Genomic DNA, 72,089 nt, shown 5'->3' on the forward strand with positions numbered 1-72,089 from the left:
TATCACGAGTTATACGGTGTGATTGGTGTGGCTGGTATGAGTCTTACCCGGGATTCAAAATCCTTCCTTATTGTGTCAGCTCTTCCGGGCACAGTTTCCTAACTGAGGTCTGGAGGAGGGTCATAGGGGGAGGGGCCAGTGCACACCAGGTAGTCCTAAAGCTTTCTTTAGTTGTGCCCAGTCTCCTGCGGAGCCGCTATTCCCCATGGTCCTTACGGAGTTCCCAGCATCCACTACGGACTACGAGAAATAGATTTACCGGTGAGTAAAATCTTATTTTCTATAGTTGGTGCAATGTGTGCGGTGCGCACAAGCCCCCGGGTCCAGGGGAGCCCACACCGCACCCATATTTTATTAGTTACCTGTCCGAAGTCCCGCGTCGGGCGCTGCAGCCACGGCAAAATAGCCGCTGAGCTTGCGCAATAGTGTAATTAGCAGAACGCCAGAACCTACTGTGAAAAGGAGGGGGCCCACCCGGAGTCTGCACTGTCACCATTATTACATCACACACACCTTCACACTCTATTCATTTCATAAATCACCTTCATAGTGTTTTAATTTAAGCATTTTTGGGCTTATTATAAGGAACACTTGAGTATGAACAGCACTGAGGTGGTTCCTTGGGGCAAATATGGGGTTAAGTGTTTTCCTCACAATGGACGGCTGGCACGCTGCAGGTTTGTGGTTTTACTTAAAGTCTGAGTATGCATAAACCTGTGGAACAAATTGAAAGTGCTGGAACAAAAAAACAAATCTGATATCAAGGTAATTTTTGAAGTCAGACTGCTGGAATGATCCAGAGGGTGGAGAGGACAATATCAGCGGCTTTGTGTGACTGTTGCAGTGGAGGAATGGCTGAGTGTGAAGGGTGATTACATAGTAGGGTTCAGGAGGATGCAGCTGTATCCGTCTTTGCAGGTTGTGCAGATGGGGAGTGAACACCCAGACTGACCTCATGATCTCTGCCCATAAGTCCTCCCTGCTGATCACACTGAAGACTGCAGTTATGAGGAAGAAGGGTGTCTAGACTGTAGCATGCAGTTCCCTATGAAGTCATAGAGCAAGCCACTTGAGGTTACAGTTTAAAGAAATCACTTCTGTTTTCTTTAAAACATGTGATTTACTCATATATTTCAGTGAGAGCTGCATAAATGCCCATAAAGCTAACACACTCACCGTGCCAAGTGCTGTAGTACGTACACATTCTTGTGCATAGAGAGGCCTTGTACTGTCATGTCTCTCTTTGACGGTGGGGTGCGGTTAAGAAAATGTGTGCACAATAATGCTGCAGTGCCTACTAAGCATTCAGGGACAGTCACAGTGGGGCAGACTGATTTTTATAAGGAAACATGTACAGATATGTCAGACCACTTTCATTAGTTGCCTGTTTCGGTGCTAGAAGGTGGAGTGACAGTTTAGCCGAGGCATTCCCCTTTTAGCAACAGGATTTTAAAAAAAAATCCCACCTGTGGCAAAAGAAAAAAAGATATAAATATGTTATATGTTGGGGGTGGCATGGTGTGCCCTTGTTTTTGTTTTATACAATGTCGGCCAAGAATTTTTTTTTCTTCTGGCCTGCTATGAGTTACATGAGCATACTTACCTACTTTTTCATACTCCTCTCTGGGGAGAAGCCCAGATAGAAGCAGCTAGGTACTTTGGGGGATGGGGCTGGGTATGCACATCATTAGGCCCTGCCCCTGTTATGGTAAATCCTGCAAATTGTTGGTCCTCAATGAGAGGGCGGTGGGTGCTAAAACAGCGTCAGTTTGCATCCTTTTAACTCCACCTCCTCCAGACGGACCCACAATTTTATTAATTATCTCCCTATCCTTCCTGCTTCACTAGGAAGTGGGTGGGATGTGGTAGAAGTATTCTTCCAGGGATACAGGGGGCTACCCAAAAAATTGGGAGCATTCCACGATTTCTGGGAGAGTAGATACTGTAAGTATGCGTGAGTAAATGCGATTGTTATTCATGGGACCTTACTCACTAGCTCTGGGACAAGGGCTGGATTGTTTGTGGGGGCCCAAGGCAGCTGACTTGTGGGGGCCCCACCAATAACATTGACAATAAGAAATGCTGGTGATGTTATTAAAAGTATAATACATAAATACTTCCAGCACCACAATTAATTAAACATGGTGTTGTGCCCCAGTTCATTACACAGAAACCCCAGTTCATATATGCCCTAGTGTCCCCTCATTGGTGATGTAGCTATAAGTGGCCTTATACTGAGGTGGAAGTAAAGCAAACAAAATTAAGTAACTGCATACCTCCCAAATGTCCCGATTTTTGCGGGACAGTCCCATTTTTTAGAACTGTCCCGCTGTCCCACCAGCGAGCCACAGTGTCCCGCGGTGTGGGACAGTTGAGAGGCTCCTGTCACTCGCTGCTCTGCAGTGAATAGATGCTGTGCGTATGCGCCCAGCGTCTATTCCCGGGAGCCAGAGGTACTGGGGGCATGCCCGCAGCTCACAGAGCGCAGGGCATGCCCCCTCAGTGATGGAAAACCGGGAGCATAGCTCACAGGCGCAACACTTTCTTTTACATAGGCCACACCCCATTTTGGCTGCATGGAGGTGGGGTAGGTTTAGGCACCCCCTTGGAGAGGGTTAGTCTGTGGGGGTGTTTAGGTTATGGCTGCAGGAAGGGGGGGGGGGGGTAGATTTAGCCTGCGAGAAAGGAGGGTTAGGGGGGCATTGGGGGAAGGTAAGTATACTTGTTACCTTCCCCATGTCAGTATTCTGACCGCTGGCAATAAGGACTGCCGGCATTCCAAACCCAACTTATATACACACACATACATATATTTGTATACTCCTTATTGTATTCCATCCCCCCACCTGTAAATTCATTACTGACCTGCCCTTCTCCATATGTACTGTATTGTGCCCCAGTGTCTGTGTTTTCCCTGTCATGCAATTTACAGGTGCAAACCATCCATCGGGCTGTAAGCGCTGTACTGTCTGTGGTCCCGCAGAAACCCCCATGGGTTATTTGCCTAAAAGTTGTTTCCTTGTTTTCCCTCGTCATTGGCATGGTTCATCCTACAGCGACGCTGCTGGGTGCAGACATGTAGTCAGGAGCTGCTTGCTGCTGGAGAGTCGGAATCCAGGTGCCTGGAGGAGGTGTATCAGGGCTATGAGAAATGGCTGTGGGGCCGCCCTTCAGGATCCATAGTTACATACGCCTCCTACATGGCTTCACATTACTTGATGTTACACGTATCACCATGGAGGAAGCGCTGAGACACTATGTGGTACAGCCTGACAGCAGTGGCTGCACTTGACTAGACCCGCAGCAGCAGCCAGCACAGTGTAAAAGGAAAAGGGCGAATTCAGTGATGCCCTCCAGGAGCTCCTATGCAGTCGCCTAAAGCTGCCTAATGGTAGAGCTGGCCCTGGGTGCGAGTTACAGTTTTCGCTGCAAAATCACATTTTGCAATCCAATTAGCAACTCGCATTGAACCAGGCAGTGTAAACTCGCATTTCTCCATTCGCATCTCCCTGAGGGTGAGAGATGGTAGGGAAAATCTATATTTTGAAATTAAAATGTTGGGACACCTCCTTAATGGTTAATTAGGCAATTGGAAGTATCTTTTGAAAAATAATTACTTTTTTACTTTTTTTTTTAATCACCTCAAAGTACCCCAAAATCATATTTTTATAATTTTTTTTGCATGGAAGTAAACAAAATAAGTTTGCTTTTTTATCATCTTTAATCAGCCATGTAACACCATTTACATACCTTCAGTACTTCCCTTATGACCACTGACAACCTTCTGTGGGCGGGATGTATTAATATACATCACCGCCCCTCGAGCCAATCGCAGCGATGCTAATCGCATATGTACTAACATATGCGATTAACATCGCAATGTGATGACAGAGGCCCCCCGCGATACCTGTGAGGTAGTGTGCAGGGGGTCTCCGTCACCTCCCTAGGGTCGCCATCTCCTCCCTGGCCACCATGCAGGCAGCAGGCTGTCCCAGGCGCCTCCTCCTCCCTGCAGCCAGAAGGACCTGCGGCTGTAGTTGCTAGGGGGCGGAGGAGTTTAGCTGCCGGGCCCAGTGCTGTCTGGACGAGGTATGCAGAGGGGAGGGGGGTCAGCGGCGCAGGGCGGCAGAGGCGGTGGTTTGCGGCGGCCGGAAGTAAGAAGCCCATAGGCGATACCCTCAGGGGTGAAAATGCAGCGGACGGGGGTTAGTACATATGAGAATGCGGTAAAAACCCCGAAAACAGGGTTTTTACCGCATTTTCACTTTAGTACATCCCGCCCTGTATGATTCTACAAACTAAATTGTCATGTTTGGGGGGTTCTGGAAGCTCATCCCGCTTTTTCATGCACTTCTCCAACATCGCATATGGCAGACAATTCGCAACCCCCGGCTGCAAGTACCGCCAATAGGCATTTTTAATTGGAGCATGCATTTGTGTGAATGTCTGCAAGTTTCATGAAACAACTCGCATCTCTCACCTAATTGGATTGCCTCCATAGGATACAATATACTGCATTCCCAGGACTATAATGTATTCACTACAATGCATTGCTGTTACCTGATACATTATACCGCATGCAAAGAATGTACTATATATATTTATAAAGGGGCCCAGGCCATGCACTGTAGTAGACATATTGGGTGGAATTCAATTCTTTGAAAAGTCGGTTGGGTGTCTGTTTTTTTCCTGTCTATAAGATGGGAAAAACAGACACCCAACTGACTTTTGAAACAATTGTATTCCCCCATTGGGTCCAATTCAATTGTTGGTCTCCCCGGCTGCCACTAGATGGCGCCCAACAGAGCAATTCAATTGTTGCACTGTTCGTGTGTGCATGCAGCCGAGGAGACACTCTCAGTCTCTTGAGGTGTGAGCTGAAATGTGTGTAAACTCTGTGGTTTGGGTGCTCAAAAAGGAGTTTGAGCACCCTAACCTGTGTCTGATGTTCACAACACATAGGTGAATTTTACTTGATTTCACTAAAGAGCAGTTAGTGTGATGATGACAGGGCCATTTCTAGGGCACGGGGCACCGCGGACAGCATCTGCAGCAGTAGTCCATGTAGTCTAGGCGACTGCATAGAATACTGAAGAATATATCCCACCCAAAATGCCCACGGCATTAGAGGAGACAGATGCTAGAGGTCCTACTAGACTTCTAGCATCTGTCAACCTGCAGTATTCTATGCAGTCTAGCCAACCACATAGAATACTGAAAACAATATCCCACCCAAAATGGCCACCACCTCAGAGGAGACAGATGCAAGAAATCCTCAAGGACCTCTGGCATCTGTCAGGGAAGGACACCAGTACCCGTGAGTGCCGGGAGCCGCCGCAGAGATGGAGGAAAGCCACTACAGTGACTGCGTGTGCCAAATGGGAGGCAGCCAGTGGCAGGAAATACCCTAACAATGAGAGAGAATTTAAAAGGTACTAAAACAATGGGTCACATTAAGGTGTCAGGAGCATAGTTGTGGGGCATAATAAGTTGTTCTGGGCAGTACTGTGTGGGGCATAATAAAGTGTGAGGAGCATTACTATGTATGGTTTATTATGATGCATGGGCCAATACTGTGTGGGGCTTGCTGGGAGGTAACCAATTGTATCGCTCTCGGTGCAAATGTGAAAGAAACCCATAGGCTTCTATTGGCCAACCCACCGCATCCAAGCCCCAGAATCTATCGCATTGTGGGTATTGGTGCATATGCATTAAGTGGCCAAACCAGAGTCAGAAACTGGGATGTAAGGTAGTCTTTTCCTGCAAGGTTATGCCCATTTCAGAGAGGACACTCCCATTTTAGAGAGGGAATGATCCCTCTCCGGCGGTATGGGGGAAGGGGGGGGGGGGGGGGGTGCATTTTATGTTCGCACTGGGAGCCAAATTGTCTAGAAACGTCCCTGGATGATGAGTTTGCTTTTCCACCACTGCATTAAGTACAGTATGTTTAAAGTAAATAGTTTCCTTATGTAAATGTCCAAATGTTATAAGGGAGCAGACATTTAACACATTGTCCGTCTTGAATGTTCAGGACATGTAATTTAAATAATAGAGCAGAATTAAAACTTACCGTAAACCCTGCAAAATGACATATGGTTTTTGGATTGATAGTTTACATTTTTCATACAGAGTACCCATCTGGGCATTCACACACAACCTTCCCCAGACATGTCACCCATCTCTGTACAACAGTATTGTTAGAGACAGTTGGCCTTTCAGAGTTAAAATCTGACAAGTTCTTTCACGTAAGACTTGTCGGTTTTCTTCCTGCCATGCTCCAGAATGAATGGCTCTCTTTTCAGTGTTGTGGAGTTTAGTGATGATCTTATCTAAATTGCCAAGGTTCAGACATTTTTCTGGTCCATTCCAAAAACTTGAGGAAATTTTTGCAACAGGGTGTCCTTTATTCTCTGAAATGAAGAGGGTATCTGTTTCAACAAGGTACAGTATTGTGGCTGTTGTTTCCCCAAAGTTGTGCATACAGATGTATCCTCATACAGCGTTGCTCATAGCGCACTATTTAGGGTCCTGTGTCGCGAGTTGGAAATAACGTTATGGCGTGCGTTATGTCCCGCGCCATGTAATACACAGTTTAACCGCTGGGTGGCGAATGCTCCACGTTGAGACTACAGTGCTGAATACAATGCTGTGGCAGTAAGCAGTGATCTGTGAAAGACTGGCCAATCACGTTCTTCCCTTTATAAAAAAAATCCCTTTCCACAAATTACAGTGCCACGCTGTCGCCCGTTCATTCAATAAATTTTTTCGTTACGTTGTGTACAAAATACCGGATAGCATTAATATGACTCCCAGATGGTCTACAGCCACACTGCCGCCCGATCACGCTAGATATGGATATTGTCGTTATAGTATTAGCATACCAGCATTCATATTTCGGACTAGCTTCGGCAGAAATATTGAATGCAAAGTGCACTGGGTCCCTACTGTACCTCATGATGGTATCCGTATTCAATCCATTTAATTCTTTTTTTTAAAGCACTCAGATACAACACATCACATATATACCCGGAGGGCCTGCCTGTATCGTGGTCGGCTGTGGCCTAACGAGAAAAGCATCCGCCTGCAATACTTGCACTCGTGGGTTCGATACACATTAGTGCTTGATCACTGCTAGGGACAATGTTAAAGTTGTGGCCGATGCGTTGACCATAATTTTTTTTCTGTGTATTTAGATATTCTATTTTAATACAATAAAGTTTTTTGGTGTATTGCAAAAGTCCGCTTTTACTAAATACAAGGCCAAGCTGCAGCCCTGTTCACGCTATTCATCTAGTCGTTACGTTGTGTACAAAATGATGGATAATATTAGCATAAGCAGCAATCCTATTTCGGACTAGCTTTGTGTCTCTGTTGTTTCTCATGAATGCACAGTATGACTACCAGATGTTCTCCAGGCACACTGCCGCTCGATCACGCTAGCTATGTATATTGTCGTTACTGTGTGTACAAATTGCAGGATCACATTAGCGTAAGCAGCTACCTTTTTTTTTTTTTTTAAAGCACCAAGATACAACACATGACATATACACCCAGAGGGCCCACCTCTGCCATGGTCGGCTGTGGCCTAACTAGAACAGCGGCCACCTGCAATGCTTGAAGATCCGGGTTCGATACAGAGTTCGGCACACATTTATTATTTTATTTTATTTTTTTATTCTTTTTTAATACAATAAAGTTATTTGTGTTTTAAGTTTCTACTTCTCGTTATATAAAAAAAGTCAGCTTCTACTAAATACAAGGCCACGCTGCAGCCCTGTTCACGCTATTCATCTAGTCGTTACGTTGGGTACAAAATGATGGATAACATTAGCATAAGCAGCAATCCTATTTCGGACTAGCTTTGTGTCTCTGTTGTTTCAAATGGGCAGAAATATTGAATGCAAAGTGCAACTGGGTACCTACAGTATCTCATGAATGCACAGTATGACTACCAGATGGTCTACAGGCACACTGCCGCCCGATCACGCTAGCTATAGATATTGTCGTTACAGTGTGTACAAATTGCAGGATCAGATTGCCCCAGTACTGTGCCCCCTGTTGTTTTTCCCCCAGTAGTTGTGCCCCCTGTTGCTGTGTCCCAGTAGTTGTGCCCCCAGTAGTTGTGTCCCCTGTTGCTTTCCCCCAGTACATTTGCCCCCTGTAGCTGTGCCCCTTGTGCCCCCATTTGATTTTCCCCTGTAGCTGTTCCCCCTGTAGCAGTGTCCCCAGTATGTGCCCCCTGTAGTTGTGCCCCTAGTAGTTGTGCCCCCTGTAGATGTGCCCCCTGTAGTAGTGCTCCTTGTAGCTGTGTCCCCAGTAGCTGTGCCCGCAGTTGATTTGCCCCCAGTAGCTGTTCCCCCTGTAGCAGTGCCCTCTGTAGTCTGTAGTGTACTGTAGTTATTTGAATATGAAGGTGTTTCACCAAAGGTGATGGCTAGCATTAATTAACAGTGTGCCCTGTAGCTTTGCCTCCAGTAGATTTGCCCCAGTAGTTGTGCCCTCTGTTGCTTTGCCCCCATTAGTTGTGCCCCCTGTTGCTTTTCCCCCAGTAGATTTGCCCCCTGTTGCTGTGCCCCCTGTAGCTGTGTCCAGGTGTAGTATGGTATGCCGGCGGTCGGGCTCCCGGCGACCAGCATAATGGCACCGGGAGCCCGACCGCCGGCATACCGACAGTGTGGCGATCGCAAATGAGCCCCTTGCAGGCTCGCTGCGCTCTCCACGCTATGGGCACTGTGGCGCGCTACGCGCACCACGCTATTTTATTCTCCGTCCAGGGGGGTCGTGGACCCCCACGAGGGAGAATAAGTGTCGGTATGCCGGCTGTCGGGATTCCGGTGCCGGTATACTGTGCGCCGGGATCCCAAGAGCCGGCATACTGAAGACCACCTGCTGTGCCCCAGTAGTTGTCCCCCCTGTTGCTATGCCCCTGCTATGCATGGAAACCCTCCCCCCAGTCAAACATACTGTATTTCTAAACAATAGATGATGTCTCCTTTCACTCCAAGAGTTAATCCAATTAGCCCAGAATACACATCCATATGCCTGATACTGAATTTCTAAACATTAGATGACTTCTCCTTTCACTCCATTTCTACAATGTGATACAAACAAGCTGATCAGGCCGGCTCTGATGTTACACAGTCGGACAGAAAATGTTTGGGAAGGCCTGTATTTTTCCTCAGAAAATGGGCAGTTACTACCCACAAATGTCTCCTTCTTTAAATACTGTATTTTGTTTGAATTCATATCATTGTTTGGATGTCATTAGTCCTAGAACACAATGAAATGCATTGGTGTATTAAATATTGTATTATCACCCAGGATTGCATGGCAGAATGCAGTCACATTGGGTGAATGTGTCACCTGGAACAGGCAGGATCATACTGCATCTAACAGTATACTGTACTTCTTATTAGGCTCATTCAGATACTGTATACCCAAAATAGAAAAGATAAGCAAATACAGTACATTGTGCTCATTTATCAATGAGTACATCGCTGACTGTGTGTGGGCACCCTCCTCTCCTGTAGCTGTGACTGCCTCTGCTATCACACTGAGCACTAGAGACTGTGGCACAGTGCCAGAGTCTACAGCGCGTGCGTAGGACTTTGAAAAAATGTTGCAGCGGCCATTTTTCGGAGTCCTGCGCATGCGCTGTAGACTCTGGCACTCAGAGTGCTAGCAGCAGTGGTGACAGCTACGAGAGAGGAGGGGGCCCAAACATGGAGTCTGCACACGGGTCCCCTCCTCTCTACAGACGCCCATGGTACTACTGTGTAGCATAACGTGAATAATGCCCTGCCTGACAGTACTCAATTCCAGACATCTACAGTATACTGTACTGTACTGTAGGCTGTATCTGAAACGTCAGATTTAGAGAAACACTTTGTTAGGTTTGTTAGGCATTGCTGTGACATGTTGCGAACATACGAATCCTACTACTGTACTAACTATATTTTTATTATCTTCTTCCCACCATGCACTGTACTACTGAGAAAAAGGAGGAAGAACTGCGTTGAAGAAGGTAAGCTTGTGATACTTACTGTGTACAGGTTAACAGTCTTTGGAAACTCTGTCCCTGATATTGTTTCTCCCCCTGAAACTGTATCTCTCTCCCACCCCACCCCTCTCTCTCGCTCTTGACTCTCTTTTTTTTTACATGAAACCCTCTCTCTTTCTCCCCCTGCCCCTTCTCTTTCTTGTTCCTCTCTCTCCTGCATGGGCTTTGATATTGACACCAGCAGGATGGACTTTGAAGGTTTTGCTATGGGGCCCTCAAAGTTCTACTTTCGCCCCTGCCTGACAGTATAAGGTGTATACTGTATGAAACATAAATGAATTGTGTGAATGTACTGTACACACACTTTGTTTAATGCACCAAGTTATAAAAAAATATTGGCTAAAATTACCTTCAGGCTGTGTGTATAAGGTGTATACTGTATGTAACATACAGTAAATGCATTCTGTGCTTAGATTTAGGTCCCATCACCATGATATCTCTTAACTGTATGCAATTATTCTAAAATACGGAAAAATCCCATATCCAATATACAGTACCTCTGGTCCCAAACATTTTGGATAAGGAAGACTCAACCAGTACTCTACATGCCATTTATAACAGATTGCATGGCAACCCTCCCCCCAGTCAAACATACTGTATTTCTAAACAATAGATGATGTCTCCTTTCAGTCCAAAAGAGTTAATCCAATTTGCCCAGAATACACATCCATATGCAGATACTGAATTTCTAAACAATAGATGACTTCTCCTTTCAAAAGACTTACTGCAATCCATTCCTACAATGTGATGCAAACAAGCTGATCAGGCCGGCTCTGATGTTACACACTCGCCCAGAAAATGTTTGGGAAGTCCTGTATTTTCCCCCAGAAAATGGCCAGTTACTACCCACAAATGTCTCCTTCTTTAAATACTGTATTTTGTTTGAATTCATATCATTGTTTGGATGTCATTAGTCCTAGAACACAATGAAATGCACTTGTGTATAAAATATTGTATTATCACCCAGGATTGCATGGCAGAATGCAGTCACATTGGGTGAATGTGTCACCTGGAACAGGCAGGATCATACTGCATCTAACAGTATACTGTACTTCTTATTAGGCTCATTCAGATACTGTATACCCAAAATAGAAAAGATAAGCAAATACAGTACATTGGGCTCATTTATCAATGAGTACATCGCTGACTGTGTGTGGGCACCCTCCTCTCCTGTAGCTGTGACTGCCTCTGCTATCACACTGAGCACTAGAGACTGTGGCACAGTGCCAGAGTCTACAGCGCGTGCATAGGACTTTGAAAAAATGGCGCAGCGGCCATTTTTCGGAGTCCTGCGCATGCGCTGTAGACTCTGGCACTCAGAGTGCTAGCAGCAGTGGTGACAGCTACGAGAGAGGAGGGGGCCCAACATGGAGTCTGCACACGGATCCCTTCCTCTCTTGTGATACTTACTGTGTACAGGTTAACAGTCTTTGGAAACTCTGTCCCTGATATTGGCCCTCATTCCGAGTTGTTCGCTCGCTAGCTGATTTTAGCAGCATTGCACTCGCTAGGCCGCCGCCCTCTGGGAGTGTATCTTAGCTTAGCAGAATAGCGAACGAAAGATTAGCAGAATTGCGAATAAAAAATTCTTAGCAGTTTCTGAGTAGCTCGAGACTTACTCCTACACTGCGATCAGCTCAGGCCGTTTCGTTCCTGGTTTGACATCACAAACACGCCCTGCGTTCGGCCAGCCACTCCACCGTTTCTCCAGACATTCCCGCGTTTTTCCCTGACACGCCTGCATTTTTTAGCCAACGCCCGGAAAACTCTGAGTTGCCGCCCAGAAACGCCCCTTTCCAGTCAATCACCAGTGCGACTGAAAAGCGCCGCAGACGCTACAGCAAAACAGCTAAGTTTTTAGTAAAATAACTAAGCGCATGCGCTCTGTGTACCTTGCGCATGCGCAGTAAGCGACTAATCACAGTATAGCGAAAATGGGCAACTCGGAATGACCCCCATTGTCTCTCCCCCTGAAACTGTATCTCTCTCCCACCCCACCCCTCTCTCTCTCTCTGAAATTTTTGCAGGGCTACGATCTCGCCGGAATTAGCCCCTTAGTCATAAAGTAGTGACAAACATGAAAAAGTGGAGAAGTTACCCATGGCAACCAATCAGATTCTCGGTATTATTTTATACTATAGTATGCAATTTATAAATGTTACCACAATGCTGATTGCTTCACTTCTCCACTGTTTTCACTGCCTAACATGCTGCTACAGTATGTTCTACATGAAATCCCAGCCCCTGGCATTGTAATGTGGCCATGTCTGCGACTCACGTCTACTGTACAGTATGTACTGTAATTTAACACTCGCCAGATATTTACAGTACTTCACGAACGAGCTTGCACCCCCTCATACAAAGCTCTGTAGTACTCTAATTGAAGCATAATTTGCTACTGTACTGTTACTACTGTACTGTGCATGTACTTGAGTCTTATTATTGTGTATTGTAGAGTGCACTGCATAGTGTGAAGATGGTGAAAACCAAAGCATTCTATTCTGGAGCACAACCCCAGGGCTGGTGAGAGACCTTCTGGGCAAGGTGACTCACCTTCAAGCGCAAATTGATGGACTGACAGGAAAACTGGATGGACTTTGTAGTGATAACAGCAAGGGGGTGGGGGGAGTTTCAAGGCTCGTTACTGATACATTGGGGGTCATTCCGAGTTGTTCGCTCTGTAAAAATATTCGCATCGCAGCGATTTTCCGCTTAATGCGCATGCGCAATGTCCGCACTGCGACTGCGCCAAGTAAATTTGCTATGCACTTAGGAATTTTACTCACGGCATTTTCATCGTTCTGGCGATCGTAATGTGATTGACAGGAAATGGGTGTTACTGGGCGGAAACAGGCCGTTTTATGGGCGTGTGGGAAAAAACGCTACCGTTTCCGGAAAAAACGCAGGAGTGGCCGGAGAAACGGGGGAGTGTCTGGGCGAACGCTGGGTGTGTTTGTGACGTCAAACCAGGAACGACAAGCAGTGAACTGATCGCAGATGCCGAGTAATTGTGGAGCTACTCAGAAACTGCTACGAGGTGTGTAATCGCAATATTGCGAATACATCGTTCGCAATTTTAAGATGCTAAGATTCACTCCCAGTAGGCGGCGGCTTAGCATGAGCAAATCTGCTAAAATCCGCTTGCGAGCGAACAACTCGGAATGACCCCCAATATACAGTGCACTGTAGACTCTCTCAACTAAGGGGAAAAATAACACAAAACAGAACTGTAAACTAGAAAAAGTTTAATAAAAAAAAAACATGAAAGAAATAAACAAAAATGAAATGTGCTGCAAAATAATTTCAAACATTCTGTTCACCACCGCCCACAGGATCAGAATCAATTGCCGGACTTGCTCTGTGAAAATAAAAAACAATGTACAGTATTAGAACAGTAACACAGGTTGAGTACTGTACAGTATACTGTACAGCACTTCAAAGTTTATGAACAGTATGCATGTAAAATAACATTATTATTATTACTGTACCCCTCGAAAGACTGTCCAGCCCATAGCCCCTCTGTTCTGGTCCTGGTTGGGTGGTGGTGGTGGTGGTGGAGGTGGAGGTGGGAGCCGGAGGGCGCAGTGGGCCCTGGTCCGCCTGGAGGCCTGTCAATGTGGAAAAATAATTAAACATATTGGACCCTGTACAGTAGTTACTGCATCAAACACATTGGTCACAGCATTAACATTGTCCCCAGCAGTGATCAAACAGAAGCATTCACCCCCACAGGAATAAATCACATTGCCCCGACCCCCCCCCCCCACAGTAAGCAAACACATTGTTCCCCGTACTAAGCAAAATCAGCAGGCCCAGCAGTAACTTTTGGGGTAGTAAAGCATTTCACAGTATGCAGTACTTACCATACCCCTAACCTTTAACCCACATTTTCTGCAACCTAACCCTAAAAACTCCTTCACAGCTTAGCCCTAACCCTCCATGCCATAGAGTAACCGTCCTTTACCTCCACCAGCAATGCCTACACTTAACCATCCCTGGCGGTGACTTAGGCAAATCCCTCTTCCGTGCAGCCTATTGACTTAGCTTACTTATTGAGGGTCCAGGAATGCCGGATGGTGGGGTGGTGGTGCTGGTGGTGGTGGTGGTCATCAGAGGACCTAGTAGGTCCAGGTAAGCCTGGAGGACTCTCACTGTGGAAAAAAAATAAACATCATTGGCCCCTGTGCAGTAGTTACTGTATCAAAGACATTGCCCACAGCAATCAAACACAAGTATTCACCCCCACAGGAATAAAGCACATTGCCCCCCGCTACAGTATGCCTCATTTCCCCTGTCAAATACTGCATGTACTGTACTTTTTTACTGTATATCCATATCCAGTATACTGTATCCAATTTGTCTGTTTGTTCATTCTCCATAACATGTCCATTGGTGCTCACCCAATACTGTGTTTAAATCAACCTACTGTAAATATTGTTAATACAGTATATGCAATTGTGTTATGTTATCTGTTACCTTCTAGATAATGTACCCTACTGTATATTTACTTTATGTTACACCTACTGTACTGTAGTTTCCTATTGTTTTCATACACCGCAGTGGACCCTCAGAGGGTGAGTCATATAAGGTACCATTGTCTACTCTATGTTTGATTACTCCCTATTGTCCAAAAGTGAGCTGACTAGACAGGGTGGCTCTCTGGCTGATGTAATTACCTTGATTAGAATATGTATTGTATTCCAATGCTGTAAGATTCTAAGACACAGAGGTCACACACACCCCAGCAATATGAAGCTTTGGAAGGTTCAGTATACAGTAAGTAGAGCTACCCAGAGAGGTGAAGAGAGATTCTTGGATACCAGGCTAAGAAGTAATGTTCTGCCAGGGATCGGCTTGGGACCCATTATATTGGATTTATCTGGGTCTCTGTGTTGCTAGAAGAGACTCTCTGCTCCCAGACTAAGAAGTAATGTTCTGTCAGGAGATTGTGGTGGGAAATGTCATGTGGAATTGGATTTCGGAAGTGTGCTGAACTGTGTTATAGCCTATTCTGTCAATAAACCACTGTTGGTTTTTCATCTACCACCGTGCCTGAGTATTTGGAACACGGTATACTGTACTCAAAAAAATTTTCCCCGCACTAATCAAAAACAGCAGGCACGGCAGTAACTTCTGGGGTAGTAAAGCATAACACAGTATACAGTACTTACCATACCCCCTACCTTTGCTACAGCATAACCCTAAAAACCCCTCTACAGTTTAGCCCTAATCCTCCCCGCCATAGACTAACCTTAACCTCCACCAGCAATGCCTAAACGTAACCATCCCTGGCGATGACTTAGCCAAAGCCCTCTTCCCTGCAGCCTATTGACTTAGCTTACTCATTGAGGGTTTGGCTACATGTACGTCCACTGGCCGGGTGGTGGTGGTGGTGGTGGTGGAGGCAGCCAGAGGGCGCAGTCGGCCCAGGTGCGGCTGGAGGCCTGTCAATGTGGAAAAATAATAAAACACATTGGCCCCTGTACAGTATTTACTGTATCAAACACATTGGTCACAACATTAACATTGTCCCCAGCAGTGATCAAACAGAAGCATCCACCCCCACTGGAATAAAGCACATTGCCCCCCCACAGTAAGCAAACACATTGATCCCCGTACTAAGCAAAATCAGCAGGCCCGGCAGTAACTTTTGGGGTAGTAAAGCATAACACAGTATACAGTACTAACCATACCCCCTACCTTTAACCCACCTTTTCTGCAGCCTAACCCCAAAAACTCCTCCACAGCTTAGCCCTAACCCTCCCTGCCATAGACTATCCTTAACCTCCACCAGCGATGCCTAAACTTAACCATCCCTGAAGGTGACTTAGCCAAAGCCCTCTTCCCTGCAGCCTATTGACCTAGCTTACTCATTGAGGGTCCAGCGATGTACACTGGTCTGGTGGTGCTGGTGGTGGTGGTGGTGGTGAAGGTAGGAGCCGTAAGGCGCGGTTGGCCCTGGTCCGCCTGGAGTCCTGTCAATGTGGAAAATTAATTAAACACATTGGCTCCTGTACAGTAGTTACTGTATCAAACACATTGGGGGTCATTCTGAGTTGTTCGCTCGCTAGCAGGTTTTATCAGCCATGCAAATGTTAAGCCGCCGCCCATTGGGAGTGTATCGTATCTTAGCTTAGCAGAAGTACGAACGAATGCATCGCAGTGCGGCAGCAAAAAAAAAGGGTGCAGTTTCAGAGTACAGTAGCTCCAGACCTACTCAGCGCTTGCGATCACTTCAGACCATTCAGTTCCGGATTTGACGTCACAAACACGCCCTGCGTTCTCCCAGCCACGCCTGCATTTTTCCGAACACTCCCTGAAAACGGTGATTTGACACCCAGAAACGCCCCTTTCCTGTCAATCACTCTGCGGCCGCCATTGCGACTGAAAAGCTTCGCTAGAACCTGTGTGAAACTACATCGCCCGTTGTGAAAGTACTTCGCGTGCGCATTGCGCCGCATACGCATGCCCAGAAGTGCCATTTTTTCACTTAATCGCTACACAGCGAACATTTTTAGCTAGCGATCAACTCGGAATGACCCCCATTGCCCACAGCATTAACACTGTCCCCAGCAGTGATCAAACAGAAACATTCACCCCCACAGGAATAAAGCACATTGGCCCCCCCACAGTAATCAAACAAATTGTTCCCTGTACTTAGCAAAAACAGCAGGCCCGGCAGTAACTTTTGGGGTAGTAAAGCATAACACAGTATACAGTACTTACCATACCCCCTACCTTTAATCCACCTTTTCTGCAGCCTAACCCCAAAAACTCCTCCACAGCTTAGCCCTAACCCTCCCTGCCATAGACTATCCTTAACCTTTCCCAAGCGATGCCTAACCTTAACCATCCCTGGAGGTGACTTAGCCAAAGCCCTCTTCCCTGCAGCCTATTGACTTAGCTTACTTATTGAGGGTCCAGGAATGCTGGAAGGTGGAGGAGTGGTGGTGGTGGTGGTGGAGGAGGTGGGAGCCAGAGGGCGCAGTGTTCCCAGGTACGCCTGGAAGCCTGTCACTGTGGAAAATTAATAAAAACCATTGGTCCCTGTACAGTAGTTACTGTATCAAACACATTGCCCACAGCATTAACACTGTCCCCAGCAGTGATCAAACAAAAGCATTCACCCCCACTGGAATAAAGCACATTGGCCCCCCCACAGTAATCAAAAACATTGTTCCCTGTACTAAGCAAAAACAGCAGGCCCGGCAGTAACTTTTGGGGTAGTAAAGCATAACACAGTATACAGTACTTACCATACCCCCTACCTTTAACCCACCTTTTCTGCAGCTTAACCCCAAAAACTCCTCCACAGCTTAGCCCTAACCCTCCCTGCCATAGACTATCCTTAACCTCCACCAGCGATGCCTAAACTTAACCATCCCTGGAGTTGACTTAGCCAAAGCCCTCTTCCCTGCAGCCTATTGACTTAGCTTACTTATTGAGGGTCCGGGAATGCTGGAAGGTGGAGGAGTGGTGGTGGAGGCAGCCAGAGGGTGCAGTCAGCCCAGGTGCGACTGGAGGCCTGTCAATGTGGAAAAATAATAAAACACATTGGCCCCTGTACAGTATTGACTGTATCAAACACATTGGGCACAACATTAACATTGTCCCCAGCAGTGATCAAACAGAAGCATTCAACCCCACAGGAATAAAGCACATTGCCCCCCCCCCCCCCCCCCCCACAGTAAGCAAACACATTGTTCCCCATACTAAGCAAAATCAGCAGGACCAGCAGTATCTTTTGTTGTAGTAAAGCATAACACAGTATACAGCACTTACCATACCCCCCTACCTTTAACGTTTTACTTTAAATGGAAAAAAAAAGGACACAATACAGAGAGTACAGGACTTACTGGTTGCTGGGCTTGTGCCTGGTATGGCTGTAAAGCCATGTCGCCGGGCTCGGTCCTGTTGTATCCTCCGACGTTCTGGGTACAAAAAATAATTACAGTGTCCTTAGACACAGTCCTGCACATACAGTACTGAATAATGTAACAGTAATTTCATATTATCAAACTGTAAATATATTTTCACACCCCCTCTACGCACACAATTTGAAGCCTTACACATAACAGCCACAGTAGTGTTCCTTACAAACAATGCCTACAGTAGTGCAGTGCCAGATAGACATGATATGCCCCCCAGCAATGCCAGCTACACATGGTATGCCCCCACAGTGCCAGAGACAGTATGCCCCCATGGTGTTTATGCTAAGAAATGACACGTACTGCATCAGTACACACTGTAAAGACAAAATCCATATACAGTACTCTAGTGTGAATTGGGCCTCACAAACAATGCCTACAGTAGTGCAGTGCCAGATAGACATGAAATGCCCCCCAGCAGTGCCAGCTACACATGGTATGCCCCCACAGTGCCAGAGACAGTATGCCCCCACGGTGTTTATGCTAAGAAATGACACGTACTGCATCAGTACACACTGTAAAGACAAAATCCATATACAGTACTGTAGTGTGAATTGGGCCTATTTGTTATGCTTTGTGGCAGACCATGTGTACAGGTGGTGGCTAGTGATCATCATGCTGCCTATTTTGATGTGTAGGCCTGGAGCTGTAGCTCCATCCGCCCCATTGTTAATCTGGCCCTGTGTACTGTACTAAACAATAATAAAGCGCAGTACTGGACTGTACTTACTCATTAGCAGAGACAGCCGCAGCAACTCCAGCTTCCTCGGCTGTCTGGAGTCCAAGTCACTCCACCTCCGCTGGAGTGACCGTATAGAACGTGACCTCTCATACTTAAACAAAATTTCACGGCGGGCTCGGTTATATGCCCGCCGCTTCTCCGGATTATTGGCCAAGTGCCGGTCCCGCTACCTCAATAGAATGAGGAGCTCCTCGCGTAGGTATGGGCTTCCGTGGGTCGCCAATTTTCCTACTGAAGTCCCTAGCATGATGCATGACGCTGGATGCACCTGATAGATAGTAGGATAAATAAGTAAATAAATAAGTTGTGTGCTCCAACCAGGGATCGAACCCAGGGAGCACACAATACACGTGCCTTACTCTAACCACTAGGCCACCGATATCTCTGGTATCAGCAAACACCTTTTTAAAATATAATATACTGAATAGGGAAACATGGACCCAGTGGCCCTCCGGGTGTATACTGTATGTGATGTGTTATATTTGACTGCTTTCAAAAAATAAAAAATAAAAGCTAGTCCGATATAGTATTGCTGCTTACGCTAATGTGATCCTGCAATTTGTACACACTGTAACGACAATATCCACAGCTAGCGTGATCGGGCGGCAGTGTGCCTGTAGACCATCTGGTAGTCATACTGTGCATTCATGAGATACTGTAGGTACCCAGTTGCACTTTGCATTCAATATTTCTGCCCATTTGAAACAACAGAGACACAAAGCTAGTCCGAAATAGGATTGCTGCTTATGCTAATGTTATCCATCATTTTGTACCCAACGTAACGACTAGATGAATAGCGTGAACAGGGCTGCAGCGTGGCCTTGTATTTAGTAGAAGCGGACTTTTTATATAACGAGAAGTAGAAACTTAAAACACAAATAACTTTATTGTATTAAAAAAGAATAAAAAAATTAAAATAAAATAATAAATAGGTGCCGAACTCTGTATCGAACCCGGGTCTTCAAGCATTGCAGGCGGCCGCTGTTCTAGTTAGGCCACAGCCAACCATGGTAGAGGTGGGCCCTCTGGGTTTATATGTCATGTGTTGTATCTTGGTGCTTTAAAAAAAAAAAAAAGGTAGCTGCTTACGCTAAATTGTGATCCTGCAATTTGTACACACAGTAACGACAATATCTATAGCTAGCGTGATTGGGCGGGTGGCGCCATTATTATTACGTCTGTGACAAAATGGTGCACAGGGCAAGAAGGTTCAGTAGTAAGGAGCTAAAGATTCTTGTGCGGCATATTGACAGGCCCCTGGCCAATAATGCGGAGAAATTGGCAGCATATGAATGTGCCAGACAGGAGATCCTGTCCGGACTGCACAGGGAGAGAGGTATCCCGGCTCTCCAGAGGAGATGGAGTGACCTGGTTAGACGGGAACCGCAGAGGCTGCAACTATTGAGGGCCAAAGTTGCTAGAGGTACAGTACAGTGATTTTTTTTTATTACTGTCATTACATTTTTATGTACTACAGTACAGTATACTAAAAAAGTATTACTGTACAGTACTGCAGCCAAGTCAGTATATTATTATTATTATTATTATTATTATTATTACAAGTACAGTAAGTACAGGGCTTGCTCAAGGGGTCTGGTACTGTATGGAAGATCGACAGTAACTACTGTAGGACGACAGTGTCTAGGTCGACCACTATTGGTCGACACTAAGTACTGTAGGGTGACAGGGTTTCTAGGATGACAGGGTCTGCAGGTCGACACGATCTGTGTTGACAGGTGAGATGGTAGACATGAGTTTTTGATGTTTATTTGGTGTGGTTTCCTCCATATACAGTAGTGACCGAGAACCCCAAGTAGTGCACCGAGCCCCCTCGGATGGTTTGCTTTGCTCGCCATGTTTCGTGCAAGGTTCCTCCCTCTGCTACCGCTGCACTTGCCACAGGTTTCCGTTCTCAATTGTAGTCCACGTGGATCGTAAAGTACTGCATGAAAAGGTTTTCACAAAATTAAAAAAAAAAGTGAAAAACTAATGTTGACCTTCTGACTTGTCGACCTACAGTAGAACATGTCGTCCTACAGTTGTGATTCTGGCATCTGTTTACCATTTGCTGGAAATCCCTCAGCTGGCATACGGACAGTATCCTTTGTTTTTTATTTTTTTTATTTTTAATGATTAATTACTGTATAACATGGGTACATACTGTATTTATAGTATAATTTTTTTTGGGAGGGGGTGACGATTTGGTAGGGATTTTAAATGTTTCTTTTTCACAGAATGTAGGCCCCGCCTCCACCCGTCTAGCCAGGGAGCTGATCCTCTGGAGGGCCCCAGTGGCACCCTCCCTCCCTTGCAGGTAAGTACAGGGGCAGAGGGTTTCACCTTGTCAGTAGATGCTACGTTACTGCCGTGCCTGCTGTTTTTGCTTAGTACGGGAACAATGTGTTTGCTTACTGTGGGGGGGGGGGGGGGGGGGGGTTTGATACAGTGACTACTATACAGGGGCCAATGATTTTTATTATTTTTCCACAGTGACAGGCCTCCAGGCGGACCAGGGCCCACCGCACCCTCCGGCTCCCACCTCCTCCACCACCAGCACCGTCACCACAACCCAACCATCAGGCATTCCCGGACCCTCAATAAGTAAGCTAAGTCAATAGGCTGCAGGGAAGAGAGCTTTGGCTAAGTCACCGCCAGGTATGGTTAAGTTTAGGCATCGCTGGTGGAGGTTAAGGATAGTCTATGGCAGGGAGGGTTAGGGCTAAGCTGTGGAGGAGTTTTTGGGGTTAGGCTGCAGAAAATGTGAGTTAAAGGTAGGGGGTATGGTAAGTACTGTATACTGTGTTATGCTTTACTACCCCAAAAGTTACTGCTGGGATTGCTGTTTTTGCTTAGTACGGGGAACAATGGGGGTAAATCCAAGTTGATCACAGCAGGATTTTTGTTAGCAGTTGTGCAAAACCATGTGCACTGCAGGGGAGGCAGATATAACATGTGCAGAGAGAGATAGATTTGGGTGTGGTGTGTTCAATCTGCAATCTAAATTGCAGTGTTAAAATAAAGCAGCCAGTATTTACCTTACACAGAAACAAAATAACCCACCCAAATCTAACTCTCTCTGCAAATGTTATATCTGCCCCCCCCCCCCCCCCTGCAGTGCACATGGTTTTGCCCAACTGCTAAAAAATTTCCTGCTGCGATCAACTCGGAATTACCTCCAATGTGTTTGTTTACTGTGGGGGGGGGGGGGCAAAGTGCTTTATTCCTGTGGGGATGAATGCTTCTGTTTGATCACTGCTGGGGACAGTGTTAATGCTGTGGGCAATGTGTTTGATACAGTAACTACTGTACAGGGACCAATGTGTTTTATTATTTTTCCACAGTGACAGGCCTCCAGGTGGACCAGGGCCCACCGTGCCCTCCAGGACCCGCCACCACCCGTCCACCCATCCTCCACTGGAGAGGCAAGCACAGCCCTCCCCATAGTAAGTACAGTACTTGTTTGTGTTACTTTGTGAGTTTTTTAATTAGGGCCAACTGTATGCATACAGTATACTGTATTTCTAAATTGTTGAAAATGTGTGTGTGTGTCTCCCTCCTCTACACAAAAGACTTAATTATTCCCTATTATACAGTATACAGTATCACCAACCTCATCTCCTCCCACCCTCCCCGGTCTGTCTTACTGAAAATTGTGCTACCATTTTTTGATCCACAGTTCAGCAGGAGGAAGCAGGGCCAAGCAGCCCTTCAGGCCCCAGCACGGACAGCTACGAGTGCTGGAGCAGCCCTGAGCCCCCAGAGCCAACCCTATACTATGCATCCTGCTCCTCCGATGAGGAGGTGGCAGCAGCACTGCCTCCTGTATGGACCAGGCCTCTCCCAGGCTGTAAGTACTGAACTGTACTATACATCATGTTCTGTTGTTAATGATGATTTACAGTATGATGACCCTATGGATTGCTGCCCTAAGCAAATTTGTATCTTCCCTGAAGCGGCTCAGTGTTGATAGTGTGATAGTATACTGTACGTAGTACTGTAGATACTGTACAACATATAGTAATACTGTAGTTGTCAAGCCATCTTACTGCTGGTCTTCCCCTGTTTTTCTGTATGGATACTGTACAGTACTGCACCTTTCTGCGCATGCTGTCCAAAGTAGAGTAGTATACAGTAGCTACAGTACAGTACAGTAGGTACTGTAGGAGAACACAGATTTGTCTTTTGTATTAGTGATTGATTTGTTCTTCGGGCACTCCATGGTACAGCACATTACATTACACAGAATGTTGTGCTCCAGCATCAATAATCTTATTACTGTACTTTATTGGTGTTCACATGTGCTGCCGTATGATATTGTATAGTATTTCTGTATGCTGTACTGTATTACTATCATTTCAGAAAGTGAATGATCATTTCTTTATCCACAGTGCATTCCCCCATACTACCAGAGGAGGAATCTGAGGATGGGGAGTGGCCTGAGACTCCTCCACTACCATGTAAGAACTACTGTACTGTACAGTACATTACTGACTGTACTGTCTCTAACTTTTAGTAATACTGGTGGTCATTCAGAGTTTATCGCTAGCTGCATTTGTTCCCTGTGTAGCGATCAGGCTAAAAATCTGCTTTTCTGCGCATGCGTATGCACTGCAATGCGCAGGCGCGTCGTACAACGGTTCCATGCCGTTTGAATGGAATCTATCGACGATTCCATTCACACGGCAGAACGCAAAAAGACTGAAATGAAGGGGGCGTTTCTGGGTGTCAACTGACCGTTTTCAGGGAGTGTTTGGAAAAATGCAGGCGTGTCGGAGAAAATGCAGGGGTAGCTGTCCGGTCGCTGGGCGGGTGTATGACGTCCAATCCTGACACGAATAGGCTGTAGTGATCACAAGGGCTGAGTAAGTTCAGAGCTACTGTACTCTGAAACTGCACAAACTGTTTTTGCAGAGCTCCGCTGCACAAGCGTTCGCACTCCTGCAAAGCTAAAATATAGTACACTCCCCAGTGGGCGGCGGCAAAGTGTTTGCATGCCTGCTAAAAACAGCTAGCGAGCGATCAACTCAGAATGACCTCCACTGTCTCTACACTACAGTACACAGTGGAGGATTTACCACAAGTTAACCAAAGCATCTGCTTAGGTCCTGTAGGTCTCACGGGTCTCTGCTTGCCATAAGAGGCCAACCACAAGGCTGTATACACTATAGGACATTTCTGGAGAATTTTGTACAGTATAACATACAGTACATTAATTTTGCATATAATTTTAAATTCCACAAAGCTGGGTGTGTAGTGGAGGGGGTTGGGTGGACAGTGTTATTTTAAGTACAGTATTGGGGATGCTGGATTGTTTGAGGGAGGGGTGCCCTAAATCTGCATTTTGATTAGGGCCCCATGAGGTCTACGGTAGAGAACTAAACCTACAGTATACCTCAGAGTACTGAACTGTACTGTACAGCAGGGACGTGCAGTCAGGGGAGGCAGGGGAGGTAGTGCCTCCCCTGTCATTAATGATTACAGTAATACAAAGAAGATACTTATGACACAAAGTGTCATAAGTATATGCTTTATATTACTGTAATCATTTTTACACTGCTAAAGCATGTTTAAATTAGTTTCGGAGGCACTAAGAGCGGTGCCTCTCGAAGCCAATGATAAAGGGTTAGAAACGGGGGCGGCGCCAAACAATGGGCAGTAAAAAGCCCATTTAAAAAAATCGCTCTAAGCGGCACTAGTATGAGTGCCTCAGTGACAGGGGCGTGCTTGCAGGCCATGTGAAAGCCCGCCCCTGTCACTGTGGCAGAAATGATTGGGCACCAGGTTCAGAGCTCTCCCCGGTCTAGCCCACCTTCACCACAGGGACTCCTTATTGAGGCCGCCACTGCTCCCGCTCACCTCTCACAGCTGGGGGTAGCCGCTCTCACAGCCGCGAGGATTGTTCATTCCAGGTAAGCCCCGGCATCACAATTACGGGGGGCACCGCAGCCAGACATTCTGTACTCCACTACCATCGGCAGCTCCGCCCAGCCGCTGTACTAGCAGCGCGGCCAAAGAGCCAGCCGATCTCATCTCCCTGTGTCCGTGCGCGTGCGCTGAACGCTGGTGTGTATTGACCATGGGCTGCCCTGCGCTCTGTGTTTCAGAGCTCCGGGCAACCCATGGTCTGTACACAGCAGCGCTCAGCATGGAGATGTGCCGCTGTGAAGGAGGAAAGGGGAAGGGGGGGGGGGGGAGAGTAACTGATATGTGGCTGTGTGCTGGGGTATAAGGGGATATGTGGCTATGTGCTGGGGTATAAGGGGATATGTGGCTGTGTGCTGGGGTATAAGGGGATATGTGGCTGTGTGCTGGGGTATAAGGGGATATGTGGCTGTGTGCTGGGGTATAAGGGGATATGTGGCTGTGTGCTGAGGTATAAGGGGATATGTGGCTGTGTGCTGGGGTATAAGGGGATATGTGGCTGTGTGCTGGGGTATAAGGGGATATGTGGCTGTGTGCTGGGGTATAAGGGGATATGTGGCTGTGTGCTGGGGTATAAGGGGATATGTGGCTGTGTGCTGGGGTATAAGGGGATATGTGGCTATGTGCTGGGGTATAAGGGGATATGTGGCTGTGTGCTGAGGTATAAGGGGATATGTGGCTATGTGCTGGGGTATAAGGGGATATGTGGCTGTGTGCTGGGGTATAAGGGGATATGTGGCTGTGTGCTGGGGTATAAGGGGATATGTGGCTGTGTGCTGGGGTATAAGGGGATATGTGGCTGTGTGCTGGGGTATAAGGGGATATGTGGCTATGTGCTGGGGTATAAGGGGATATGTGGCTGTGTGCTGAGGTATAAGGGGATATGTGGCTATGTGCTGGGGTATAAGGGGATATGTGGCTGTGTGCTGGGGTATAAGGGGATATGTGGCTATGTGCTGGGGTATAAGGGGATATGTGGCTGTGTGCTGAGGTATAAGGGGATATGTGGCTGTGTGCTGGGGTATAAGGGGAGGAAGGGTGGTTGGCAGTTGCTACGTGTGTGCCAGGGTATAAGGGGAGGGGAGGGGGAGGGGTAATTACTGCATGTATGCCAGGTGTAAGGGGAGGGGGGTGTATACTGTGTGTGTGCCAGGGTATAAGAGAGGGGGGAGGGGGGTGATTACTGCATCTGTGCCAGGGTATAAGGGGCCTGCATCTGTAATCCCGCTTCCATACTTCCAGGCAGACTCTCCGCTGCTGTCCTTAACCCCGGGCATCTCTACTGCCCAGACTTAACGGGCATTGGCGGCAACATCGGACTGGAAATTAGCGGTGGTGGGCTGTAGCTGGTGGTGACTTTAACAGGCATTGGCAGCTGGTGTGGGTGGCAGTACAGTAGTGTGCGCTGGCACCAGCTATAGTGCTGGTAACGGGCATGCCTCCCCAGCCACTGACCTCACCGCACGCCACTGCTGTACAGTACCTTCTCTACTGTAATTTAAATAAAACACCACATGTGCAGTGTACATTATTGTAAAGTGTATCTCATGCCCCGCCTTTACCTTCTCTATCCATTCACTGTATTGTGTTTGTTCACATGGGTTCGAGGTACAGTACTGCACAGTAAACTGACAGTGCACTATTTTTTTACAGCAACGCCTGTAGAAGAGGTAGACCTCCAAGGTACAGTACTGTCATTACTAATAACTTTCAGTATTAAGATCCCTCATGGCTGTTTACAGTATCAAGTGGGAATAATCTTCAGACTTCTGCAATGCTTGCTGAATCCAGTACAGTACAGTACTGTATGTTAAAATCTACTGCACTAAAGTACAGTATTTTAATGTATTTGCCATTCACCAGGTCAAAATCCAGTAAATACTGTAAGGTTGCCATTCATGTATAACTACAGTACCCACAACATTCAATGGAATTTGGCTTCCAAAATACTGTAGCCCTAGTAATGTACAGTACTGTGTATTTTTTCCAGTGGGGAGTGGTAGGGCATTGTGGGGATTTCCTTGTTACATTTCATATGTACTGTATGTTTATTCATGGCAGGGTTTGGGGAGGAACAGTAAGAGGAGGGTGGGACAAGCTGCCTCAGTAGCCCTCTCCTATCTGTAATTACAGTACAAAGTATTAATGTGCTGTATACTGTAATATGCTTTACTACCCCAATATTTGCAGCCATGCAATGCTTTTGTACCTACTGTATGCTCGGGTGTAGGGCCAGACATGCTGGGCGTCCTCCCACATGTCTGTGAAACTGATTGTAGAACTGATCGTAGATGTGCTAAATGTAGCACATCTACAGTACATCTACGATCTGATCTGAAATAGGCCACAGGTGCAGGGGCATCAGAACGTTTTTAGGTTGGGGGGGCAAGATATAATCTCATTTTGGCACTCCTAAATTGCTGAATCACTAAAGGCCAGATCCACCTGAAATACACTGAGAAGGCCAGATCCACACTATGGGGGTCATTCAGATCTGATCACTGTTGTATGTTTTCGCACAGTGGGCAATCAGGTTTAACTGCGCACGCGCATTGGACAGCAACAAAGGGCATCTCTGGTCAGCGAGGGGATGATTCGAAAAATAAGAATTTACTCACCGGTAATTCTATTTCTCGTAGTCCGTAGTGGATGCTGGGGACTCCGTCAGGACCATGGGGATTAGCGGCTCCGCAGGAGACAGGGCACAAAAGTAAAAGCTTTAGGATCAGGTGGTGTGCACTGGCTCCTCCCCCTATGACCCTCCTCCAAGCCTCAGTTAGGATACTGTGCCCGGACGAGCGTACACAATAAGGAAGGATTTTGAATCCCGGGTAAGACTCATACCAGCCACACCAATCACACTGTACAACCTGTGATCTGAACCCAGTTAACAGCATGATAACAGCGGAGCCTCTGAAAAGATGGCTCACAACAATAATAACCCGATTTTTGTAACAATAACTATGTACAAGTATTGCAGACAATCCGCACTTGGGATGGGCGCCCAGCATCCACTACGGACTACGAGAAATAGAATTATCGGTAAGTAAATTCTTATATTCTCTGACGTCCTAAGTGGATGCTGGGGACTCCGTCAGGACCATGGGGATTATACCAAAGCTCCCAAACGGGCGGGAGAGTGCGGATGACTCTGCAGCACCGAATGAGAGAACTCCAGGTCCTCCTCAGTCAGGGTGTGCCCCTGACCAAGTATCAGCTCGGCAAAGTTGTAAAGCCGAGACCCCTCGGGCAGCCGCCCAAGATGAGCCCACCTTCCTTGTGGAATGGGCATTTACATATTTTGGCTGTGGCAGGCCTGCCACAGAATGTGCAAGCTGAATTGTACTACACATCCAACTAGCAATCGTCTGCTTAGAAGCAAGAGCACCCAGTTTGTTGGGTGCATACAGGATAACAGCAAGTCAGTTTTCCTGACTCCAGCCGTCCTGGAAACTATATTTTCAGGGCCCTGACAACATCTAGCAACTTGGAGTCCTCCAAGTCCCTAGTAGCCGCAGGTACCACAATAAGCTGGTTCAGGTGAAACACTGACACCACCTTAGGGAGAAACTGGGGACGAGTCCGCAGCTCTGCCCTGTCCGAATGGACAATCAGATATGGGCTTTTGTGAGACAAAGCCGCCAATTCTGACACTCGCCTGGCCGAGGCCAAGGCCAACATCATGGTCACTTTCCATGTGAGAAATTTCAAATCCACAGATTTGAGCGGTTTAAACCAATGTGATTTGAGGAATCCCAGAACTACGTTGAGATCCCACAGTGCCACTGGAGGCACAAAAGGGGGTTGTATATGCTAGAGATGAGCGCCTGAAATTTTTCGGGTTTTGTGTTTTGGTTTTGTGTTCGGTTCCGCGGCCGTGTTTTGGGTTCGACCGCGTTTTGGCAAAACCTCACCGAATTTTTTTTGTCGGATTCGGGTGTGTTTTGGATTCGGGTGTTTTTTTCAAAAAACCCTAAAAAACAGCTTAAATCATAGAATTTGGGGGTCATTTTGATCCCATATTATTATTAACCTCAAAAACCATAATTTCCACTCATTTTCAGTTTATTCTGAATACCTCACACCTCACAAAATTATTTTTAGTCCTAAAATTTGCACCAAGGTCGCTGGATGACTAAGCTAAGCGACACTAGTGGCCGACACAAACACCTGGCCCATCTAGGAGTGGCACTGCAGTGTCACGCAGGATGTCCCTTCCAAAAAACCCTCCCCAATCAGCACATGACGCAAAGAAAAAAAGAGGCGCAATGAGGTAGCTGACTGTGTGAGTAAGATAAGCGACCCTAGTGGCCGACACAAACACCGGGCCCATTTAGGAGTGGCACTGCAGTGTCACGCAGGATGTCCCTTCCAAAAAACCCTCCCCAATCAGCACATGACGCAAAGAAAAAAAGAGGCGCAATGAGGTAGCTGACTGTGTGAGTAAGATTAGCGACCCTAGTGGCCGACACAAACACCGGGCCCATTTAGGAGTGGCACTGCAGTGTCACGCAGGATGTCCCTTCCAAAAAACCCTCCCCAATCAGCACATGACGCAAAGAAAAAAAGAGGCGCAATGAGGTAGCTGACTGTGTGAGTAAGATTAGCGACCCTAGTGGCCGACACAAACACCGGGCCCATTTAGGAGTGGCACTGCAGTGTCACGCAGGATGTCCCTTCCAAAAAACCCTCCCCAATCAGCACATGACGCAAAGAAAAAAAGAGGCGCAATGAGGTAGCTGACTGTGTGAGTAAGATTAGCGACCCTAGTGGCCGACACAAACACCGGGCCCATTTAGGAGTGGCACTGCAGTGTCACGCAGGATGTCCCTTCCAAAAAACCCTCCCCAATCAGCACATGACGCAAAGAAAAAAAGAGGCGCAATGAGGTAGCTGACTGTGTGAGTAAGATTAGCGACCCTAGTGGCCGACACAAACACCGGGCCCATTTAGGAGTGGCACTGCAGTGTCACGCAGGATGTCCCTTCCAAAAAACCCTCCCCAATCAGCACATGACGCAAAGAAAAAAAGAGGCGCAATGAGGTAGCTGACTGTGTGAGTAAGATTAGCGACCCTAGTGGCCGACACAAACACCGGGCCCATTTAGGAGTGGCACTGCAGTGTCACGCAGGATGTCCCTTCCAAAAAACCCTCCCCAATCAGCACATGACGCAAAGAAAAAAAGAGGCGCAATGAGGTAGCTGACTGTGTGAGTAAGATTAGCGACCCTAGTGGCCGACACAAACACCGGGCCCATTTAGGAGTGGCACTGCAGTGTCACGCAGGATGTCCCTTCCAAAAAACCCTCCCCAATCAGCACATGACGCAAAGAAAAAAAGAGGCGCAATGAGGTAGCTGACTGTGTGAGTAAGATTAGCGACCCTAGTGGCCGGCACAAACACCGGGCCCATTTAGGAGTGGCACTGCAGTGTCACGCAGGATGTCCCTTCCAAAAAACCCTCCCCAATCAGCACATGACGCAAAGAAAAAAAGAGGCGCAATGAGGTAGCTGACTGTGTGAGTAAGATTAGCGACCCTAGTGGCCGACACAAACACCGGGCCCATTTAGGAGTGGCACTGCAGTGTCACGCAGGATGTCCCTTCCAAAAAACCCTCCCCAATCAGCACATGACGCAAAGAAAAAAAGAGGCGCAATGAGGTAGCTGACTGTGTGAGTAAGATTAGCGACCCTAGTGGCCGACACAAACACCGGGCCCATTTAGGAGTGGCACTGCAGTGTCACGCAGGATGTCCCTTCCAAAAAACCCTCCCCAATCAGCACATGACGCAAAGAAAAAAAGAGGCGCAATGAGGTAGCTGACTGTGTGAGTAAGATTAGCGACCCTAGTGGCCGACACAAACACCGGGCCCATTTAGGAGTGGCACTGCAGTGTCACGCAGGATGTCCCTTCCAAAAAACCCTCCCCAAACAGCACATGACGCAAAGAAAAATAAAAGAAAAAAGAGGTGCAAGATGGAATTGTCCTTGGGCCCTCCCACCCACCCTTATGTTGTATAAACAAAACAGGACATGCACACTTTAACCAACCCATCATTTCAGTGACAGGGTCTGCCACACGACTGTGACTGATATGACGGGTTGGTTTGGACCCCCCCCAAAAAAGAAGCAATTAATCTCTCCTTGCACAAACTGGCTCTACAGAGGCAAGATGTCCACCTCATCATCACCCTCCGATATATCACCGTGTACATCCCCCTCCTCACAGATTATCAATTCGTCCCCACTGGAATCCACCATCTCAGCTCCCTGTGTACTTTGTGGAGGCAATTGCTGCTGGTCAATGTCTCCGCGGAGGAATTGATTATAATTCATTTTAATGAACATCATCTTCTCCACATTTTCTGGATGTAACCTCGTACGCCGATTGCTGACAAGGTGAGCGGCGGCACTAAACACTCTTTCGGAGTACACACTTGTGGGAGGGCAACTTAGGTAGAATAAAGCCAGTTTGTGCAATGGCCTCCAAATTGCCTCTTTTTCCTGCCAGTATAAGTATGGACTGTGTGATGTGCCTACTTGGATGCGGTCACTCATATAATCCTCCACCATTCTTTCAATGGTGAGAGAATCATATGCAGTGACAGTAGACGACATGTCCGTAATCGTTGTCAGGTCCTTCAGTCCGGACCAGATGTCAGCATCAGCAGTCGCTCCAGACTGCCCTGCATCACCGCCAGCGGGTGGGCTCGGAATTCTGAGCCTTTTTCTCGCACCCCCAGTTGCGGGAGAATGTGAAGGAGGAGATGTTGACAGGTCGCGTTCCGCTTGACTTGACAATTTTCTCACCAGCAGGTCTTTCAACCCCAGCAGACTTGTGTCTGCCGGAAAGAGAGATCCAAGGTAGGCTTTAAATCTAGGATCGAGCACGGTGGCCAAAATGTAGTGCTCTGATTTCAACAGATTGACCACCCGTGAATCCTTGTTAAGCGAATTAAGGGCTCCATCCACAAGTCCCACATGCCTAGCGGAATCGCTCCGTGTTAGCTCCTCCTTCAATGTCTCCAGCTTCTTCTGCAAAAGCCTGATGAGGGGAATGACCTGACTCAGGCTAGCAGTGTCTGAACTGACTTCACGTGTGGCAAGTTCAAAGGGCATCAGAACCTTGCACAACGTTGAAATCATTCTCCACTGCGCTTGAGACAGGTGCATTCCACCTCCTATATCGTGCTGAATTGTATAGGCTTGAATGGCCTTTTGCTGCTCCTCCAACCTCTGAAGCATATAGAGGGTTGAATTCCACCTCGTTACCACTTCTTGCTTCAGATGATGGCAGGGCAGGTTCAGTAGTTTTTGGTGGTGCTCCAGTCTTCTGTACGTGGTGCCTGTACGCCGAAAGTGTCCCGCAATTTTTCTGGCCACCGACAGCATCTCTTGCACGCCCCTGTCGTTTTTTAAATAATTCTGCACCACCAAATTCAAGGTATGTGCAAAACATGGGACGTGCTGGAATTTGCCCATATTTAATGCACACACAATATTGCTGGCGTTGTCCGATGCCACAAATCCACAGGAGAGTCCAATTGGGGTAAGCCATTCCGCGATGATCTTCCTCAGTTGCCGTAAGAGGTTTTCAGCTGTGTGCGTATTCTGGAAACCGGTGATACAAAGCGTAGCCTGCCTAGGAAAGAGTTGGCGTTTGCGAGATGCTGCTACTGGTGCCGCCGCTGCTGTTCTTGCGGCGGGAGTCCATACATCTACCCAGTGGGCTGTCACAGTCATATAGTCCTGACCCTGCCCTGCTCCACTTGTCCACATGTCCGTGGTTAAGTGGACATTGGGTACAACTGCATTTTTTAGGACACTGGTGAGTCTTTTTCTGAGGTCTGTGTACATTTTCGGTATCGCCTGCCTAGAGAAGTGGAACCTAGATGGTATTTGGTAACGGGGGCACACTGCCTCAATAAATTGTCTAGTTCCCTGTGAACTAACGGCGGATACCGGACGCACGTCTAACACCAACATAGTTGTCAAGGCCTCAGTTATCCGCTTTGCAGCAGGATGACTGCTGTGATATTTCATCTTCCTCGCAAAGGACTGTTGAACAGTCAATTGCTTACTGGAAGTAGTACAAGTGGGCTTACGACTTCCCCTCTGGGATGACCATCGACTCCCAGCAGCAACAACAGCAGCGCCAGCAGCAGTAGGCGTTACACGCAAGGATGCATCGGAGGAATCCCAGGCAGGAGAGGACTCGTCAGAATTGCCAGTGACATGGCCTGCAGGACTATTGGCATTCCTGGGGAAGGAGAAAATTGACACTGAGGGAGTTGGTGGGGTGGTTTGCGTGAGCTTGGTTACAAGAGGAAGGGATTTACTGGTCAGTGGACTGCTTCCGCTGTCACCCAAAGTTTTTGAACTTGTCACTGACTTATTATGAATGCGCTGCAGGTGACGTATAAGGGAGGATGTTCCGAGGTGGTTAACGTCCTTACCCCTACTTATTACAGCTTGACAAAGGGAACACACGGCTTGACACCTGTTGTCCGCATTTCTGTTGAAATAGTTCCACACCGAAGAGCTGATTTTTTTGGTATTTTCACCAGGCATGTCAACGGCCATATTCCTCCCACGGACAACAGGTGTCTCCCCGGGTGCCTGACTTAAACAAACCACCTCACCATCAGAATCCTCCTGGTCAATTTCCTCCCCAGCGCCAGCAACACCCATATCCTCCTCATCCTGGTGTACTTCAACACTGACATCTTCAATCTGACTATCAGGAACTGGACTGCGGGTGCTCCTTCCAGCACTTGCAGGGGGCGTGCAAATGGTGGAAGGCGCATGCTCTTCACGTCCAGTGTTGGGAAGGTCAGGCATCGCAACCGACACAATTGGACTCTCCTTGTGGATTTGGGATTTCGAAGAACGCACAGTTCTTTGCGGTGCTACTGCTTTTGCCAGCTTGAGTCTTTTCATTTTTCTAGCGAGAGGCTGAGTGTCTCCATCCTCATGTGAAGCTGAACCACTAGCCATGAACATAGGCCAGGGCCTCAGCCGTTCCTTGCCACTCCGTGTGGTAAATGGCATATTGGCAAGTTTACGCTTCTCCTCCGACAATTTTATTTTAGGTTTTGGAGTCCTTTTTTTACTGATATTTGGTGTTTTGGATTTGACATGCTCTGTACTATGACATTGGGCATCGGCCTTGGCAGACGACGTTGCTGGCATTTCATCGTCTCGGCCATGACTAGTGGCAGCAGCTTCAGCACGAGGTGGAAGTGGATCTTGATCTTTCCCTAATTTTGGAACCTCAACATTTTTGTTCTCCATATTTTAATAGGCACAACTAAAAGGCACCTCAGGTAAACAATGGAGATGGATGGATACTAGTATACAATTATGGACGGACTGCCGAGTGCCGACACAGAGGTAGCTACAGCCGTGAACTACCGTACTGTGTCTGCTGCTAATATAGACTGGTTGATAAAGAGATGTCGTAGTATGTATGTATGAAGAAGAAAGAAAAAAAAACCACGGTTAGGTGGTATACAATTATGGACGGACTGCCGAGTGCCGACACAGAGGTAGCCACAGCCGTGAACTACCGTACTGTACTGTGTCTGCTGCTAATATAGACGGGATGATAAAGAGATGTCGTAGTAAGTATGTATGAAGAAGAAAGAAAAAAAAACCACGGTTAGGTGGTATACAATTATGGACGGACTGCCGAGTGCCGACACAGAGGTAGCCACAGCCGTGAACTACCGTACTGTACTGTGTCTGCTGCTAATATAGACTAGTTGATAAAGAGATGTCGTAGTATGTATGTATAAAGAAGAAAGAAAAAAAAACCACGGTTAGGTGGTATACAATTATGGACGGACTGCCGAGTGCCGACACAGAGGTAGCCACAGCCGTGAACTACCGTACTGTACTGTGTCTGCTGCTAATATAGACTGGTTGATAAAGAGATGTCGTAGTATGTATGTATGAAGAAGAAAGAAAAAAAAACCACGGTTAGGTGGTATACAATTATGGACGGACTGCCGAGTGCCGACACAGAGGTAGCCACAGCCGTGAACTACCGTACTGTACTGTGTCTGCTGCTAATATAGACTGGTTGATAAAGAGATGTCGTAGTATGTATGTATGAAGAAGAAAGAAAAAAAAACCACGGTTAGGTGGTATACAATTATGGACGGACTGCCGAGTGCCGACACAGAGGTAGCCACAGCCGTGAACTACCGTACTGTACTGTGTCTGCTGCTAATATAGACTGGTTGATAAAGAGATGTCGTAGTATGTATGTATAAAGAAGAAAGAAAAAAAAACCACGGTTAGGTGGTATACAATTATGGACGGACTGCCGAGTGCCGACACAGAGGTAGCCACAGCCGTGAACTACCGTACTGTACTGTGTCTGCTGCTAATATAGACTGGTTGATAAAGAGATGTCGTAGTATGTATGTATGAAGAAGAAAGAAAAAAAAACCACGGTTAGGTGGTATACAATTATGGACGGACTGCCGAGAGCCGACACAGAGGTAGCCACAGCCGTGAACTACCGTACTGTACTGTGTCTGCTGCTAATATAGACTGGTTGATAAAGAGATGTCGTAGTATGTATGTATGAAGAAGAAAGAAAAAAAAACCACGGTTAGGTGGTATACAATTATGGACGGACTGCTGAGTGCCGACACAGAGGTAGCCACAGCCGTGAACTACCGTACTGTACTGTGTCTGCTGCTAATATAGACCGGTTGATAAAGAGATGTAGTAGTATGTATGTATAAAGAAGAAAGAAAAAAAAACCACGGGTAGGTGGTATACAATTATGGATGGACTGCCGAGTGCCGACACAGAGGTAGCTACAGCCGTGAACTACCGTACTGTGTCTGCTGCGACTGGATGATAAATAATGATATAAAAAATATATATATATCACTACTGCAGCCGGACAGGTATATATATTATATAATGACGGACCTGCTGGACACTGTCTGTCAGCAGAATGAGTTTTTTATAGAATAAAAAAAAAAACACCACACAAGTGAAGTCACACGACGAGTGTTTAACTTTTTCAGGCAATCACAATATAGTATACTACTAACTATACTGGTGGTCAGTGTGGTCAGGTCACTGGTCAGTCAAACTGGCAGTGGCACTCCTGCAGCAAAAGTGTGCACTGTTTAATTTTAATATAATATGTACTCCTGGCTCCTGCTATAACCTATAACTGGCACTGCAGTGCTCCCCAGTCTCCCCCACAATTATAAGCTGTGTGAGCTGAGCACAGTCAGATATATAATATATATATACATAGATGATGCAGCACACTGGGCTGAGCAGTGCACACAGATATGGTATGTGACTGTCTTGTACTCCTGGCTCCTGCTATAACCTATAACTGGCACTGCAGTGCTCCCCAGTCTCCCCCACAATTATAAGCTGTGTGAGCTGAGCACAGTCAGATATATATACATAGATGATGCAGGCATGCAGCATACTGGGCTGAGCAGTGCACACAGATATGGTATGTGACTGAGTCACTGTGTGTACCGTTTTTTTCAGGCAGAGAACGGATATATTAAATAAAACAACTGCACTGCTGGTGGTCACTGTGGTCAGTCACTAAACTCTGCACTCTCTTCTACAGTATCAGCCTCAGGTCAATCTCTCTCTCTCTCCTAATCTAAATGGAGAGGACGCCAGCCACGTCCTCTCCCTATCAATCTCAATGCACGTGTGAAAATGGCGGCGACGCGCGGCTCCTTATATAGAATCCGAGTCTCGCGAGAATCCGACAGCGTCATGATGACGTTCGGGCGCGCTCGGGTTAACCGAGCAAGGCGGGAAGATCCGAGTCGCTCGGACCCGTGAAAAAAAACATGAAGTTCGTGCGGGTTCGGATTCAGAGAAACCGAACCCGCTCATCTCTAGTATATGCAGTACTCCCTTGACAAACTTCTGGACTTCAGGAACTGAAGCCAATTCTTTCTGGAAGAAAATCGACAGGGCCGAAATTTGAACCTTAATGGACCCCAATTTGAGGCCCATAGACACTCCTGTTTGCAGGAAATGCAGGAATCGACCGAGTTGAAATTTCTTCGTGGGGCCTTCCTGGCCTCACACCACGCAACATATTTTCGCCACATGTGGTGATAATGTTGTGCGGTCACCTCCTTCCTGGCTTTGACCAGGGTAGGAATGACCTCTTCCGAAATGCCTTTTTCCCTTAGGATCCGGCGTTCAACCGCCATGCCGTCAAACGCAGCCGCGGTAAGTCTTGGAACAGACATGGTACTTGCTGAAGCAAGTCCCTTCTTAGCGGCAGAGGCCATGAGTCCTCTGTGAGCATCTCTTGAAGTTCCGGGTACCAAGTCCTTCTTGGCCAATCCGGAGCCACGAGTATAGTTCTTACTCCTCTACGTCTTATAATTCTCAGTACCTTAGGTATGAGAAGCAGAGGAGGGAACACATACACCGACTAGTACACCCACGGTGTTACCAGAACGTCCACAGCTATTGCCTGAGGGTCTCTTGACCTGGCGCAATACCTGTCCAGTTTTTTTGTTCAGGCGGGACGCCATCATGTCCACCTTTGGTCTTTCCCAACGGTTCACAATCATGTGGAAAACTTCCCGATGAAGTCCCCACTCTCCCGGGTGGAGGTCGTGCTGAGGAAGTCTGCTTCCCAGTTGTCCACTCCCGGAATGAACACTGCTGACAGTGCTATCACATGATTTTCCGCCCACCGAAGAATCCTTGCAGTTTCTGCCATTGCCCTCCTGCTTCTTGTGCCGCCCTGTCTGTTTACGTGGCGACTGCCGTGATGTTGTCCCACTGGATCAATACCGGCTGACCTTGAAGCAGAGGTCTTGCTAAGCTTAGAGCATTGTAAATTGTTCTTAGCTCCAGTATATTTATGTGGAGAGAAGTCTCCAGACTTGATCACACTCCCTGGAAATTTTTTCCTTGTGTGACTGCTCCCCAGCCTTTCAGGCTGGCATCCGTGGTCACCAGGACCCAGTCCTGAATGCCGAATCTGTGGCCCTTTAGTAGATGAGCACTCTGCAGCCACCACAGAAGAGACACCCTTGTCCTTGGAGACAGGGTTATCCGCTGATGCATCTGAAGATGCGATCCGGACCATTTTCCCAGCAGATCCCACTGAAAAGTTCTTGCGTGGAATCTGCCGAATGGAATCGCTTTGTAAGAAGCCACCATTTTTCCCAGGACCCTTGTGCATTGATGCACTGACACTTGGCCTGGTTTTAGGAGGTTCCTGACTAGCTCGGATAACTCCCTGGCTTTCTCTTCCGGGAGAAACACCTTTTTCTGGACTGTGTCCAGAATCATCCCTAGGAACAGCAGACGTGTCGTCGGAGACAGCTGCGATTTTGGAATATTTAGAATCCACCCGTGCTGTCGTAGAACTACTTGAGATAGTGCTACTCCGACCTCCAACTGTTCTCTGGACCTTGCCCTTATCAGGAGATCGTCCAAGTAAGGGATAATTAAGACGCCTTTTCTTTGAAGAAGAATCATCATTTCGGCCATTACCTTGGTAAAGACCCGGGGTGCCGTGGACAATCCAAACGGCAGCGTCTGAAACTGATAGTGACAGTTTTGTACCACGAACCTGAGGTACCCTTGGTGAGAAGGGCAAATTGGGACATGGAGGTAAGCATCCTTGATGTCCAGGGACACATATAGTCCCCTTCTTTCTGGTTCGCTATCACTGCTCTGAGTGACTCCATCTTGATTTGAACCTTTGTATGTAAGTGTTCAAATATTTCAGATTTAGAATAGGTCTCACCGAGCCGTCTGGCTTCAGTACCACAATATAGTGTGGAATAATACCCCTTTCCTTGTTGTAGGAGGGGTACTTTGATTATCACCTGCTGGGAATACAGCTTGTGAATTGTTTCCAATACTGCCTCCCTGTCGGAGGGAGACGTTGGTAAAGCAAACTTCAGGAACCTGCGAGGGGGAGACGTCTCGAATTTCCAATCTGTACCCCTGGGATACTACTTGTAGGATCCAGGGGTCCACTTGCGAGTAAGCCCACAGCGTGCTGAAACTCTTGAGACGACCCCCCACCGCACCTGTTTGTACGGCCCCAGCGTCATGCTGAGGACTTGGCAGAAGCGGAGGAAGGCTTCTGTTCCTGGGAATGGGCTGCCTGCTGCAGTCTTCTTCCCTTATGGGGACGAAAGGACTGAGGCTGAAAAGACGATGTCTTTTTCTGCTGAGATGTGACTTGGGGTAAAAAGGTGGATTTTCCAGCTGTTGCCGTGGCCACCAGATCCGATGGACCGACCCCAAATAACTCCTCCCCTTTATACGGCAATACTTCCATGTGCCGTTTGGAATCTGCATCACCTGACCACTGTCGTGTCCATAAACATCTTCTGGCAGATATGGACATCGCACTTACTCTTGATGCCAGAGTGCAAATATCCCTCTGTGCATCTCGCATATATAGAAATGCATCCTTTAAATGCTCTATAGTCAATAAAATACTGTCCCTGTCAAGGGTATCAATATTTCCAGTCAGGGAATCCGACCAAGCCACCCCAGCGCTGCCCATCCAGGCTGAGGCGATCGCTGGTCGCAGTATAACACCAGTATGTGTGTATATACTTTTTAGGATATTTTCCAGCCTCCTATCAGTTGGCTCCTTGAGGGCGGCCGTATCTGGAGACGGTAACGCCACTTGTTTTGATAAGCGTGTGAGCGCCTTATCCACCCTAAGGGGTGTTTCCCAACGCGCCATAACTTCTGGCGGGAAAGGGTATACCGCCAATAATTTTCTATCGGGGGAAACCCACGCATCATCACACACTTCATTTAATTTATCTGATTCAGGAAAAACCACATGTAGTTTTTTCACACTCCACATAATACCCTTTTTTGTGGTACTTGTAGTATCAGAAATATGTAACATCTCCTTCATTGCCCTTAACAAGTAACGTGTGGCCCTAAAGGAAAATACGTTTGTTTCTTCACCGTCGACACTGGAGTCAGTGTCCGTGTCTGTGTCGACCGACTGAGGTAAAAGGACGTTTTAAGTTTTAACGCCCCTGACGGTGTTTGAGACGCCTGGACAGGTACTAATTGGTTTGCCGGCCGTCTCATGTCGTCAACCGACCTTGCAGCGTGTTGACATTATCACGTAATTCCTTAAATAAGCCATCCATTCCGGTGTCGACTCCCTAGAGAGTGACATCACCATTACAGGCAATTGCTCCGCCTCCTCACCAACATCGTCCTCATACATGTCGACACACACGTACCGACACACAGCACACACACAGGGAATGCTCTGATAGAGGACAGGACCCCACTAGCCCTTTGGGGAGACAGAGGGAGAGTTTGCCAGCACACACCAAAAACGCTATAATTACACAGGGACAACCTTTATATAAGTGTTTTTCCCTTATAGCATTATAATATATATATACATATCGCCAACTAAGTGCCCCCCCTCTCTGTTTTAACCCTGTTTCTGTAGTGCAGTGCAGGGGAGAGCCTGGGAGCCTTCCCACCAGCATTTCTGTGAGGGAAAATGGCGCTGTGTGCTGAGGAGAATAGGCCCCGCCCCCTTTTCGGCGGGCTTCTTCTCCCGTTTTTCTGAGACCTGGCAGGGGTTAAATACATCCATATAGCCCCCAGGGGCTATATGTGATGTATTTTTAGCCAGAATAAGGTACTATCATTGCTGCCCAGGGCGCCCCCCCCAGCGCCCTGCACCCTCAGTGACCGCTGCTATGAAGTGTGCTGACAACAATGGCGCACAGCTGCAGTGCTGTGCGCTACCTTATGAAGACTGAAGAGTCTTCTGCCGCCGTTTCTGGACCTCTTCACTTTTCGGCATCTGCAAGGGGGGTCGGCGGCGCGGCTCCGGGACGAACCCCAGGGTGAGACCTGTGTTCCGACTCCCTCTGGAGCTAATGGTGTCCAGTAGCCTAAGAAGCCAATCCATCCTGCACGCAGGTGAGTTCACTTCTCTCCCCTAAGTCCCTCGTAGCAGTGAGCCTGTTGCCAGCAGGACTCACTGAAAATAAAAAACCTAACAAACTTTTACTCTAAGCAGCTCTTTAGGAGAGCCACCTAGATTGCACCCTTCTCGGCCGGGCACAAAAATCTAACTGAGGCTTGGAGGAGGGTCATAGGGGGAGGAGCCAGTGCACACCACCTGATCCTAAAGCTTTTACTTTTGTGCCCTGTCTCCTGCGGAGCCGCTAATCCCCATGGTCCTGACGGAGTCCCCAGCATCCACTTAGGACGTCAGAGAAATAAGAATTTACTCACCGGTAATTCTATTTCTCGTAGTCCGTAGTGGATGCTGGGGACTCCGTAAGGACCATGGGAATAGACGGGCTCCGCAGGAGACTGGGCACTCTAAAAGAAAGATTAGGTACTATCTGGTGTGCACTGGCTCCTCCCTCTATGCCCCTCCTCCAGACCTCAGTTAGGGAAACTGTGCCCGGAAGAGCTGACACTACAAGGAAAGGATTTGGAATCCAGGGTAAGACTCATACCAGCCACACCAATCACACCGTATATCTTGTGATAACCATACCCAGTTAACAGTATGAACAACAACTGAGCCTCAATCAATGGATGGCTCATAACAATAACCCTTTAGTAAGCAATAACTATATACACGTATTGCAGAAGAAGTCCGCACTTGGGACGGGCGCCCAGCATCCACTACGGACTACGAGAAATAGAATTACCGGTGAGTAAATTCTTATTTTCTCTGACGTCCTAGTGGATGCTGGGGACTCCGTAAGGACCATGGGGATTATACCAAAGCTCCCAAACGGGCGGGAGAGTGCGGACGACTCTGCAGCACCGAATGAGCAAACTCAAGGTCCTCCTCAGCCAGGGTATCAAACTTGTAGAACTTAGCAAATGTGTTTGAACCCGACCAAGTAGCAGATCGGCAAAGCTGTAAAGCCGAGACCCCTCGGGCAGCCGCCCAAGAAGAGCCCACCTTCCTTGTGGAATGGGCTTTTACTGATTTTGGATGCGGCAATCCAGCTGCAGAGGGAGCCAGCTGAATCGTGCTACAGATCCAGCGAGCAATAGTCTGCTTCGAAGCAGGAGCGCCAACCTTGTTGGCTGCATACAGAATAAACAGCGAGTCAGACTTTCTGACTCCCGCCGTTCTGGAAACATAAATTTTCAAAGCCCGGACTACGTCCAGCAACTTGGAATCCTCCAAGTCCCTAGTAGCCGCAGGCACCACAATAGGTTGGTTCAAATGAAACGATGATACCACCTTAGGGAGAAATTGGGGACGAGTCCTCAATTCTGCCCTGTCCATATGGAAGATCAGATAGGGGCTTTTACATGACAAAGCCGCCAATTCTGACACACGCCTAGCCGAAGCTAAGGCTAATAGCATGACCACTTTCCACGTGAGATATTTTAGCTCCACGGTCTTAAGTGGCTCAAACCAGTGGGATTTCAGGAAATCCAACACAACGTTAAGATCCCAAGGTGCCACTGGTGGCACAAAAGGAGGCTGAATATGCAGCACTCCCTTTACCAACGTCTGAACCTCAGGCAGTGAAGCCAGTTCTTTTTGAAAGAAAATGGATAGGGCCGAGATCTGAACCTTTATGGACCCTAATTTGAGGCCCATAGTCATACCTGACTGTAGGAAATGCAGAAAACGACCCAACTGGAAGTCCTCTGTAGGGGCCTTCCTGGCCTCACACCAAGCAACATATTTCCGCCATATGCGGTGATAATGCTTTGCCTTCACATCCTTCCTAGCTCTTATCAGCGTAGGAATTACTTCATCCGGTATACCCTTTTCCGCTAGGATCCGGCGTTCAACCGCCATGCCGTCAAACGCAGCCACGGTAAGTCTTGGAACAGACAGGGCCCCTGCTGCAACAGGTCCTGTCTTAGAGGCAGAGGCCATGGGTCCTCTGTGACCATCTCTTGAAGTTCTGGGTACCAAGTCCTTCTTGGCCAATCCGGAACAATGAGTATTGTTCTCACTCCTCTTTTTCTTACTATTCTCAGTACTTTGTGTATGAGAGGAAGAGGAGGAAACACATATACCGACTGGAACACCCACGGAGTTACCAGTGCGTCCACAGCTATCGCCTGAGGGTCCCTTGACCTGGCGCAATATTTTTTTAGCTTTTTGTTTAGGCGGGACGCCATCATGTCCACCTGTGGCCGTTCCCACCGATTTGCAATCTGCTCGAAGACTTCTTGATGAAGTCCCCACTCTCCCGGGTGGAGGTCGTGCCTGCTGAGGAAGTCTGCTTCCCAGTTGTCCACTCCCGGAATGAACACTGCTGACAGTGCTTGTACGTGATTCTCCGCCCAATGAAGAATCCTTGTGGCTTCCGCCATCGCCACCCTGCTTCTTGTGCCTCCCTGTCGGTTTACATGGGCGACTGCCGTGATGTTGTCTGACTGAATCAGCACTGGTTGGTCTCGAAGCAGGGGCTCCGCTTGACTCAGGGCGTTGTATATGGCCCTTAATTCCAGTATGTTTATGTGCAGACGAGTCTCCTGACTTGACCACAGCCCCTGGAAGTTTCTTCCCTGAGTGACTGCCCCCCATCCGCGGAGGCTTGCATCCGTGGTCACCAGGACCCAGTCCTGTATGCCGAACCTGCGGCCCTCGAGAAGATGAGCACTCTGCAGCCACCACAGAAGAGACACCCTGGCCCTCGGGGACAGGGCGATCAGCCGATGCATCTGAAGATGCGATCCGGACCACTTGTCCAACAGATCCCACTGAAAGATCCTGGCATGGAACCTGCCGAAAGGAATGGCTTCGTATGACGCTACCATCTTTCCCAGGACTCGCGTGCAGTGATGCACCGACACCTGCTTTGGTTTCAGGAGATCCCTGACCATGGTCACTAACTCCTGAGCCTTCTCCTCCGGGAGAAATACCTTCTTCAGTTCTGTGTCCAGAATCATGCCCAGGAAGGGCAGACGCGTCGTAGGAATCAGCTGCGACTTTGGAATATTCAGAATCCAGCCGTGCCATAGCAACACTTCCTGAGAGTGCGCTACGCTGACCAACAACTGCTCTCTGGACCTCGCCTTTATGAGGAGATCGTCCAAGTACGGGATAACTGTAACTCCTTGCTTCCGGAGAAGTACCATCATCTCCGCCATTACCTTGGTAAAGACTCTCGGTGCCGCGGATAGACCAAACGGCAACGTCTGGAATTGGTAATGACAGTCCTGTACCACAAACCTGAGGTACTCCTGGTGAGGCGGATAAATGGGGACATGCAAGTACGCATCCTTGATGTCCAGAGATACCATAAAATCCCCCTCTTCCAGGCTGGCAATGACCGCTCTGAGCGATTCCATTTTGAACCTGAACTTTTTCATGTAAATGTTCAAGGATTTTAAATTTAGAATGGGTCTTACCGAACCGTCCGGTTTCGGTACCACAAACAGTGTGGAATAGTAACCCTTTCCCTGCTGAAGGGGGGGTACCATTATTATCAGTTGCTGGAGGTACAGCTTGTGAATAGCCGTCAGGACTATCTCCCTCCCCGTGGGAGAAGCTGGCAAGGCGGATTTTAGGTAACGGTGAGGGGGCGTCACTTCGAATTCCAGCTTGTATCCCTGAGATACAATTTGTATAGCCCAAGGATCCACTTGTGAGCGAACCCACTGGTTGCAGAAATTTCGGAGACGCGCCCCCACCGCTCCTGGCTCCGCCTGTGGAGCCCCAGCGTCATGCGGTGGACTTAGTGGAAGCAGGGGAGGACTTTTGTTCCTGAGAACTGGCTGCATGGTGCAGCTTCTTTCCTCTACCCCTGCCTCTGGCAAGAAAGGATGCACCTCTGACTCTCTTGCTTTTTTGAGAACGAAAGGACTGCATTTGGTAATACGGTGCTTTCTTAGGCTGTGAGGAAACCTGTGGCAAGAAAGTCGACTTTCCAGCTGTCGCTGTGGATACGAGGTCCGAGAGACCATCCCCAAACAATTCCTTACCCTTATAAGGCAAAACCTCCATGTGTTTTTTAGAGTCGGCATCCCCTGTCCATTGCCGAGTCCATAAGACCCTCCTGGCAGAAATGGACATTGCATTTATTCGAGAGCCCAGCAGGCAAATGTCCCTCTGGGCATCCCGCATATATAAGACGACGTCTTTAATATGGCTAAGTGTTAGCAATACGGTATCCCTGTCCAGGGTATCCAACCCCTCTGACAGAGTATCTGTCCATGCTGCAACAGCACTGCACATCCAAGCTGAAGCAATAGCCGGTCTCAGTAGAGCACCAGAGTGTGTATACACAGACTTCAAGATACCTTCCTGCTTCCTATCCGCAGGTTCCTTTAGGGCGGCCGTATCCTGAGACGGCAGGGCCACTCTTTTAGATAAGCGCGTCAGGGCCTTGTCAACCCTAAGGGAGGATTCCCAGCGTAACCTATCCGTTGGCGGGAAAGGGTACGCCATTAGTATTCTCTTGGGAATCACCACTTTCTTATCAGGGGAAGACCACGCTTCCTCACATAACTCATTTAATTCATGTGACGGGGGAAAAGTCACTGGCTGCTTTTTCTCCCCAAACATATTTACCCTCTTGTCAGGGACAGGGTCAGCCTCTGAAATGTGTAATACATTTCTCATTGCAATAATCATGTATCGGATGGCCTTAGTCATTTTGGGCTGTAATAGTGCCTCATCCTCGTCGACGCTGGAGTCGGACTCCGTGTCGACATCTGTGTCAACCAACTGAGATAGTGGGCGTTTTTGAGACGCTGACGGCCTCTGAGGCGCCTGGGCAGGCCCGGGTTGAGAGCCAGCTGTCCCCCGGCAGCAACATAATCAAATCTCTTATGTAATGAGTTTACATTGTCATTTAAGACCTTCCACATATCCATCCAATCAGGTGTCGGCACCGACGGGGGCGACACCACATTTATCTGCACTTGCTCCGCCTCCACGTAACCCTCCTCATCAAACATGTCGACACAGCCGTACCGACACACAGCACACACACAGGGAATGCTCTGACTGAGGACAGGACCCCACAAGGTCTATGGGGAGACAGAGAAAGAGTATGCCAGCACACACCACAGCGCTATATACACAGGGATACACACTACCAGAAGTGAATTTTTCCCAATAGCTGCTGTATCAATACACCTTTTGCCTAAATTTATGTGCCCCCCCTCTCTTTTTACCCTCTTAGTGCCAGGAGACTGCAGGGGAGAGCCTGGGGAACGTCCTTCCAGCGGAGCTGTGAAGAGAAATGGCGCTGGTGTGCAGAGGAAGAAGGCCCCGCCCCCTCAGCGGCGGGCTTCTATCCCGCTGTTTCTGACTAAAAAATGGCGGGGGTTTTACACATATACAGTCACAGACTGTATTATGTGTCTTTTTTATGCCAAAGGTATTCTTATTGCTGCCCAGGGCGCCCCCCCCCCCAGCGCCCTGCACCCTACAGTGACCGGAGTGTGTGGTGTGCAGTGGGAGCAATGGCGCACAGCTGCGGTGCTGTGCGCTACCTTAATGAAGACAGGAGTCTTCAGCCGCCGATTTCATCACCAACTTCTGATCTACTGGCTCTGCGAGGGGGACGGCGGCGCGGCTCCGGGAACGGACGACCGAGGACCTTTGCCTGTGTTCAAACCCTCTGGAGCTAATGGTGTCCAGTAGCCTAAGAAGCGCAACCTAGCTGTGAACAGGTACGTTTGCTTCTCTCCCCTCGGTCCCACGTAGCAGTGAGTCTGTTGCCAGCAGATCTCACTGAAAATAAAAACCTAACATTACTTTCTTTACTAGCAGGCTCAGGAGAGCCCACTAGGTGCATCCAGCTCTGGTCGGGCACAGATTCTAACTGGGGTCTGGAGGAGGGGCATAGGTGCATCCAGCTCTGGTCGGGCACAGATTCTAACTGGGGTCTGGAGGAGGGGCATAGAGGGAGGAGCCAGTGCACACCAGATAGTACCTAATCTTTCTTTTAGAGTGCCCAGTCTCCTGCGGAGCCCGTCTATTCCCATGGTCCTTACGGAGTCCCCAGCATCCACTAGGACGTCAGAGAAAATCCGTTTGCACGGGTGTTCGCAAGGTGATTGACAGGAAAAGGCTGTTTGTGGGTGGTAACTGACCGTTTACTGGGAATGTCCGGAAAATCAGAGGTGTCCCCAAGCGTTTTTAGGGAGGGTGTATGACGTCAGCTCCTTCCCCGATCAGCCTGATGTGATCGCACTGTAGGAGTATGTCCTGAGCTGCGCAGAGACTGCACAAAGTTGATTTTAGTGGATTTTAGCAGCTCGGCTACACATGCGATCGCACACTTGCACGGCAAATATACACTACCCCTGGAGGTGGCGACTATTTGAACACAGAACAGCAAAATTAGCAGCTCAGCTCTCCCATGCCACTCTAGTTTCCCACCACGTGCCCTATGTAGCAGGGAGAGTAGGTCAAGCCCTAGCAGTGACCAGTGCATTGCTGGCGTCATGGTGACTGATAGTAGTGGCCATGGGAGTTACAGGGAGGGTGAGGGCAGGGATGCTGAGGGGGAGTTACAGGGAGTGTGAGGGCAGGGATGCTGAAAGGGAGTTACAGGGAGGGCAGGGATGTTGAGGGGGGAGTTACAGGGAGGGTGAGGGCAGGGAAGCTGAGGGGGGAGTTACAGGGAGGCTGAGGGCAGGGATGCTGAGGGAGGAGTTACAGGGAGGGTGAGGGCTGGGACGCTGAGGGGGGAGTTACAGGAAGGCTGAGGGCAGGGATGCTGAGGGAGGAGTTACAGGAAGGCTGAGGGCTGGGACGCTGAGGGGGGAGTTACAGGGAGGGTGAGGGCAGGGATGCTGAAAGGGAGTTACAGGGAGGGCAGGGATGTTGAGGGGGGAGTTACAGGGAGGGTGAGGGCAGGGATGCTGAGGGAGGAGTTACAGGGAGGCTGAGGGCAGGGATGCTGAGGGAGGAGTTACAGGGAGGCTGAGGGCTGGGACGCTGAGGGGGGAGTTACAGGGAGGCTGAGGGCAGGGATGCTGAGGGAGGAGTTACAAGGAGGCTGAGGGCTGGGACGCTGAGGGGGGAGTTACAGGGAGGCTGAGGGCTGGGACGCTGAGGGGGGAGTTACAGGGAGGGTGAGGGCAGGGATGCTGAGGGGGAGTTACAGGGAGGGTGAGGGCAGGGATGCTGAGGGGGAGTTACAGGGATGCTGAGGGAGGAGTTACAGCGAGGCTGAGGGCTGGGACGCTGAGGGGGGAGTTACAGGGGGGGGTGAGAGTAGGGATGCTGAGAGTCAGTTACAGGGAGGACAGGGATGTTGAGGGGGGAGTTACAGGGGAGGTGAGAGTAGGGATGCTGAGAGGAAGTTACAGGGAGGGAAGGGATGCTGAGGGGGAGTTACAGGGGGGGTGAGAGTAGGGATGCTGAGAGGAAGTTACAGGGAGGGCAGGGATGCTGAGGGGGGAGTTAGAGGGAGGATGAGGGCAGGGATGTTGAGGGGGGAGTTACAGGGAGTGTGAGGGCAGGGATGCTGAGGGGGCAGTTACAGGGAGGCTGAGGGCTGGGACGCTGAGGGGGGAGTTAAAGGGAGGATGAGGGCAGGGATGATGAGGGGGAGTTACAGGGAGACTGAGGGTATGGATGCTGACAGGGAGTTACAAGGAGTGTGAGGAGCACTGAGGGGGGAGTTACAGGGGTGGGTGAGGGCAGGGGCACTGAGGGTGCAGTTAGAGGGAGGATGAGGGCAGGGATGTTGAGGGGGGAGTTACAGGGAGTGTGAGGGCAGGGATGCTGAGGGGGCAGTTACAGGGAGGGTGAGGGCAGGGATGCTGAGGGGGGAGTTACAGGGGGGGGGTGAGAGTAGGGATGCTGAGAGGAAGTTACAGGGAGGGCAGGGATGCTGAGGGGGGAGTTACAGGGGGGGTGAGAGTAGGGATGCTGAGAGGAAGTTACATGGAGGGCAGGAATGCTGAGGGGGGAGTTAAAGGGAGGATGAGGGCAGGGATGATGAGGGGGAGTTACAGGGAGACTGAGGGTATGGATGCTGATAGGGAGTTAGAAGGAGTGTGAGGAGCACTGAGGGGGGAGTTACAGGGTGGGTGAGGGCAGGGGCACTGAGGGTGCAGTTAGAGGGAGGATGAGGACTGGGACGCTGAGGGGGGAGTTGCAGGGAGGGTGAGGGCTGGGATGCTGAGGGGGGAGTTAGAGGGAGAGTGAGTGCACACTGAGGGGGGAGCTACATGGAGGGTGAGCGCAGGGACACTGACGGGGTGTAACATGGCGGGTGACTGCAAGGACACTGACGGGGAGTTACAGGGAGGGTGAGGGCAGGGGCACTGACGGGGAGTTACAGGGAGGGTGAGGGCAGGGACACTGACGGGGTGTAACATGTCGGGTGACTGCAGGGACACTGACGGGGAGTTACAGGGAGGGTGAGGGCAGGGGCACTGACGGGGAGTTACAGGGAGGGTGAGGGCAGGGGCACTGACGGGGAGTTACAAGGAGTGTGAGGAGCACTGAGGGGGGAGTTACAGGGAGGGGGAGGGCTGGGACGCTGAGGGGAGAGTTACAGGGAGGGTGAGAGTAGGGATGCTGAGGGGGCAGTTAGAAGGAGGGTTAGTGCACACTGAGGGAGCTACATGAAGGGTGAGGGCAGGGATGCTGGTGGGGAATTACAGGGCGGGTGAGGGCAGGGACACTGACGGGGAGTTACAGGGAGGGTGAGGGCATGGGCGCTGATGGGGTGTTAAAAAGAGGGTGAAGGAAGGGGCACTGAGGGTGGACTTACAAGGAAAGTGAGGGAAGGGGCCTATAAAAATAGCTTTATTAAAATAAATAAAATACTCTAAATCCAAGTGTGGATTAAACATTCATATACAGAATCAGATTAGAACATATGGAGAGCCATCCCCCCCCCCCCCCCCCCCGACTGTTGATTACCATATATTTGTAGTATAAGTAATGCCTCCTCTCCTCTTTAGGAAGAGGCAGCAGCCTGTTACACGTGGGATTCTGTCTGTGTGCTACGGAGATCCCTTTGATTTAGAGCAGCCCATTGGGGAGACGGAGCTAGGGACTCGGAGAGTACTCAGAGCTGCCTGAGATAGTGTGGTCTTCCTGGGCGGGTGGGCGGCACATCTCTTCATGCCGCCGGCGCCACTGCTGCGCTGCCTGTGGTAAGTGAGACAGACTCTGGCAGCAGCGGCAGCAACAGGCAGGACAGTGCGGCTCCCTCAGTAAGGAGGCAGAGAGGGGGAGGCCGCTTTTCATGCTGCCGGAGCAGCTGCTGCCTGTCACAGTGACAAGTGCTGGCAGCCGGCAGCAACAGCAGCACTTCTCAGCAAGGAGGAGTGACAGGGAGACAGAAAGTGTCAGGGAAATAGTGGGTGACAGAAAGACATTGGGTGACAGAAAAATAGTGGGTGACATGGTGAGGGAGACAGGGAGATACTAGGTGATGGAGATAGTGGGTGACAGGGAGAGAGAGTTACAGGGAGAGAGAATGATGGAGATAATGGGTGACAGGTTGGATAGTGGGTAACATGGTGAGGGTGACAGGGAGATACTAGGTGATGGAGATAGTGGGTGACAGGGGGAGAGAGTTACAGGGGGGGGGAGATGTACTAAGCCTGAAAAGTGATAAATATCACTGTGATAAAGCACCAGCCAATCGGCTCCTAACTGCCATGTCACAGGCTGTGTTTGAAAAATGACAGTTATGAGCCGATTGGCTGGTACTTTATCACAGTGATATTTATCACTTTTCAAGCTTAGTACATCTGGCCCACTGAGAGAGAGTGATGGGGGGATAGTGGGTGACATGGTGAGGGTGACAGGGGGATAACGGGTAACATGGTGAGGGTGACAGGTGGATAGTGGGTGACATGGTGAGAGAGACAGGGAGATAGTGGGTGACATGGTGAGGGTGACAGGGGGATAGTGGGTGACATGGTGAGGGTGACGCGTGGATAGTGGGTGACATGGTGAGAGTGACAGGGAGATAGTGGGTGACATGGTGAGGGTGTCAGGGGGATAGTAGGCGAAATGGTGAGGGTGACAGGGGGATAGTGGGCGACATGGTGAGGGTGACAGGGGGATAGTGGGTGACATGGTGAGGGTGACATGGTGAGGGTGACAGGGGGGTTAGCAAGTGACATGGTGAGGGTGACAGAGGGGATAGCAGGTGACATGGTGGGGGTGACAGGGGGATAGCAGGTGACATGGTGAGGGTGACAGGGGGATAGCGTGTGACATGGTGAGGGTGACAGCGGGATAGGGGGTGACATGGTGAGGGTGACAGGGGGAGACATGGTGAGGGTGACAGGAGGATATAGGGTGACATGGTGAGGGTGACGGGGATAGGGGGTGACATGGTGAGGGTGACAGAGGCGATAGCGGGCAACATGGTGAGGTTGACGGGGGATAGTGGGTGACATGATGAGGGTGACAGGGGGATAGTGGGTGACATGGTGAGGGTGACAGGGGGGATAGCAAGTAACATGGTGAGGGTGACAGAGGGGATAGCAGGTGACATGGTGTGGGTGAAGGGGATAGCGGGTGACAGGGGGATAGCAGGTGACATGGTGAGGGTGACAGGGGGATAGCGGGTGACATGGTGAGGGTGACAGCGGGATAGGGGGTGACATGGTGAGGGTGACAGGGGGAGACATTGTGAGGGTGACAGGGGGATAGAGGGTGACATGGTGAGGGTGACAGGGGGATAGGGGGTGACATGGTGAGGGTGACAGGGGGGATAGCGGGCGACATGGTGAGGTTGACGGGGGATAGTGGGTGACATGATGAGGGTGACAGGGGGATAGTGGGCGACATGGTGAGGGTGACATGGTGAGGGTGACAGGGGGATAGCGGGTGACATGGTGAGGGTGACAGCGGGATAGGGGGTGACACAGTGAGGGTGACAGGGGGAGACATGGTGAGGGTGACAGGGGGATAGAGGGTGACATGGTGAGGGTGACAGGGGGTTAGGGGGTGACATGGTGAGGGTGACAGGGGGGATAGCGGGCGACATGGTGAGGTTGACGGGGATAGTGGGTGACATGATGAGGGTGACAGGGGGATAGTGGGCGACATGGTGAGGGTGACAGGGGGATAGCGGGTGACATGGTGAGGGTGACAGCGGGATAGAGGGTGACACAGTGAGGGTGACAGGGGGAGACATGGTGAGGGTGACAGGGGGATAGAGGGTGACATGGTGAGGGTGACAGGGGGTTAGGGGGTGACATGGTGAGGGTGACAGGGGGGATAGCGGGCGACATGGTGAGGTTGACGGGGGATAGTGGGTGACATGATGAGGGTGACAGGGGGATAGTGGGCGACATGGTGAGGGTGACGGATGGATAGCGGGTGACATGGTGAGGGTGACGGGGGGATAGCGGGTGACATGGTGAGGGTGACAGAGGGGATAGCAGGTGACATGGTGAGGGTGACAGGGGGATAGCGGGTGACATGATGTGGGTGACAGGGGGATAGCGGGTGACATGGTGAGGGTGACAGGGAGATAGCGGGTGACATGGTGAGGGTGACAGGGGGATAGCGGGTGACATGGTAAGGGTGACAGGGGGGGTAGCGGGTGACATGGTGAGGGTGACAGGGGGACATGGTGAGGGTGACAGGGGGATAGTGGGTGGCATGGTGAGGGTGATGGGTGGATAGCGGGTGACATGGTGAGGGTGACGGGGGGATAGCGGGTGACATGGTGAGGGTGACGGGGGGATAGCGGGTGACATGGTGAGGGTGACAGGTGGGATAGCGGGTGACAGGTGGATAGCGGGTGACATGGTGAGGGTGACGGGTGGATAGCGGGTGACATGGTGAGGGTGACGGGTGGATAGCGGGTGACATGGTGAGGGTGACAGGTGGATAGGGGTTGACATGGTGAGGGTGACAGGTGGATAGCGGGTGACATGGTGAGGGTGACAGGTGGGATAGCGGGTGACAGGTGGATAGCGGGTGACATGGTGAGGGTGACGGGTGATAGTCGGTGACATGGTGAGGGTGACGGGTGGATAGTGGGTGACATGGTGAGGGTGACAGGTGGATAGTGGATGATAGGGCACAGCCAACCTCCTAACCCCCCCCCCACACACACACACACACACACACACTGCACGATGACAGGGGCAGGGGATGCCTCCCAGCAGCACAGACAGCCTCCTCCCCCCCCCCCCCTTTCACAGAGCAAAGGGGATGCTTCCAGCGTCACAGGCAGCTTCCTCCCACGCTGTCATGATGCCTCCAGCCGCCTCTTCCCTCTCTCCCCCACGCTGTCCCCGGGGATGCTCCTGCCGCACAGTCCATAGCCAGCCTCCTCACCCTCTCCGTTCCCGCTCACCTGTCCGCCTCTAGGCTCAGTAGGTCCGCCGTCTGCATCCATAGCGCGGGGAGAGATCCTCCTCCCTCATGCTGACGGCCGGGAACCTCGCAGAGCTCAAGGAGGCGGAGCTCCTCAGACTGCAGGCATGCAGTTTATGACTAGCAGCGCAGCGACAGCAATAACAATTTAAAAAAAAAGCCTGAAAATGATGGGGGAGGGGCCGCACCGGGCCTGGGATGTTCACTCACGGAGCGGAGGATGTAATGTGCGGTCTTTCACCTGACCGCACATCGCTCCTCCGCTCCTCCTGTACCCTGATCGGCGCCTCTCTATGTTTGGGGGGGCGAGCTGCCCCCTTGCCCCCCCAGTTCCGACGCCTCTGCACAGGTGCGATGTGCACCTTGTGAAATTTAATCCATGTGGGGGTGAATGCTTCTGGTTGATCACTCCTGGGGACAATGTGAATGTTGTGACCAATGTGTTTGATACAGTAACTACTGTTCAGGGGCCAATGTGTTTTATTATTTTTCACTATTGACAGGCCTCCAGGAGGGCAAGGGCCAAACATGGTCTCCAGGACCCCCCAGCACTCCCGCTACTACCATCACCCGACCACCCACCCACCCACTTCATGATGCCGACACATCTGTACCGTCAATAAGTAAGCATTCCTGCACTGTACATTGCTGTATATGTACTGTACACGGAAAAATACTGTAAAGTATAGGAAAAGTCTACATTACTGTGTATGGACACCTCTGACCAGTAAGAACTTTACTGTCCTGAAAGAATCCAGCAGGACCATTGCTAGGTGTGGGTGAGCCGTTGATAAACTTGTGGAGAAAGCCAGTGGAAACAGTAGTCATTTTAGGGGAGACTAACTTAAAAGAGGCAGGTGCGATCAGGTTAGGGTTAGGCTGCAGGAGTGGGGGGGTTTAACATTGACACTAGATGCTATGATAACTGGTGAGAGTTAGTATTACAGTGTAAGGAGAAGAGGGAGTTTAGGGATAGGCTGCAGGGAAGAGGGGTTTGGGTTAGTCACCGCCAGGGATGGATAAGTGTAGGCATCGCTGGTGGAGGTTAAGGTTAGTCTATGGCGTGGAGGGTTAGGGCTAAGCTGTGGAGGGGTTTTTAGGGTTAGGCTGCAGAAAAGGTGGGTTAGAAGGTAGGGGGTATGGTAAGTACTGTATACTGTACTTACTGTACCTACTGTAACTACTTTCAGGATTGTCACCATTGAGTTGCCTAGTATTGTACAGTACTGTATTCTACTGGACTGTATACTGTATTATGATTTACTACTACCCCAAAATTCCCTCTGAGTGACACTAACAATACTGTAGAAATTTACTGTACATCCCGAAATTACAAAAAAATTTTTGTTTGTTTTTTTGCAGTCCCACCACAGCCAGAATCCGGCAATCCACCTCCTCCCGGGAAGACATTTTTTGTTAAGTTAAGGTTCATTTCACCACTGTTTCTCAACCTTATCTGTATCTAGATCTTATCTGTATCTGACAGTACTCAACCTGTATTACTGTTCTAATACAGTACATTGTTTTTTATTTTCACAGAACTCCGAAGACTAATGTCATCGGCAAACACCCTGTTTGACTATATTTATCGTTCTTTGTAAAAAATATTTATTATTACTGTACAGTATTTGTTGTTGTTCATTTAGTGTATTACAGTACATCTTTATCCTAGCCAAAAGTGTTTGTTTATTTTTTGGTTTCACATCACACCTGATGAACCTCTTCAACTGTGCCCAGACCAATTCAATAGGATTCCTGTCCAGTGACCTACAGTACACTAATATACAGTATATTAGCATACTGTACAGTACAGTAATTCAATCAATACAAAGTCAACTACAGTATATACTGTAAATACTGTACATACCGTACTGTATTGTACAATAATTAGTGAATACAGTAGATTAGAATGATACTCTGGCGGTGTACATTGCCAATGTACTGTATTCCTAAAAAGTGAGCTGAGGTTTGCGTTCTTGTGCTGCTGAGGATGTACTAGAGAAGCCAGTGCCTCCCCAGCCATTGACCTCCCCGGACATCACTGATCTACTGTACAATGAATCTGTAAAGTACAGTACTGTATCTACAGTCTTCTATTGTACTTACCATGTGCATTTAGAAGGAGTTCTATATCTGCGGCGCATCCTCATAAAAGCATGATTGCGCACAGTCTGTAAATTAACTACAACACCACTTTCTTTAAGCCAAGCCTGGATCTGTCGTGTTGTCTTGTTTTCTTTTTTCATCTTTGCAATTATCTGGCTCATACTGTAGATTTGCTGATTTTTACTGTCATGTTTCGCGTCAGGAACTAGGGAGACAAGATAATGTACAGTAAATACTGACCTGTACTGTAATTTTTGGCACTCCATTATATAATTTTTTTTACAATATACTGTACAGTAGAGTACAGAACTGTGTACAGTATTATGGATGTTAAAACAATTCAATTGCCCCTCCTGATATCTGCGAATCGGTGTTGCAGTTTCTTGCACACAGTGCTAAAATGTCTACTTGCGGCACTGCAAATTACTGTACATACTGTACAGTAGATGTGCATCTATAGACATGGCTAGTGTACAAGGAAGGAATACACGGACATACGGTACAGTGCGGGGCTTAGCTACTGTAACAGGAGAGAAGAGAGGCATGTTCGGGGACAAAATGGACATTTTGTCTTCCTACAAACCTGCACATGGCTTGCTCTTAGGACCTGCTAGGGTCAGTAGCGGCTTTTGCCATGGGCAAGCAGGCTTTTTACCCAGGAGCGCCGCTGCCATGAGGGTGCCACCGCCATGGCAAGAGCAGCTACTCCTGACCCCCTCCCTGGCTGCAGCAGGCGCCATGGGCTGTGTGGATGCCGGCTGCAGCCAGCGTCGCTGACTGACTGACTACAGATGGCACTGCTACAGGGGGAACAGCTACTGGGGGCAAATCAACTGCGGGCACAGCTACTGGGGACACAGCTACAAGGAGCACTTCTACAGGGGGCACATCTACCCCCTGTAGATGTGCCCCCTGTAGAAGTGCTCCTTGTAGCTGTGGGCACATACTGGGGGACACTGCTACAGGGGGAACAGCTACAGGGGAAAATCAACTGGGGGCACAAGGGGCACAGCTACAGGGGGCAAATGTACTGGTGGAAAAGCAACAGGAAACACAACTACTGGGGGCAAAGCAACAGGGGGCACAACTACTGGGAAACAGCAACAGGGGGCACAACTACTGGGGGAAAAGCAACAGGGGCACAGTATTGGGGCAATCTGATCCTGCAATTTGTACACACTGTAACGACAATATCTATAGCTAGCGTGATCGGGCGGCAGTGTGCCTGTAGACCATCTGGTAGTCATACTGTGCATTCATGAGATACTGTAGGTACCCAGTTGCACTTTGCATTCAATATTTCTGCCCATTTGAAACAACAGAGACACAAAGCTAGTCCGAAATAGGATTGCTTCTTATGCTGATGTTTTCCATCATTTTGTACACAACGTAACGACTAGATGAATAGCATGAACAGGGCTGCAGCGTAGCCTTGTATTTAGTAGAAGCGGACTTTTTTTATATAACGAGAAGTAGAAACTTAAAACACTAAATAACTTTATTGTATTAAAAAAAGAATAAAAAAATTAAAATAAAATAATAAATAGGTGCCGAACTCTGTATCAAACCCGGGTCTTCAAGCATTGCAGGCGGCCGCTGTTCTAGTTAGGCCACAGCCTACCATGGTAGAGGTAAGCCCTCTGGGTTTATATGTCATGTGTTGTATCTTGGTGCTTTAAAAAAAAAAGGTAGCTGCTTACGCTAATGTGATCCTGCAAGTTGTACACACAGTAACGACAATATCTATAGCTAGCGTGATTGGGCGACAGTGTGGCTGAAGACCATCTGGTAGTCATACTGTGCATTCATGAGATACTGTAGGTACCCAGTTGCACTTTGCATTCAATATTTCTGCCCATTTGAAACAGAGACACAAAGCTAGTCCGAAATAGGATTGCTGCTTATGCTAATGTTATCCATCATTTTGTACACAACGTAACGACTAGATGAATAGCGTGAACAGGGCTGCAGCGTGGCCTTGTATTTAGTAGAAGCAGACATTTTTTATATAACGAGAAGTAGAAACTTAAAACACTAAATAACTTTATTGTATTAAAAAAGAATAAAAAAATTAAAATAAAATAATAAATGGGTACCGAGCTCTGTATCGAACCCAGGTCTTCAAGCATTGCAGGCGGCCGCTGTTCTAGTTAGGCCACAGCCAACCATGGTAGAGGTGGGCCCTCCGGGTTTATATGTCATGTGTTGTATCTTGGTGCTTTAAAAATAAAAAAGTAGCTGCTTACGCTAATGTGATCCTGCAATTTGTACACACTGTAACGACAATATCTATAGCTAGCGTGATTGGGCGGCAGTGTGGCTGGAGACCATCTGGTAGTGACTGAAACACAAAGCTAGTCCGAAATAATTCCCATATAAAGGGAAGTGATTAATGGTTCGTCATTGTCACAATAAATGTCAGCCAATCAGCAGGCGGCGCTATGAAGGGTCCGTTGGTTATTTGAGGCATGCGCTGTAGAGTTTACGAAAAGCGACATCTGGTGGACAGAAAGTAGAATGAACGTTACAATCATTACGTGACGTCACATTTACAACGCAACTTATAACGGGAGTTATAGCGCAAGGAGCTGGCGCGAGTTGCATGACGCCCGCTATGCGGTACGCAGAAACGATATATCAGGACACATCTGTATGCATGCAAATCATAATCAAGTCAGTGTTGTTACCGTAGCTAGAGGAGCCAGTGCTCGCAGATTCCATATCCATACAATATATACAGAAACAAAGAGACATCATAATACTGTACTGCTTTACTGAGAATAGATGGCCATTCACATCAGTTCCTGCCCCAGTGGAGATAATACTCTATGGGGGTAATTCTGAGTTGATCGCAGCAGGATTTTTGTTAGCAGTTGGGCAAAACCAAGGCCCTCATTCCGAGTTGTTCGCTCGGTAAAAATCTTCGCATCGCAGCGATTTTCCGCTTAATGCGCATGCGCAATGTCCGCACTGCGACTGCGCCAAGTAAATTTGCTATGCACTTAGTAATTTTACTCACGGCTTTTTCATCGGTCTGGCGATCGTAATGTGATTGACAGGAAATGGGTGTTACTGGGCGGAAACAGGCCGTTTTATGGGCGTGTGGGAAAAAACGCTACCGTTTCCGGAAAAAACGCAGGAGTGGCCGGAGAAACGGAGGAGTGTCTGGGCGAACGCTGGGTGTGTTTGTGACGTCAAACCAGGGACGACAAGCACTGAACTGATCGCAGATGCCGAGTAAGTCTGAAGCTACTCAGAAACTGCTACGAGGTGTGTAATCGCAATATTGCGATTACTTCGTTCGCAATTTTAAGATGCTAAGATTCACTCCCAGTAGGCGGCGGCTTAGCGTGAGCAACTCTGCTAAAATCGCCTTGCGAGCGAACAACTCGGAATGACCTCCAATGTGCACTGCAGGGGAGGCAGATATAACATGTGCAGAGAGAGTTAGATTTGGGTGGGTTATTTTGTTTCTGTGCAGGGTAAATACTGGCTGCTTTATTTTTACACTGCAATTTAGATTTCAGTTTGAACACACCCCACCCAAATCTAACTCTCTCTGCACATGTTATATCTGTCCCCCCTGCAGTGCACATGGTTTTGCCCAACTGCTAACAAATTTTCTGCTGCGATCAACTCTGAATTAGACCCATGGGGGGTAATTCTGAGTTGATCGCAGCAGGAATTTTGTTAGCAGTTGGGCAAACCCATGTGCACTGCAGGGGAGGCAAATATAACATGTGCAGAAGGAGTTAGATTTGGGTGGGTTATTTTATTTCTGTGCAGGGTAAATACTGGCTGCTTTATTTTTACACTGCAAATTAGATTGCAGATTTAACACACCCCACCCAAATCTAACTCTCTCTGCACATGTTATATCTGCCTCCCCTGCAGTGCACATGGTTTTCCCCAATTGCTAACAAAAATCCTGCTGCGATCAACTTGGAATTACCCCCATGGTTTTGCCCAACTGCTAAAAAATTTCCTGCTGCGATCAACTCAGAATTACCCCCAAAGTTCCTGCTGCGATCAACTCAGAATTACCCCCATAATGCGGTAGATTCCAAGGCTTGGATGCGGTGGGTTGGCCAATAGAAGCCTGTGGGCTTCTTTCACGTTTGCCCCAAGAGGGATCCAGTTGGTTTCCTCCCAGTAACCCCAACGGTGCGAGCGTCAGCTGACGAATGCCCAGATAGGCTCCTGGCTCACAAACCCGGAAGTCCTATCACAGCAAAGGACAGCTCTTACTGGAAGAGCTGTCCTTTGTTATTTTCTTCAAGACTTTGATCATTTAAATATTATACAGAAAGTCCTCTTCCGCAGTCCTGTGAGGGGGCTTCCTGTTCTGGATATGACTGGTTTTCCTATCTCTTTGTTCTTCCTTTAAGAATTTGGATAGGTTTGATATTATGATGTAGGTCTTCTTGTAGTCAGGTCACTAACCTGCCTTTTAATAACATGTTAACGGGTTGCTGAATCAAGCAGTGAAATGAATGGAGACGTGGACCAATGGAGAAGTTGCCCATAAAAGTTTTAAGGTAGTTTTTAGTAGAGATGAGCGGGTTCGGTTCCTCGGAATCCGAACCCGCCAGAACTTCATGTTTTTTTTCACGGGTCCGAGCGACTCGGATCTTCCCGCCTTGCTCGGTTAACCCGAGCGCGCCCGAACGTCATCATGACGCTGTCGGATTCTCGCGAGGCTCGGATTCTATCGCGAGACTCGGATTCTATATAAGGAGCCGCGCGTCGCCGCCATTTTCACACGTGCATTGAGATTGATAGGGAGAGGACGTGGCTGGCGTCCTCTCCGTTTAGACACTTGATTTACTAATTTTGGGGAGCATTAGGAGTACTCAGTAGTGTACAGTGCAGAGTTTTGCTGATAGTGACCAGTGACCACCACTTTTATTTATAATCCGTTCTCTGCCTGAAAAAAGCGATACACAGCACACAGTGACTCAGTCACATACATACCATATCTGTGTGCACTGCTCAGGCTCAGGCCAGTGTGCTGCATCATCTTATTATATATCTGTCTGACTGCTCAGCTCACACAGCTTATAATTGTGGGGGAGACTGGGGAGCACTACTGCAGTGCCAGTTATAGGTTATAGCAGGAGCCAGGAGTACATAATATTATATTAAAATTAAACAGTGCACACTTTTGCTGCAGGAGTGCCACTGCCAGTGTGACTAGTGACCAGTGACCTGACCACCAGTATATAATATTAGTAGTATACTATCTCTTTATCAACCAGTCTATATTAGCAGCAGACACAGTACAGTGCGGTAGTTCACGGCTGTGGCTACCTCTGTGTCGGCACTCGGCAGCCCGTACATAATTGTATATACCAGTGACCTAACCGTGGTTTTTTTTTCTTTCTTTATACATACATACTAGTTACGAGTATACTATCTCTTTATCAACCAGTCTATATATTAGCAGCAGACACAGTACAGTGCGGTAGTTCACGGCTGTGGCTACCTCTGTGTCGGCACTCCGCAGCCCGTCCATAATTGTATATACCAGTGACCTAACCGTGGTTTTTTTTTCTTTCTTTATACATACATACTAGTTACGAGTATACTATCTCTTTATCAACCAGTCTATATATTAGCAGCAGACACAGTACAGTGCGGTAGTTCACGGCTGTGGCTACCTCTGTGTCGGCACTCGGCAGCCCGTCCATAATTGTATATACCACCTAACCGTGGTTTTTTTTTCTTTCTTTATACATACATACTAGTTACGAGTATACTATCTCTTTATCAACCAGTCTATATATTAGCAGCAGACAAAGTACAGTGCGGTAGTTCACGGCTGTGGCTACCTCTGTGTCGGCACTCGGCAGCCCGTCCATAATTGTATACTAGTATCCAATCCATCCATCTCCATTGTTTACCTGAGGTGCCTTTTAGTTGTGCCTATTAAAATATGGAGAACAAAAATGTTGAGGTTCCAAAATTAGGGAAAGATCAAGATCCACTTCCACCTCGTGCTGAAGCTGCTGCCACTAGTCATGGCCGAGACGATGAAATGCCAGCAACGTCGTCTGCCAAGGCCGATGCCCAATGTCATAGTACAGAGCATGTCAAATCCAAAACACCAAATATCAGTAAAAAAAGGACTCCAAAACCTAAAATAAAATTGTCGGAGGAGAAGCGTAAACTTGCCAATATGCCATTTACCACACGGAGTGGCAAGGAACGGCTGAGGCCCTGGCCTATGTTCATGGCTAGTGGTTCAGCTTCACATGAGGATGGAAGCACTCAGCCTCTCGCTAGAAAAATGAAAAGACTCAAGCTGGCAAAAGCAGCACAGCAAAGAACTGTGCATTCTTCGAAATCCCAAATCCACAAGGAGAGTCCAATTGTGTCGGTTGCGATGCCTGACCTTCCCAACACTGGACGTGAAGAGCATGCGCCTTCCACCATTTGCACGCCCCCTGCAAGTGCTGGAAGGAGCACCCGCAGTCCAGTTCCTGATAGTCAGATTGAAGATGTCAGTGTTGAAGTACACCAGGATGAGGAGGATATGGGTGTTGCTGGCGCTGGGGAGGAAATTGACCAGGAGGATTCTGATGGTGAGGTGGTTTGTTTAAGTCAGGCACCCGGGGAGACACCTGTTGTCCGTGGGAGGAATATGGCCGTTGACATGCCAGGTGAAAATACCAAAAAAATCAGCTCTTCGGTCAGTTCGGTGTGGAGGTATTTCACCAGAAATGCAGACAACAGGTGTCAAGCCGTGTGTTCCCTTTGTCAAGCTGTAATAAGTAGGGGTAAGGACGTTAACCACCTCGGAACATCCTCCCTTATACGTCACCTGCAGCGCATTCATAATAAGTCAGTGACAAGTTCAAAAACTTTGGGTGACAGCGGAAGCAGTCCACTGACCAGTAAATCCCTTCCTCTTGTAACCACCTGCAGTGCCACTCCTAGATGGGCCCGGTGTTTGTGTCGGCCACTAGGGTCGCTAATCTTACTCACACAGCTACCTCATTGCGCCTCTTTTTTTCTTTGCGTCATGTGCTGTTTGAAGAGGGTTTTTTGGAAGGGCCATCCTGCGTGACACTGCAGTGCCACTCCTAGATGGGCCCGGTGTTTGTGTCGGCCACTAGGGTCGCTAATCTTACTCACACAGCTACCTCATTGCGCCTCTTTTTTTCTTTGCGTCATGTGCTGTTTGGGGAGGGTTTTTTGGAAGGGACATCCTGCGTGACACTGCAGTGCCACTCCTAGATGGGCCCGGTGTTTGTGTCGGCCACTAGGGTCGCTAATCTTACTCACACAGCTACCTCATTGCGCCTCTTTTTTTCTTTGCGTCATGTGCTGTTTGGGGAGGGTTTTTTGGAAGGGACATCCTGCGTGACACTGCAGTGCCACTCCTAGATGGGCCCGGTGTTTGTGTCGGCCACTAGGGTCGCTAATCTTACTCACACAGTCAGCTACCTCATTGCGCCTCTTTTTTTCTTTGCGTCATGTGCTGTTTGGGGAGGGTTTTTTGGAAGGGCCATCCTGCGTGACACTGCAGTGCCACTCCTAGATGGGCCCGGTGTTTGTGTCGGCCACTAGGGTCGCTAATCTTACTCACACAGCTACCTCATTGCGCCTCTTTTTTTCTTTGCGTCATGTGCTGTTTGGGGAGGGTTTTTTGGAAGGGACATCCTGCGTGACACTGCAGTGCCACTCCTAGATGGGCCCGGTGTTTGTGTCGGCCACTAGGGTCGCTAATCTTACTCACACAGCTACCTCATTGCGCCTCTTTTTTTCTTTGCGTCATGTGCTGTTTGGGGAGGGTTTTTTGGAAGGGACATCCTGCGTGACACTGCAGTGCCACTCCTAGATGGGCCCGGTGTTTGTGTCGGCCACTAGGGTCGCTTATCTTACTCACACAGCGACCTCGGTGCAAATTTTAGGACTAAAAATAATATTGTGAGGTGTGAGGTATTCAGAATAGACTGAAAATGAGTGTAAATTATGGTTTTTGAGGTTAATAATACTTTGGGATCAAAATGACCCCCAAATTCTATGATTTAAGCTGTTTTTTAGTGTTTTTGGAAAAAAACACCCGAATCCAAAACACACCCGAATCCGACAAAAATAATTCGGTGAGGTTTTGCCAAAACGCGTTCGAACCCAAAACACGGCCGCGGAACCGAACCCAAAACCAAAACACAAAACCCGAAAAATTTCAGGCGCTCATCTCTAGTTTTTAGGTTATTAAGTATAGTCTATAAAATGATAGGTGGAAGCTGACTGATTGCTATGGGTAACTTCTCCACTAGCCCACTTCTCTACTATTGTCACATTGTTGAAAGACTACGTCAAAGAGCACAGTGTCAGATTAGGGAGTTGGATGGAGGCTGTGGGGGGCTGTACTCCAAAAAGCAGGGCTGTATTCAGGGCCGGTTCTAGCCCTTGTGGCGCCTGGGCGAAAATAGGGGTGTGGCTTCATAAAGGGATGTGGCCAAGGTGCCCCCAGCAGTATTGCCCCCGTTTGTGCCCACAGTAGTATTGCCCCGTTTGTGGCCCCAGTAGTATTGCCCCCATTTGTGGCCCCAGTCGCATTGCCCCCGTTTGTGGCCCCAGTAGTATTGCCCCATTTGTGGCCCCAGTAGTATTGTCCCTGATTGTGCCACTTTAAAAAAAAAAAAAAAAATTAATACTTACCATCCCCGCTCCTGATTCCCGACCGCTGCTGCCCTCCGTCTCTGGTCGCTGGCGCCGCTCCTCTCATGACATCTCTCCCATAGAACCGCATAGACACTAGAGGTCAATCATGACCCCTAGCGTCTAAGTGCCGCTCCCACAATGCACAGCAGTACCGGCACCGATGGGGATGGGGGGGCGCTCTTCCAGTAGCGGTTCTTGCCACGATGGTGGCACCCACCGGAAGGCGGCGCCCCGGGCAAAAGTACCGTGTGTCCGTAGCAAGATCCGCTACTGGCTATATTAACCCATGGCTAGGCCCAATGGCAAATCTATAATGGGTGTGGTGTGTGCGGTGCAATCGGGCCCCGGGGTCCACACCGTATACCCTGCACCCATTTTTATCTATACTTACCCTCTGGAGTCCCACGTCGGCAGAAGCAGCGCTGAAGAAACCACATGGCGCTACTGTCATTTACCCGGTGAAAATGGCTGTTGCGCTATTTGTCTTGAGACCTGCACATGTGCAATAGATTTTGAGACAGTGCTAGGGTAAGCTGGCTCTCAGATGCTGTAGGAGCCATTATAATGTGGCCTTACACTGGGCTATTAGACCCAGACATATTTGTCATTATTTATGGGGTGGGTTTGGGGTGCGATTTTCCCTGTGTTGGTATGGCTAGGCTGCTTCAGGTTAGCACACCGTAACACTTTATTAACACTTGTGTTTTTCCCTGTCATATTGTATATATTTTTGTATTATTTTAATCACACCTCACTTACATAGCACTTATGTGCTTCTTATTAACCCTTACTAATTTTCACCTGTGTGCTGTCCTGGGGTAGCCGACCTGTGCCGACATGATGTGGTCCCGTACCACGGACCCACACCTAGTATTAGGGACCCCCAGTGACAGAGACGCCTTGCCATTCGGCCTGGGGGCATAACCCTATATCTGCAGATATATGCAACTAAGATCTCTGTATTATCTGATTATTATGTAGTGTTATTTCTCACTCAGTGTGCATTAGGGATAGCAAAATGTTTTTCTTTGACCCAGAATTACCCCTCCCTTTTAGCACCTGAGTGACATCACAATCTGATTGAGCGTCTTACCAATAAATGTGCATTGTATTTCAGAGAGGCATGGATGGGTCAGCATTAGGAGGGATTGCTGACTCCAGAGTGCCATTGGAGAAGTTAGGGGTGTCTCCAAGTAAGCTGGCTCTCAGATGCTGTAGGAAGCATTATCATGTGGCCCAGACATATTTGTCATTATTTATGGGGTGGGTTTGGGGTGCGATTTTTCCTGTGTTGGTATGGCTAGGCTGCTTCAGGTTGGCACACCCTAACAATTTATTAACACTTATGTTTTTCCCTGTCAGATTGTATATATTTTTGTATTATTTTAATCACACTTCACTTACATAGCACTTATGTGCTTCTTATTAACCCTTACTAATTTTCACCTGTGTGCTGCCCTCGGGTAGCCGACCTGTGCCGACATGATGGGGTCCTGCACCCTGGACCCACACCTAGTATTAGGGACCCCCAGTGACAGACGCCTTGCCGATCGGCCTGGGGGCTTAACCCTATATCTGCAGATATACGCAACTAAGATCTCTGTATTATCTGATTATTATGTAGTGTTATTTCTCACTCAGTGTGCATTAGAGATAGCAAAATGTTTTCCTCGTACAGTGCTAGGGTCTCCTAGTGCTCAGAGTCTATTGCTCTGCTGGCTAGAGAGGAGGGGGCCTAGACAGAGACTACACACTGGACTCCTCCTCTTTTGATGCTCTCCTGGCTGGGCCCCTAGGCTTTCAGGTATTATGGGCCCCCTCCGGAACTTCAGTCTTTCACCCCACTACAGCTGACATTTGGGATACACAGATTATGCCATCATTTACATTTTCAGTATTCACACCGAAACCAATACCCAGTTGAAACAAAGACTGCTAACCTATTGTCTCACAATTGTTCTTCCTTTGCACTTTTGAAATAGTGCTAGTGCGCTATAGTTCGCTCCCCCTCCCCCACCATTATCTCAAAACAAACCTCGGTTGACCATGAGTGTGCCTTGCTACGGCGCAGCGTGCAAAGTGCTCTTAACCACAAAATTGATGGGGTCCTAGTCCCTGTGGTACTCCTAGACTTCAGCTTAGCTAGCCTAATAGATAATTTGGCACTGCCGAAAAACATAGCTTTTGGAGTTTGGTACATAGATGTCAGACCTTAGTCCCCATTGATAATAATGGCGACTGCGGTCTGAATCATTAGCCTTTGCAGGAGATTTCTACTGCATTATGCTATTAGTACATAGTGGTGATACATTCAAAGATGCAGAAACTGTTATTTTTCCCCCCACAATTTTAATAGATATCGCCTTCATAAATAGTCCCATAAGTCAGTTATTTATTTAATGTTGGTGATTAAGAGTAGGGGCAGTCGGTAAAACATCTATCTGTTGTATGTTAGGGATCTACATCTCTTAAAATGTATGGTAATTGTTGTGAAACAGATTTGACATGTGTGCTGGGGTAGGGCGAGGGCATGAATCTATGATTACTTTAGTTTGCTTTCTGTCCTAAATACCCAGACTTGTATAGGATTGTGAAATTGTTGTTAAAATCCCAAAACTGACAAAAATGTGAAATGTGCTCATCCAATTACGGTATACATGACAAATATTTCATTATCTGTCCCAAGAGGTCCCGCAGTTTGTCCAAAGTGTTTAAACAGCTACACATCCTTTATTTCATTGAATGTGTTTTTAAGTGTTGTCCTATCAGGTGTGGGGCCTTTGGATAGGAGGCAAAATTGTCCTTTTTCTGAATTGCTGCTATATGTAAGCAGTACATTCCATATATGATATGGATTCAGTATGATTTGCCGGTGGCCGGAATGTTAATATTCCAAAAGCTAGTATACCAGCAGCGGGACAAGCGCAAAGAGTTCCCTTGCATCCTCGCTACACTGTGGGCTCGTGGACACCCACGAGTGGGAATAGTCATGTAGCGCCGGTATTCCGGCTGGCGGCATTGCCAGCTGGCAGGATATCAGTATCCTGACCGCCGGGATCCCGACAGCCGGCAAATTAAACAGATCCCGATGAAATATGTTGAATATAACATGTTTCCTTCTGAAAGTTTGGCTAAGAGTAAAATCAAGTCCTGGTTTCATGGAGTGTCCTGTGAAGCAGACGTCCAGGGGAAGGAGAGGGGGAAACTGTCAAATTAGGAAGATTTATGAGAACGTCTCTGTGCCTTTGTCTGGAGTTTAGTGCATATGGAAATGTAAACTCTCTGAAGTGGTCTACAAATGTTTTTTGTGCTTGTAATTAAAAGAGAAATCTAAATTATCACCAAAACATCTATTCAGGACACATCAAACAACTGTGTATGTAATTCCGACACACATGACATCTCTGGTTTTTATTGCCACTTATGCAAATCAGTTTCATGGAAACAGCTGTGAGCATTGTGTGTACATTGCAACATCAAAGTTTGTACGTAAAGGGATGTCCTGGAAAACCACACATAACACAAGGAATGTCAATTTTAAATATACATGATGGTTGTATACATTATTCAAACTCCAGTTAGATCTCCTGAATGAAATAACCGGGGGTGTTAGCGGGGTTTGAAAGAGGAAGAAGTGGTAGGAAGATGAATTGGCACAATAAAAGAGAAATTCGTTTTTTTTTTTTGTTTTTTTTTAACATTCCTGCACTTCTGCTTCCTAGGAAAAAAAAGCTTTTATACCCCTCTTAAAACCTAATACTTCATTAAACACATGTTCAACACAACTTAATGGAAACGTCTGACCCACAGATTGTCCATTGTGTCTACTGCAACAGAGACTTTAAACAAAATAAATACCACAAGACCAGTCAAGCTTAGCCGGAACCACAGGTGTATGTCTTACATTCTTTACATTAACTTACGGGGGAAAAAAGGAATTAGACTATAAATCAGTGTTGCGTTAGAGTATTTTTCACCGATAAACTAAAACTAGGTATACACTATGCAATAATTGCGACGAACAGTCAATTTTCGTCTTCTTGGTCCGATCATCTCAAATTGCGTACATAGCACCCACGCTGACTATAGTTTAAAAACTGAATCAGATCTGCTCATTTGATCTGGTCTGCTGTACAACATTTGTCGGAAACGAGCACTTAGTGGGGCTAATTCAGACCTGATCGCTAGGGTGCATTTTTTGCATCCCTGTGATCAGGTAGTCACCGCCTACAGGGGGAGGTGGAATTCGCTGTGCAGCGGTGCGATCTCATGTGCAGTCTCTGCACATCCCAGGACCTACTCAGCCGCTGCAATGATCGGGGTCGGAGATGACGTCAGGAATCCTCCCTCCAAACGCTCGGTCCCTCCTGCGTTTTTACGGACACTGCTAAAAAATGGTCAGTTGCCACCTACAAACGCCTTCTTCCTGTCAATCTCCTTGCGTTCACCGGTGCAATGGGATTTTATGCACCATCCCGTCGCTGCCCGGCGCTCCCCATTGCTGCGGACCGTCGCGCCTGCGTATTGCGGTGCATACGCATGCGCAGTTCAAACCTGATCGGGATCAAGTCTGAATCGGCCCCAGTGTGTACATTTTGTAGCGTGCCCATAATCTCTCCGACATTTCTTCCCAATAGTTCATTTAAACAAGTCACCTTTGATGGTCTTTACTCTTTAGAACATACAATCATTCAGGTAGGAACTCATAATTCAGGTGTGTGCACTGCAAATCAGATGTTACCAAGATCATTTTATCTCTCAGAAAATCGTGGATTGTGAGCAGCGGCAGTCCAGAAGTGGGGCAGCAGTAGGGTTGCCGACATTCTGGCTGCCCACTTAGGGAGGGGGCAGCAAGCTTGGTGCTGCAGGATGTGACGCAGCATGGGGGTGTAACACAGTGAAAAAGACAGTATATGGGGCATGGATGCATCATCGTGGTCATGCCCCAGCTATACATTGCAGTTGTACAGCAGGGAGTGGGGCTACGATGACACGATTCAGCACAAATTTGCACCACTGGATACCCTTGGACCATCCACTTGTGCTTAGTGATGTGCACCGGACATTTTTCGGGTTTTGTGTTTTGGTTTTGGATTCGGTTCCGCGGCCGTGTTTTGGATTCGGACGCGTTTTGGCAAAACCTCACTGAAATTTTTTTGTCGGATTCGGCTGTGTTTTGGATTCGGGTGTTTTTTTACAAAAAACCCTCAAAGACAGCTTAAATCATAGAATGTGGGGGTCATTTTGATCCCATAGTATTATTAACCTCAATAACCATAATTTCCACTCATTTCCAGTCTATTCTGAACACCTCACACCTCACAATATTATTTTTATTCCTAAAATTTGCACCAAGGTCGCTGGATGACTAAGCTAAGCGACCCAAGTGGCCGACACAAACACCTGGCCCATCTAGGAGTGGCAGTGTCAGACAGGATGGCACTTCAAAAAAATAGTCCCCAAACAGCACATGATGCAAAGGAAAAAAGAGGCGCAATGAGGTAGCTGTGTGACTAAGCTAAGCGACCCAAGTGGCCGACACAAACACCTGGCCCATCTAGGAGTGGCACTGCAGTGTCAGACAGGATGGCACTTCAAAAATATAGTCCCCAAATAGCACATGATGCAAAGAAAAAAAGAGGCGCAATGAGGTAGCTGTATGACTAAGCTAAGCGACCCAAGTGGCCGACACAAACACCTGGCCCATCTAGGAGTGGCACTGCAGTGTCAGACAGGATGGCACTTCAAAAAAATAGTCCCTAAACAGCACATGATGCAAAGAAAAAAAGAGGCGCAATGAGGTAGCTGTGTGACTAAGCTAAGCAACCCAAGTGGCCGACACAAACACCTGGCCCATCTAGGAGTGGCACTGCAGTGTCAGACAGGATGGCACTTCAAAAAAATAGTCCCCAGACAGCACATGAAGCAAAGAAAAAAAGAGGCGCAATGAGGTAGCTGTGTGACTAAGCTAAGCGACCCAAGTGGCCGACACAAACACCTGGCCCATCTAGGAGTGGCACTGCAGTTTTCTAGCGAGAGGATGAGTGCTTCCATCCTCATGTGAATCTGAACCACTAGCCATGAACATAGGCCAGGGCCTCAGCCGTTCCTTGCCACTCCGTGTCGTAAAAGGCATATTGGTAAGTTTGGGTCAGTTTACTGAACTTTTGTTTTTTGGATTTTACATGCTCTCTACTATGACATTGGGCATTGGCCTTGGCAGACGACGTTGATGGCATTTCATCGTCTCGGCCATGACTATTGGCAGCAGCTTCAGCACGAGGTGGAAGTGGATCTTGATCTTTCCCTATTTTACCCTCCACATTTTTGTTCTCCATTTTTTAAAGTGTGGAATTATATGCCAGTATCAATAGCAATGGCCTACTACTATATATACTGCGCACAACTGAAAAGCACCACAGGTATGGATGGATAGTATACTTGATGACACAGAGGTAGGTAGAGCAGTGGCCTACTGTACCGTACTGCTATATATTATATACTGGTGGTCAGCAAACTGTGCAAAACTGAAATGCACCACAGGTATGGATGGATAGTATACTTGACGACACAGAGGTAGGTAGAGCAGTGGCCTGCTGTACCGTACTTCTATACATAGGCGTGCGCAGCACATTTTATTAGGGGGTGCAACGTTGGAGGGGTGTGTCTAGCACCGCCTTTTGGACGTGTCTAGTACCATCTATTGATGGTCAATGCAATATAAAATATCCACCCTTGTACCAATCCTAATAATGCAGATACATTGGGGGTCATTCCGAGTTGTTCGCTCGTTATTTTTTTCTCGCAACGGAGCGATTAGTCGCTAATGCGCATGCGCAATGTCCGCAGTGCGACTGCGCCAAGTAAATTTGCTATGCAGTTAGGAATTTTACTCACGGCATTACGAGGTTTTTTCTTCGTTCTGGTGATCGTAATGTGATTGACAGGAAGTGGGTGTTTCTGGGCGGAAACTGGCCGTTTTATGGGAGTGTGTGAAAAAACGCTACCGTTTCTGGGAAAAACGCGGGAGTGGCTGGAGAAACGGAGGAGTGTCTGGGCGAACGCTGGGTGTGTTTGTGACGTCAAACCAGGAACGACAAGCACTGAACTGATCGCACTGGCAGAGTAAGTCTCGAGCTACTCAGAAACTGCACAGAGAAGTCTTTTCGCAATATTGCGAATCTTTCGTTCGCAATTTTGAAAAGCTAAGATTCACTCCCAGTAGGCGGCGGCATAGCGTGTGCAAAGCTGCTAAAAGCAGCTTGCGAGCGAACAACTCGGAATGACCCCCATTGTCAGATGTTGTGGTGTGCACCAAACAAACATCCCTGATGGCACTCACTGCAAATACAGTGCTCCTCCTCAGCCTGGTCTGGCTCCCCCTCTCTTTCCTCTGCAAGCTGCAGCAGCTTACTTACAAGTCAGTGTGATGTTAGTGTATTAGAATGCTTAATATTTGCAGACACTCCCTTACTAATCTGTGTAAGCCTGAATCTTCAGTGATGGTCCCTGGGACCAGGGGAATGCTGGGAAGTGGGTGGTCCAGTGTGCAGTGTGCCTGGAGTTGGTGATGGAATAAACAGCACAGCAGTGAACTCACATGTCTCTGTGTTCTTATGACTGGATTTACAAACATATGAACAAAACAGTCAGTAACACACTGACACTGACAGTCGCAGACTAGTACTGCTGCTGCTGGAAAAACAAGTGACGTGTCAATGCTGCTGCCGACCGCCTGCCAGTATTGAATTTGTCTTCCTAAGAGGAACGCTGGCTGCATGCTGATCCTCATCAGTGGCTGGCGTTGGCATAGAATAGAAGGAGAGAGGTGGGCGAGTGGCGGGTGGGTGTGCGAGCAGCATGACGTCATCACGTCACATCACGCAGTTTTTGTACATGGAGGTGGAGCCGGGAGTTTCAAAGCCAGTGGCAGTGGCACCCTTGATTAACCCAGGCGTCCGGTCAGTAATGCAGTCCTGACAGGGTGCAGCGCAGAGGGGACAGTAATCAGCCTGCTTGGCGATTGCTGCATCAGGCATGTGAGATCGGGGTGCCAGACATTAGGGGGTGCCTGTGCGCACCAGGCACCCCCCCTGCGCACACCTATGCTTCTATATATTATATACTGGTGGTCAGCAAAATTATACACTGTACTCCTACTATATACTACAATGCAGCACAGATATGGAGCGTTTTTCAGGCAGAGAACGTATAATACTGGTGGTCACTGGTCACTGGTCAGCAAAACTCTGCACTGTACTCCTCCTATATAAAATACTGGTGGTCCCCACAATAAAGCAGTGTGAGCACAGATATATGCAGCACACTGAGCACAGATATGGAGCGTTTTT

The 72,089-nt window shown here is 48.3% G+C and overlaps 1 protein-coding gene across 1 annotated transcript; it reads left to right on the forward strand.

Moving 5' to 3' along the window:
- The first annotated feature begins 9,767 nt into the window (after window positions 1-9,767).
- On the forward strand, window positions 9,768-54,499 carry LOC134965441 (uncharacterized). Its single transcript, XM_063941882.1, has 9 exons — window positions 9,768-10,024; window positions 12,516-12,604; window positions 21,221-21,331; window positions 22,072-22,173; window positions 22,407-22,577; window positions 23,119-23,187; window positions 26,306-26,335; window positions 53,463-53,582; window positions 54,322-54,499. Coding segments are annotated over exons 3-9 (597 nt in total). The 5' UTR covers window positions 9,768-10,024; window positions 12,516-12,604; window positions 21,221-21,330; the 3' UTR covers window positions 54,426-54,499.
- Window positions 54,500-72,089: the final 17,590 nt, after the last annotated feature.

Source organism: Pseudophryne corroboree, chromosome 10 (genome assembly GCF_028390025.1).
Source record: "Pseudophryne corroboree isolate aPseCor3 chromosome 10, aPseCor3.hap2, whole genome shotgun sequence".
In the NCBI taxonomy this organism is placed as follows: Eukaryota; Metazoa; Chordata; class Amphibia; order Anura; family Myobatrachidae; genus Pseudophryne; species Pseudophryne corroboree.

Coding starts and splice junctions, on each gene's coding strand:
- LOC134965441 (XM_063941882.1), top strand. Junction 22,578..23,118: donor GACCAGGCCTCTCCCAGGCT/GTAAGTACTGAA, acceptor CTTTATCCACAG/TGCATTCCCCCATACTACCA. Junction 26,336..53,462: donor AGAAGAGGTAGACCTCCAAG/GTACAGTACTGT, acceptor CACTATTGACAG/GCCTCCAGGAGGGCAAGGGC.